The sequence below is a fragment of the Mauremys mutica genome, chromosome 1 (genome assembly GCF_020497125.1).
Source record: "Mauremys mutica isolate MM-2020 ecotype Southern chromosome 1, ASM2049712v1, whole genome shotgun sequence".
NCBI classification, from domain to species: domain Eukaryota; kingdom Metazoa; phylum Chordata; order Testudines; family Geoemydidae; genus Mauremys; species Mauremys mutica.
The window spans coordinates 137,900,926-137,961,873 of record NC_059072.1 but is presented as its reverse complement, the minus strand read 5'-3'; the positions used below and the strand labels follow the sequence as shown (position 1 = coordinate 137,961,873).

At 49.7% G+C, this 60,948-nt stretch overlaps 1 protein-coding gene across 1 annotated transcript; it reads right to left on the bottom strand.

The window, feature by feature from the left end:
* Positions 1-1,900: 1,900 nt before the first annotated feature.
* On the bottom strand, positions 1,901-41,103 carry LOC123355584 (alpha-2-macroglobulin-like protein 1). The gene is made up of 36 exons (XM_044998206.1): positions 40,960-41,103; positions 40,145-40,328; positions 39,057-39,219; positions 37,895-37,947; positions 37,084-37,104; positions 36,385-36,544; positions 35,435-35,519; positions 34,056-34,170; positions 32,991-33,105; positions 32,082-32,191; positions 31,373-31,540; positions 30,684-30,914; positions 29,968-30,031; positions 29,389-29,534; positions 28,019-28,168; positions 27,212-27,328; positions 25,092-25,230; positions 22,340-22,463; positions 17,046-17,271; positions 16,775-16,901; positions 16,345-16,466; positions 15,700-15,754; positions 14,614-14,697; positions 12,692-12,868; positions 12,382-12,463; positions 11,760-11,916; positions 11,465-11,539; positions 10,748-10,910; positions 8,041-8,255; positions 7,510-7,725; positions 6,194-6,318; positions 5,549-5,639; positions 4,038-4,106; positions 3,507-3,609; positions 3,375-3,416; positions 1,901-2,466 (listed from the first exon to the last, which is right to left on the bottom strand). The coding sequence occupies exons 1-35, from the start codon at positions 41,016-41,018 to the stop codon at positions 3,376-3,378; spliced, it is 4,332 nt and encodes a 1,443-aa protein (XP_044854141.1). The 5' UTR covers positions 41,019-41,103; the 3' UTR covers positions 1,901-2,466; position 3,375.
* Positions 41,104-60,948: the final 19,845 nt, after the last annotated feature.

The following is a 60,948-nucleotide window of genomic DNA, read 5'->3' as shown; positions in this document are numbered from 1 at the left end:
AAAAAGTTGCAATCCCACAATTGAGGAAGAAGGCCATGCTGGTTAAAAACCCACCTGGTTTAGAGAGGAAGTGAAGGCAACTATAAAAAAAAATACAAGAATAATATGTAACAAATGAAAGAAAGGGAAGCTGATAATAATGAATATAAATCAGAAGTTAAGAATTGTAGGAAACTGATAAGTGAAGCAAAGGGACACAAGGAGAAATCTATCGGCAGTAGAGTTAATGACAATAAGAAGGTGTTTTTAAAATATATTAGGAACAAAAATAATTCTGACAATGGTATTAGTCCATTACTAGATGGAAATGGTAGAATTATCCATAATAAAGCAGAACAAAAAGAAGTATTCAGTAAATATTTCTATTCTATATTTGGGGAAAAACAGATGATATAGTCTCATCATAAAGTGATAACACTCTTTCCATTCCACTAGTGGCTCTGGAAGATATTAAACAGAAGTTACTAAATTTAGACATTTTAAATCAGCAGGTCCAGATCACTTGTAGCCAAGAGTTTTAAAAGAGCTGCCTGAGGAGCTTCCTGGACCATTCATGTTCATTTTCAATAAGTCTTAGACCACTGGGGAAGTTCCAGAGGACTGGAAAAAATCTAATGTTATGCCAATTTTTTAAAAGGGTAAATGGGATGACCTGGGTAATTACAGGCCTGTCAGACTGACATCAATCCTAGGCAAGATAATGGAGCAATTTATACAAAACTCAGTGAAGAAACAATTAAAGGAGGATAATGTAATTAATGCAAATCAACATGGGCTTATGGAAAATAAATTCTGTCCTACTAACTTGATATCTTTTTTTGTTGAAGTTACAAGTTTGGCAGTAACATGTAATAGCGTTGACATAATATATTTTGACTTCTATAAGGCATTTGACTTGGTACTGTATGATATTGTGATTAAAATACTAGAACAATATAAAATTAACATGGCAAACATTAAATGGATTAAAAACTGGCTAACTTATAGATCTCAAAATGTGATTGTAAACGGGAAATAATCATCAAGCAGGTGTGTTTCTAGTGGGGTCTTGCACGGACTGGTTCTTGGCCCTATGCTATTTAACCTTTTTATCAATGATCTGGAAGAAAACATAAAATCATCACTGATAAAGTTGGCAGATGACACATAAATTGGGGGAGTGGTAAATAATGAACAGGAGAGGTCACTGACTCAGAGCCATCTGTATTGCTTGGTAAACTGGGTGCAAGCAAATAATATGTGTTTTAACACAGCTAAATGTAAATGTGTACATGTAGAAACAAAGAATTTAGGCCTTATTGATAGGATGGGGGACTCTGTCCTGGGAAACAGCGACTGAAAAAGATCTGGCGGTCGTGATGGATCATCAGCTGAACATGAACTCCCACGTGTAATGGCAAAAAAAGCTAACGTGATCCTGGAATGCATGAACAGGAATCTCAAGTAGGAGTAGAAAGGTTCTTTTACCTCCATATTTGGTGCTGGTGAGACAGTTGCTGGAATACTGTGTCGAGCTCTGGTGCCCACAATTCAAGATGGTTGTTGATAAATTGAAGGGGGTTCAGAGAAGAGCTACAAGAATGACTAAAAGATCAGAAAATAGACTCAAAAAGCTCAAGCTATTAAACTTAACAAAGAGAAAATTAAGAGTTGACTCAATTACAGCCTATAAATATCGACAGGGGGAACAAATATTCAATAATGGACTCTTCAGCCTAGCAGAGAAAGGTATAACATGATCCAATGGCTATAAGTTGAAGCTAGACAAATTCAGACAGGAAATAAGGTGTACATTTTTAACAGTGGGATTAATGAACTATTGGAACAATTTACCGAGGATTGTGGTGGATTCTCCATCACTGACAATTGTTAAATCAAGACTGAATGTTTTTTTCTAAGAGATCTGCTCTAGGAATTATTTCTGGGAAGTTCTATGGCCTGAGTTATACACTTGGTCAGACTAGATGATCGAAATGGTTCCCTTCTGGCCTATGATTCTATGAAATTATCATTGGGAGAACAGAAGTGAATGTCAGGGACATACCAGTAGTGTCAGCCTCACAAAATTACCCATAAATTTCCTCTGGGATGACTTTTGTTATGGAGCCCAATCAAATACCGCAGTGTCTGGGGTATGTGATTTCCATTTTATTTGTATTCTTTTCAGACTTAAGAAAATTCCCAGATTCAAATGATCAAAAATAATCAGACATATAAAAAATTCATTCACCAGGAAATGGCTACTGGGGTGAGGAACATTAGCCTGAGCCTAGCCCTGCAATCCAATATGGAGCCCATGGAGATCCCCCACCCTCCCAGTGCCAATGCCCCAGCCCCTTGCAGGTGGGGCTGTCGGGGCATCCCTTGTCCCTCAGCCCAGCAAGGCCAGCTCAGGAATCCTGCTGAATGGGGGCAGGGCCTGCTGCTGGGAGCACGACTTCCATCCAACATCTTCCTCCCTGTGTGCTGGAACAGAGAGGGGGAGATTACCCAGGAGACAATTAGGGAGGGGAGGGAATCAGAGATAAAATGAGAGTAAAGGAGACTGAGATGGTGAGACTGAAGAGATGATACTGAGCATAGAGAGAGAGAGAGAGCAAGAAATTATACCACCCAAATCACCATCCACTCTCTTCCACCTCCACTTAGGAACCCTCTACAAGCCAGTACAAAAAAAGGGGTGTGGGCTTTGCAGTGTGTCTGGAAAGTGAACTCAGCTATTCAGACTCGGGGGTGAGAAGCGAATTCCAGAGCTGTGGGCTCACAATGAAAATACCCCTCTCATTTAATCTGAAGGAGTTCCAGCTCTAATGACTCTGCTCTCTCAGCTGCAGCAGAATGGCCCAGGAAGAGAAATGGGGCTCTCTGGGAGCCAGGTACCAAACCATGTAACGCTTTCTGCACCATGATCTAGCACCATGAACTCCACATGGGAGTACTACTTGGAGCCAGGGTGATCATGGAGCATTGATGTCAGATATGACACACCACGCAACACATGGGCAGCCATGCTCTGCACTACCTGAAGCTCCCAGACATCCCCCAGGCACAGCCCCAGGAGGAGCACATTACAAAGGTCTAACACTTGGTAGCAAGGTCCCACTGCTGTCATTGGTGTGGTGCCTGCCCCAGGAACATGCCCTGTCAGATGGTGAATACACTAAAGACTCCTCTGCAAAGCTCAATATGACAAGGGAGAGGGAACCCCTGAGAGCTGGGAAGGCAGACACTTCCAGTGCAGAGACTCCTTCCTAGCAGCAGGAGAGGCCATTGTGCCAACCTGGGGGGGACATTGTGTGAGGGGCACAAAGGCCAGATGCACACAGGGGGCAGGGAGGGGAGCAGAGAGTCACGTCCATGGACTTCACACCTACCTCAGCTGCAGATGGCGCTGTAATTAGCCAGGGCCTGCTCCTCTGCACAAGGAGACAAGGAATCCAAGTTATACCTGCACAGAGACACCCCCTCCCCGCCAGCCCAGATGCCCCAGCAGCTCAGCAACCCACCTGGCTGGTAGTAGTCGTAGACTCTGATGTGTCCTGGCTTCAGGTTGATCACCTCGATCTCCTGTTCCAGTTGCAGGGCATATGTCTGAGTCGTATTGCTCAGCTGGGGGTGAGGGGTGGAAGGGAGGGAGAGGAGAGGCTTTACATTACTTCCCTAAATTTGGCTCCAGAAACTGACTGTGTTAGTTCTGCTGGAGTCTGGGCAGGAATTTAATGAGAATCAGGAAGTCAGGTGCTGTGATAGGGTTACCCATGAAAAGCCTTGACTAATGCCCATCAGTTCTGCCTGCAGCCCCCGGCTATTCCAGTGCTGGGCTCCCCCCACAGTTCTGCCAATGCCCCTCAGTCCTGCCCTGCAGCCCCCTGCTAGTCCAGCCCTGGGCTCCCCACACAGCTCTGCCAATGCCTCTCAATCCTGCCCTGCAGCCCCCTGCTAGTCCAGCCCTGGGCTCCCCACACAGCTCTGCCAATGCCCCTCAGTCCTGCCCTGCAGCCCCCTGCTATTCCAGTCCTGATCTCAATCAGACCTACCTGGTCCAAGTAGATGGAGACACCACTCTGGCTCACCTCCGTTTTCCTCACCAGGGGACTGCTCTGCAACTGGGACAGGAGAGAAGATGAAAGGTAATGGCTGAATTCATAGAATCATAGAATCTCAGGGTTGGAAGGGACCTCAGGAGGTCATCTAGTCCAACCCCCTGCTCAAAGCAGGACCAAACCCAACTAAATCATCCCAGCCAGGGCTTTGTCAAGCCTGACCTTAAAAACCTCTAAGGAAGGAGATGCCACCACCTCCCTAGGTAACCCATTCCAGTTCTTCTCCACCCTACTAGTGAAAAAGTTTTTCCTAATATCCAACCTAAACCTCCCCCTCTGCAACTTGAGACCATTACTCCTTGTTCTGTCATCTTCTGCCACTGAGAACAGTCTAGATCCATCCTCTTTGGAACCCCCTTTCAGGTAGTTGAAAGCAGCTATCAAATCCCACCTCATTCTTCTCTTCTGCAGACTAAACAATCCCAGTTCCCTCAGCCTCTCCTCATAAGTCATGTGCTCTAGCCCCCTAATCATTTTTGTTGCCCTCCACTGGACTCTCTCCAATTTATCCACATCCTTCTTGTAGTGTGGGGCCCAAAACTGGCCACAGTACTCCAAATGAGGCCTCACCAGTGCTGAGTAGAGGGGAATGATCACATCCCTCGATCTGCTGGAAATGCCCCTACTTATACAACCCAAAATGCCATTAGCCTTCTTGGCAACAAGGGCACACTGTTGACTCATATTCAGCTTTTCGTCCACCGTAACCCCTAGGTCCTTTTCTGCAGAACTGCTGCCCAGCCATTCGGTCCCTAGTCTGTAGCAGTGCATGGGATTCTTCCATCCTAAGTGCAGGACTCTGCACTTGTCCTTGTTGAACCTCATCATATTTCTTTTGGCCCAATCCTCTAATTTGTCTAGGTCCCTCTGTATCCTATCCCTACCCTCCAGCGTATCAACCTCTCCTCCCAGTTTAGTGTCATCTGCAAACTTGCTAAGGGTGCAGTCCACACCATCCTCCAGATCGTTAATGAAGATATTGAACAAAACCGGCCCCAGCACCAACCCTTGGGTCTCTGAGGGGGCGAGGGTGAGAATTCCTATTGAAATGTTCCCCTCCAGGCCATGAGCAGCCTTCCTGCCGGCAACCTCTGTAGCCAGAAAGCAGGTGAGCTCTTATTACCCCTCCCCTAGCCAGGCCCTCCTCAGAGCTCTCACCCCTCATTAGGGCTGATCTCTCCACATGGTCGCTCAGCTCCTGTGAGATGAGGGACAGGGATTTGCCTGGGTCATTGGGACTGGGCTCCTTCTCAAGGCATGTGTCTGGGGTTCTACAGCCAGCTTTGGGGTTTAAATGTCTGAGAGAGACAGGGGGTGACATCATCATTCAGGGTAGAGCCCAGGAACCCGTCTGTGGAACTGCCTCCTCTCCCTGGCTAAGGATGGATCCCACCAGCACTGACTGGATGGGGCCCTTTCACCATTCTGCTCCCCAGGTGCCTTACTGATGTGCGGGAGCCCGAAGCCAGGCTGAATCCGGACAATAGGGAAACCTCCACGATCACCATGTTGGAAGTGACTCTGCTCCCGATGTAGCTGGGCACGGGGAGAGACGAAGGATGCAGATGGTCAAAGACACCGTGAGCAGGGGCTAAATGAGGCTATAAATCTTCCTCCACCTCCTCCCTACCCCCTCTTTCCTCCTCATGCAAGCACCAGGCCCTGTACAGTTCCTTGGCATACACGCTTGCTGTAGGAGAATGTTTAAGATGGTTTCCCTGCTCTGAACAGATGCAGCCTCCCTGTGTCTCCCCGAGCAACTCCCCTCTCTGTATCTCCCAACACCCTTCTGTCTCTAGGAGGATGTTAAAGGGGCACCTTTCCCTCCTTGCCGTCCCTCTACCAAAAAGCAAGTCAACTCCAACCACACTTCATGGTTACAGCCCCTCCCAGAAGCACCTGGTCCCTTCCTCCCTCTTCCCTCACTGCTGCCAAAATTTGCCCTCCACCCCTTCCTGTGCAAAACATGCAGTCTCTCCCTCCCTCCCAGCCACTAAACCCAACCAGCTCTCTGACACTCCCTGATCTGCTCCAGGCAGGGGCTCCGTCCCAGGTCAGCGGTGTATACACAAGAGAAATCTTGAGGTCACCTGACATGGATACGGATGGTGACAATGCGCATGTCACCCTTGGTGCAGTCGATCAGCTGTGTGGTGATGCGCACAGAGAAGGTCACAGAGACCTGTGGGGGAGGCTCATTGTACCTGAGCACCGTCTGCAGAGGAGAGAAACAGGCTGCTACAGAGACTTTTTAGTTGGATCATTTGGAGATAAAGATTTAATAGAATCCTAGATTTTAGGGCCAGAAGGGGCTATTATGACCATCTCATCTGACGTCCTGCATGACACAGGCCATAGAACCTCACCCAGTACTTGCTATAGCAAGGCCATACCTGCTGTTTGAGCTAGAGCATGTTTTTGAGAAAGACAGCCAGTCCGGATTGAAAGAATCCATCCCATCCCTTGATAAATTGTTCCAATGGTTAATCACCCTCACTGGTAAAAATGTGCACCTGGTTTCTAAAGTGAATTTGACTAGCTTCAGCTTCTAGCCATTGCATCTTGTTATATCTTTGTCTGCTAGACAGAAGAGCCCTCTCCTATCAGACGTCTGCTGGCCACATGGGTACTTGTGGACTGCGATCAAGTCACCTCTTAGCCTTCTCTTGGATAAACTAAATAGATTGAGCTTCTTTAGTCTTTCCCGGCACAGGAAGGCTTCCTAGGCCACAGGCCATTCTTGTAGCTCTTTTCTGAACCTGCTCCAATTTATCAATGTGCTTTTTAAAGCTAACAAGATTTGGACCATTTTTACTAATACCCAGTAGCTGCCCATATACTCACCAGTAAGTCCTCCCAGATCAGAGTGAACCCAACTCATCACTTGGATTCCCTAATCACATTTCATGCTCTTCCACTGGCTCTAGTTACTGCTCAGATCCTTAAACCCCCAGACACAACAACTACATAAACCACACATGGGGAGCTGGGCTAGAACCCTGCTGTTTCAGTCTCAGGAACACTCTAGCCCAGGAGCTATAGGGGATCTCATCTAGTATAGCTGGGACTAGGGTTCTTCTCCACGAGGGGCAAACATCACACCTCCACACAATCTCCAGTTCCCCTAGCACCTTGGAAGCAGTGTGAGACCAGCCATCTTTATGTTTACCCACATTTTGTCACAAGATCACCCTTGGGGGGGCAGGAGTACAGCAGTGGGGAAAGGGATGGTAAGGAAAGCTGCTGTTAGTGAGGACTCCATGTGCCTGAGCATGGCCTGGGACCGGGCTGCTGAGTAAGCAAGGGAAATGGCTCTCTTTGACCATGAAAATGTGTTTTGCTGATGAGGCCCTGCACAGGGGCACCCATGGGGACTATGTCCCTCCCCAAAGAAGGGGCATCTCACCTGGGCATAGATGCAGCCGCTGCCCTGGGCCTGCACTGAGAACTCCCCAGGGATTTCCGTCAGCACCGCTTGCTGCAGCAGCAGCCGGTTCTTGTGGGTGACCTGGAACTTCCTCTCAAAGCTCCCCTGAGACTTCACTATCACCTCCACGTCTCCCTTCTCGTTGTACGTCAGGGCCCCGTATTTGGCCAAAGCCTGCAGGGCAACCACCGTGTCCTGGAGAGAGAGAGAGACAGTCACCTCGCTGTTTGTATGTGAGACAGAAAGGGGTGCTCTTTGGAGCTAGAGGTGTGAAACACTCAGAACAGTGGGATCTCAGCAATTGATGGCACTGAAATCAGGATTCATCCCTTCAGTGTACCCCTGCACTCCAGGGCATTAGCTCCAGGATTCATCCTCCCAGTCCCTGCACCCAGAAGCATTCACACCCCGGAGCACTGATAACTGTCATATTCCCACAGACACAGCACAGAGACTCTCTCCAGTGGGATCACGACCCATCACCTCCCCCAGCAGTCAGGCCTGTGTTACCTGTGTGGAGGCGAAGCCACCATAGGCATTCTGCTGCTTGGTGAGCCAGGCCACAATGCCAGAGGCTATGGCAATGTCAGCCCCAGTGACATTCAGCTTGCAGAGCAGGGCCAGGAGCACGTAGGACGTCAGCTCCACATCCACCGACTGGGGTTGGGACCACACACCAGCACTGGGTGGCTGGGAGGGGGCCTGGCTCCAGTGAATCTGCCCTCCTAGGAAAGGGGGAATGAAACAGGAGAATAAAATCCTCAGACCTTGGATGGGTTAAGAGTTACTGTGGTGTAAATGTGACCCAATCAGTCAAACCCTTCACTCTAGTTCCCATAGAGGTGCCCTGGGGTGGCACAGAACATTGGGAAAATACCGCTCAGCTACCTGGGTTACTGTGTGAAAAACCCATCACTGCATATTACACCAGAAGGACTAAGGTTCCTAGGTAAACACCTTGCATATCAAATACCTGCATTTACACACACTACTAGGTAAATACACCAAAACTACCTACACAAGAGGTAAATACCTCCTAGCTACACAGAGCCTCTGGCTACTACCCAGAGTGCAAAGTGGACAGCCACCCAGGCTGCCAGATAAATGCCCCCCAAGCAGCCACACAGATGAGTAACGAATATGATTCTTGTTCCCTACTCAGTTCCTCTGCCTGGCATATCACAGACCTAGACACACAGGACCAGATTTTCAAAGAACTCAGCTTCCATTTAGGCACCTAAATAAGGGTTTATTCTCAAAAGAGCCCAGCACTTCCCTGTGACAAATTCAGATTATATCTACAATTTACGAATTCTGCTTGATATTATGACGTTGTATTATGAAATACTGCTGCATCATGAATACCTATACGTATATGGATCTACAACTGCTGACAGGACCTGTTCAGGTATGCAGCAGACAGAGACAGGGGGAGAGATAGCTCAGTGGTTTGAGCATTGGCCTGCTAAACCTAGGGTTGTGAGCTCAATCCTTGAGGGGGCCACTTAGGAATCTGGGGCAAAATCAGTACGTGGTCCTGCTAGTAAAGGCAGGGGCTAGACTCAATGACCTTGCAAGGTCCCTTCCAGTTCTAGGAGATGGGTATCTCTCCATTTTTTTTAATTATTATTGCCAAAAGAAATATGATGAGGTTCAACAAGGACAAGTGCAGAGTCCTGCACGTAGGACGGAAGAATCCCATGCACTGCTACAGACTAGGGACCAAATGGCTGGGCAGCAGTTCTGCCGAAAAGGACCTAGGGGTTATGGTGGACGAAAAGCTGAATATGAGTCAACAGTGTGCCCTTGTTGCCAAGAAGGCTAATGGCATTTTGGGTTGTATAAGCAGGGGCATTTCCAGCAGATCGAGGGATGTGATCATTCCCCTCTATTCAGCACTGGTGAGGCCTCATTTGGAGTACTGTGTCCAGTTTTGGGCCCCACACTACAAGAAGGATGTGGATAAATTGGAGAGAGTCCAGCGGAGGGCAACAAAAATGATTAGGGGGCTGGAGCACATGACTTATGAGGAGAGGCTGAGGGAACTGAGATTGTTTAGCCTGCAGAAGAGAAGAATGAGGGGGGATTTGATAGCTGCTTTCAACTACCTGAAAGGGGGTTCCAAAGAGGATGGATCTAGACTGTTCTCAGTGGTAGAAGATGACAGAACAAGGAGTAATGGTCTCAAGTTGCAGAGAGGGAGGTTTAGGTTGGACATTAGGAAAAACTTTTTCACTAGTAGGGTGGTGAAGAACTGGAATGGGTTACCTAGGGAGGTGGTGGAATCTCCTTCCTTAGAGGTTTTTAAGGTCAGGCTTGACAAAGCCCTGGCTGGGATGATTTAGTTGGGTTTGGTCCTGCTTTGAGCAGGGGGCTGGACTAGATGACCTCCTGAGGTCCCTTCCAACCCTGAGATTCTATGATTACTTAGACCGCATATAGGTTAAGCTTAAAAGCAGCTGCATCCTTAGAAAATCAGTTTTAGCTTTCCCCCCTGAATGCAGGTAGGAAGGCAGGAGCAGTAGAAAGTTACCCAAAAGACAGAACAAAGGACGAGGTTTACATAGTGAGACACACAGAAACAGAGGGAGCCAGACTGGAAGGGGAAGTGTGGGGCAAGAGAGGGTAAGGTCACACAGAAGCTGACTCCATGAGAGAGAGAGGTCACCCACCATGTAACAGCCTGCCTGAGTCAGGTGACACCCTGCCTTCCTTCCTGGCCACTGATGGTCCCTAAGGACTGCTAAGGGAAGGGTGAGACATTACAGAAAGTGATGGCCATTACAGTTTCAGATGTTTATTGTTTTTATGATCTTTACTTTCCTATTCGGGCTCTGTAAGCTGAAAATGCCCTGGGGACCCAGGGACCCTGAGGCTTGGATTCCCCTCACAGCAGGTCAGTAGGTGGCTCAGAAGAGCACATTCAGCCAGATCGATGACTCTCCTATTGTGATGCTCGCGGCCAGATTTTCAAAGAGCTCAGCTCCCAACAGACTGGGTGCTTTTGAAAATTTGGTCAAATGCTTTGGCGCGTAAATGGGAGCTGGGTTCTTTCAAAGATCTGGCCCATAATGTCCAGTCACAGCCCAGGTTGTGGGGCCCAGACATAGGCCAGGGGTGGGAGGAGTTGGGGTGCAAGACACATGTTCTGATCTATCACATTCTCCCTGGCATGCTCCATCTCTGTGTGTCAGTCAATGCTGTGCAGTCCTGGTACCTGTTCTGATGGCCTTTTGGTCTAGTTTAGTGAGCAGCTCCTGTGTGCGCTGGGTGTCGTGGGCCAGAGCGAAGGCGTAGGCCAGCAGTGCCTGCGTGTAGGTGCTGGTAATGTTGGGGAGGGCACTAGTGAGACAACTCAAGGCCTTGTTCACCACAGTGCTCTGTGGAGGGAGAAAGCACACACAGGCAATGGCTGCACAGACATACAATCATATACACGTGTGGGGGTACGTGCACACAGGCAGGCTGACACACACAGAGGAACAAGTGCACATGGGTTTATATGCAAGGGCATATGCTGGCACTTGGGACGATCCTCACACTGCTTTGCCTGGGTACGCATGGGTGCCCCTCCACAAATAGCCACCAAATTCCAGGCCGATGCCTTGTACCGCCGCTGGGACTGTACTGGGATGTTAGTGTGATTACAAGCAACAGGACTCCATCCACATGAGCTCCCTCCCAGTGATGTGCTCCCCATGGGGCACTGCAAGCTGTCCCCAGCAGTGCCCTCCCTGTGGAGTGGTTGGACTTCTCTCCCTACCCCAGCAGTGCCTTTCTCTTGACTGCAGGTGTGAGCTCCTCCCCACAGGAGTGCCTTGCCCATGTCCACCCCAGCAAGGCAGGCAGGCGAGTGAAGTGCCGGCACTGAGCTCTGCAGGACTCAACATGTCCAGAGACCAGGAGTGGCAGGAGGAAGGGCCTTAGTACTCACATTCAGTGCCTCCCCTATTTCCAGATGTGCTGCAGTGATGTAGGCAGCCAGGGGCACCTCCCCATCCACGCCGCCCTGCAAGAAGCACAAACACCCAGAGCTAGGAGAGGGGCTCAAGCAGGATGGGGACCAGTGACCCCCCTCCCTCTCTATAATGGCCCCTGAATCCCCTCCCTCCCCGGAACTGATCCCCCCAAGGGCAGAGAAGGAGGAAGTGTCACGGAAGCCGAGCTGAGTCAAGCCCCATGGCTGCCTGTGGAGCTCTGCATGGGGCCTGCAGGCGCCACACCATTACCTTCATAGCCGTGTGGAAGAGCTTCCCCACACTCCTGAAGCAGCCACTGGGCAACTGGTAGATCTGCAGCCAGCTCAGTGCATCCCGGATGTTCCTGTCATCTAAGAAGATGTATGGCCTGGCCTGCCCAAAGCACTTGGCCACAAACGCTGTCAGCCTGGGGGTAGGGAGAGAGAGCGTGGAAGAGGGGGACAAGGAGAGGCAAAGGGAGAGGAGAGAGACAGAGTGAATGAGAAATGTGGATAAAAGAGAGGGAGAGAGGAAGGAAGAAAGAGAAAGAACGAGGCAAAGGAGTGAGTGAGGAAGAGGGAGCAGGAGGAGGAGGAGGTCAGTCCTTGGTCAGAGCTCCCCTCCCCCATTGTTGTGCCATGTGCTCAGTCCCATTTCTCTGCCCAGTTACTGTCCTCTGTCCCAGAGGCGGCTGCATTCCCATGGCTTGTCTGAGGCACTGTGGGCCTATCATGAAGTAGGAGAGAGATGTACAATGCACAGCAAGACACTTATAATTTTCCCCATGCAGCGCTGGGAAGAGTCCTGAGGGGTCAGTGACAGCCCAATCCCCCAGTTCATAGGCTACTGGCTCCCAGACTGCAGGAAATGAGAGAGCTACCCCAGAACTTACCAAGTGTTACCTTCCTGGTCTATGGTACCAAATGCGCTGTAGGAGCCATCATGGTGTTTGTAGAGCAGCTGCCTCTGGTACCCTGGAGAGAGGTGCAGAAAATTACACTGTCACCCACCAGAGCCAGGGAGAGGATATTTACAGAGTGGTCACTGAGTGGGGGTAATGAAATGTTTACAAAATCATTGACAGGTATTTACATGGGTGCCAGACAGAGGAATGGATTTGAACAGGGTGGGTGCAGGAGAGGGGCTATTGGCATGGCCGGTGCCAGACTGGACACTAGTGGAGCTGGGCTCAGGGTACTTGCCACTGCGCAGGAATCCTGTGGCCCTTTCCCTGATCTCCGGGGTCAGCTGCCCCGTCTTCTCCAGATACTGCAGGACATAGATGATGGGGGCAAACAGCACCATGTTCTGTTCCCCACAGCCACTGGGCATCTGCACCAGCCGGTCCAGGTTCTGCAGCGCCGTCCCCATGATGTCACCTGCCAAGCCGGGACAAAGCAGAGAAAAACCCAAATGGTGCAACAGGGATAAATCTGATTAGCTGAGCAGCGGGGAGGTTAGTTCTCCTGTTGGAATGTTCCATTATAGTAGGCCTGCACACCTCATAAAGCGGCAAGGGCCATATTACCCCAAAGAAAACAGCTGAGGGCCGAAACCCCCCCAGCCCCGCTGAAGCCCCCCCTGAGCGCCACCGAAACACCCCCCCAGCGCTGCCCAGCCCCCCCGAAACAACCCCCCCAAGCACCAACCGCCCCGCAGAAACAAACCCTCCTTCCCTAGTGCCACCCCACCAAAACAGCGGTATTGAACCTTGGTAATATGTTATAGCGAGCCCCTAACGTAGTATAATTAAGGTAAAAGAAAAATGTCTTTTTGCTAGAAGTAGAATAAGATCGTCCCCCCACTTTGTAATCAATTGCCCTATTGAATGAATGAGGTGTGAATGAGGAAGGCGTGGGAGGCAGCACCTCCAGATAGCTGCAACCCTTGGAGAGGGGATGGGAGCCCGACCAGATCAGTAGAACAGGTCAGCCACCGACTCGTAGCTCGTCTGCTCAGCCCCCTTCCCCCACCGCCGGCTCACCCGCCCTCCCGCCACTTCCTGCCCAGTCGCCTCCTCAGCACCCCACACCCTGCGGCTCACCTGCCCCCCACTGCCACTGCCCACCCGCTCGCCTCCTCAGTCCCCCGCCCTCACCTGCCGCTTGCCTACTCACCCCTCCCCCCGCAGGCCGCACAGTGAGCCCACGCGGGCTGCATGTTGTGCAGGCCTGCATTATAGCACAGTGATGGTAGCCCCGTCCCCTGGTGGAATTGCAAACTGAAGTATGTTTTTTGCCCAGTCCGTTAGCATGTTCCATTATTTATTGCACTGAGAGTGGAGATGTTGTTCTCACCCTGGTGGAATCTTCCCTTAAAGGGTATTTTCCTTTCCTTGGGAGGACTCCATTGCTGCATGGGGTATTTCCACCCAGCAGAATATTCTGCTACAGTGAAGGTTTATATTTACCCCAGGAAAAGGAATGTTCCATTACACTGGGGGTTATTTTTTCCTCCCACTGCAAATATTCCCAGAGGGTGGGGTGTTTTACATCCCTGATAGAATATTCCATTGTGTGCATGTGTGCGGGGGGTTATTTTACCATTAAAGTAATGTAGGGGCGGGGCGGTACTTTCCCTCTCAGGTAGACCATTCTTTTCTAAGGAGGGTGTTTTCCCACCTCCCTGTTGGACTGTTCCATTATAACAAGAGATGGGTTCTCTCACTGGTGGAATGGTCCATTAGATGGGGTGGGGAGGGAGAGGTTCCCTTCCCAGTGTTCAGTGCCTGGGCTGGGATCTGCACTTGGAAGCTCAGTGTCTATAATTCAGACTTTACCGGAACCTCTCAGGGCTGACACCGGGGAGAGGAGACGGGGGGATCAGGCCTTTCCTCGTGCGATGCCCTGGGGTGGCGGCTGCTGCTTTTGGTCACTGCTGGAGGCTCCCACAAGAAGAACAGCCTCTCTCCTGCTGAGTATTTTGGTGCATCCAGCCCCAGCCAGAACCAGGAAACACAGACATGGAAATGGGAGGAAAATGGCCGGGACTTTGTCAAATATCAGTGGAAGTTTTGGGGGTTCACAGTTTGGGCTTCCCCCAGGGCCATACTCAGAGACATAAGGTCTGGATCAGCGTCACCTCAGAACCCCCTGCCCATGGTGCCCAGGGCTGAATTCCTTACCCACGACAGAGATGGTGGCTCTGGCTGAACCTTCGACCACATCCGGGGGCAGCTCCAGGGACACAGAATCCTGCGCTGGAGTTACTGAGACCCAGGTGTCAAACAGGAAGAGAATCAGAAAAAATGGCCTCCAGAATCCCCTGAAAACTCTCCCACTAGAGCCAGCTGTGCTCCCGCATCTCACATACTCCTCAACGGAACTTCCAGCCGAACCCACAGACTCTGTCTCTGAGTTCTCTCTTCCTCCACTTTATTTCCCCCACTGTGGGTGCAAGAGCCTTCTCCCCTGCAGCCCCCACTGTCCAGAGCAACCTCCCTGATTCTTTCTGCCTCAGTTACTCCATCACAGTTCAAACCTCAGAGGCAAATACATGTTTAGTCTATTTATCTGGACCTCTATATCTCTCTAACTCTGCTAATGGCCTCATCATAAACCATGGAAAACATGGAGATGGGAACCGAACTCTGAAATCCCCTCCAGTCCATCCTCTAGGGGCCAATGCAGGACTGTTCCCTATAGACTGGATCAGTCCAGAGCTGTATCTATGCTATATCTAGTCGCCCTAGGGAAGGAGCTTTCACCCTTGTATGCTAGCAGCAAGGACATTTATATTCTAGGCTCAGTCCTGCTATCCTTATTTAGAGGGAGCGCCCATTGCCTTTCAAATTGGAATCAACTTGTATAGCTTGGCCAAGATGACAAAGCAGCAGACATGATTGCGGTCTATGAAAACCCAGGAGTTGGTTAGCAAGGGGCCTTAGAAGGGGTAAGTCAGGTGAAAGGGGAAAATTTGAGTCTGGATATGAGGAAGCATTTCTTTGCAGTGAGACAGTGGAAACGTGCCCCCCAAGGGAAGGGGTGACACCCCCATTACTTCAATCATTTAAAGCTAGGCCTGGACAAAACCCTGAAGAACAAGGAACAATCCTGCACTGGGCCCTACACAGACAAGATGTGATCTTCCCTACCTCCTTCAGATAAAACACAAAGGCTGCTCCTGAGCCAACTTTCCCAGGGCAACAGAATCCCCCCTACACACCTGCATCTGCGTATGCCCCCTTTTCCCATTGGAGCAGCCCACCTACCTCCTTTAGGGCAAAGCAGGGAGCTGTGAGCCTTCTCCACAAGAACTCCCTCTGGCTATTGGGGAGGAGACAGCAACATTGGGGACCAGAGAGGAGGTGGAGAGAGGAGAGACAGAGGGTTACAAATAGGTTATGAACCACATGTGTTTTCATGGCAGGCTTGTGTGAGAACCCATCCTTTTCAGACATCTCTCTGGTTTCTTGCTCCATGCAACTCAATGACTTCAGAGCTCCTGACAAGGCTGATTCCCAGGCTAGGGCCACTGCAGAGGGGCCTATGTGCAGGGATCAGTTGGCTGCGTCCATTATCCCAGCATCTCAGACAGGGCATAGAGGAGGCAGGATCAATGGGCACAAGGCAAGTCCTGATGCCAGGGCATGAAGGGGATGAGGTTGCCCGCAGAAGGGGGCATAAAGGGATCGAGGGTTGGCATAAAGTAGAGGAAACCTCCTTCAGAAGCATGTCCTTTGATCCTTACTGGAGGGACCCAGTTAGACTCTGGCTCAGGCCTGGAGATGCCAGTTAGTTTCCCTAAATAAGAGGAGGCAATTTCAGACCCCAAACTTCACCCCACTGAATATGGGGGCTGAGCAAAACCTCCCCTTTAGCTATGAGAAAAGAGCTAAGTCCAGTCCCAAACTGACCTGGACTAGAAGGGGTTTGATCAGTGTATCTGTCCGTCCTCTCTCTGGTACAAATGGTACCTCCCCTCCACAGAGATCTTTGGTGGCCAGGGCCTCTGTGCTAAGGGTGATGTTCACCGACCCTGAAAACAAGAAATGACAGATTGTCCAGCAGCCATCCCATGTGGAAAACACCCTCCGTTACTGCTATAGATGTCACCTACCAGAGACAATTAATGGAACCAGTGGCCTAGAGATGAATGGCTCTTTGGCCCATTCCTGATCCTGCCAGTGCCCCTGACCTGAGGCTAGGTGGCAATCGGTGCCCTAAAGCTAAAAGGCTACATACTCCATTCTTCTTATCCAGTGCAATCTGCACTGCAGTCCAGTAACTGGCACAATTGCCCCCTCCCTGGCTGTTTCTCCCTCACCCCCACCCCATTCTCCTCACCTAGTTGTTTAGCTGTGACTCTCCAATGAAATGTCTTGGCTTCACTGGCGCACAGGCAGCTGGTGTAGACGCAGCCCTCACATGGCTCCAACTGGAAGTTTGGGGACTCAGCCAGGGTTACTTTGATCTAAGGGACAGCAGTGGTGCAAACAGTCCAGGAGATGATGAGGAACATGCTATCCCCACCTGCTCCCAGGGTGAGTCAGGGACCAACGTGACCGCTCACCCACCCTGACCCCTCACTCCTTACAGAGCCACCAGCAGGACTCACCTTGATGCACTGCAGCAGGTAGTTGTAGACAGTGGCTTTCAGGATGAAAGTCTCTCCCCGGATCACAGAGTATGGCAGTGTGGGTTCTACAAAGAAGGGCTTGAAGGCCAGGAGGCTGGTGGTTGGGGCAAGTCCAAAGCCCACCTCTGATGTGCAGAACATCCCAGCTTTCCACTCAGTGATGGTGTCAGGCACTGTGACTGGGACATCCCTGTTTCCAGTGGGTCTGAGAGGAAAAACCATGCAGAGACAAAATCCTTTACTGGAAGGCACCAGGTGGTCATGTCTCAAGAAGGCGCAGAGCCCTTATTCCCAAAGCACCCAATCCAATGACTGCAATCAGAACAACCTGAACTATGGGGCCTTTGAAATCTGGATCCAAACCCACATCTCAGTTTTGTGGCTTGGGCCCATCTCTATTCTTCACTCATACCACAGACAAAATTTTCAAAGACTCACTGTTCAATTGTGTTAGACACATCAGTAAACAATCCTATCCTGCAAAATGCTAAATACCCTCAACTTCCATTGAAGTCAACTTGGAGTCAATTGTAGACGACCTCTGAATCTCTAAGTTCCCCACTGAGCCTTGTAGAGCTCAGAGCTGGAACTTTCACTGTTAAAATGTCTGACTGGAATAATTCTGGCCCCTGATTATTATGAGTCAGACTGTCTTTAGTTAGGGCAAGGGTACCCTGCCTCAGGTGCTCACACCAACAGAACAAGATTTTTCCACTAGACAGAGAGATTTCATTAATAATGATGCCTGGCACTTTCCACAGACAGCATTCACCACCTGTGGATCTAAAAGCCCTTTACAAACATAGGTGAATATTATTACTCCTATTTCACAGGTGAGGAAACCAAGGAACAGAGAGGTGAAGTGACTTGCCAAAGGGCAGGGAGAGTTAGTGGAAGAGCCAAGCAATAGAATCAAGGTCTCATGACTCCCACTCCTGTGTGCTAGGAAGACAGTTAAAATGTGAGGGCATGTTAGGAGCCTGGCCTGGCCTGTAGAGTCTATGTAGGGTTGCTGGGTTTCCAGTTTTTGACCCGAACGCCCGGTCGAAAAGGGGCCCTGGTGGCTCTGGTCAGCACTGCTGACTGGGCTGTTAAAAGTCCAGTCGGTGGCGCAGCGGGGCTAAGTCAGGCTCCCTGCCTGCCCTGGCTCCACGTGGCTTCCAGAAGTGGCTGGCAGGTCCAGCTCCTAGGCGGCTTGCCGCTCAGACACTCAATTCTCCGGCCAAACCGCCACCTCTGGCTTCTACACCGAGCCAGGCCACTACTTCTGGGTGCAACGAATGAAGGGCAGGCACTGCAGCCAAGAGGAACTCGGAGGGAGGCGGCCAGTGCTGCACAGTGCCCCTTGCAGCTGGTCCAAACCGGCAGTGAGGATCCCACGGAGATCCAGCACCACAGCAGGGCCGCTCAGAGGGGGGGGCAAGTGGGTCAATTTGCCCCAGGCCCCGGGCTCCACAGGGGCCCCCAAGAGAACGGCTGAGGCTCCTGCCCCGGCCCGACCCCGCCTCTGCCCCTCTCCCAGAGCCTCAGCACAGCTAGGAGCTTCCCTCGACAGCGGTGCAGCGTGGCTCCGGCAGGGCCCCTGAGCTCCGCCCCGCTGAGAGCCGCGTGGTAAGGGGGCGGGTTTGCGAGCTCCAGCGGGGCCTGAGCTCCGTCCACTCGGCCTGGAGCTCGCAGCCCCGCCCCCTTACCATGCGGCTCTGAGTGGGGCGGAGCTCAGGGACCCTGCCGGAGCCACGCTGCACCGCTGTCGAGGGAAGCTCCTAGCTGTGCTGAGGCTCCGGGTGAGAGGGGAGCTGGGGGTAAGGGGACAGGGCCAGGAGGGTTGGCTAAGGGGCAGGAAGTCCTGGGGACAGTCAGGACACAGAAAGGGGGCAGAGGTTGGGGGACAGGGAACGGTGGGGGGGTTGGATTGTGGGCGTTCCGGGGGTGTGTCAGGACTCAGCGGGGAGGGAGTGTGGATAGGGGTCGGGGCAGTCAGGGGACAGGGAGCAGGGGTGGGGTCCTGGGGTGGTGGTTGGGGCTGGGGTCTCTGGAGGACAGTGAGGGGGCAAGGAGCAGGATGGGTCGGGGATTCTGGGGGGGGGTTGACAATCGGGGGGCAGGAAGTAGGTGGGGGTCAGATAGGGGGCAGGGCCAGGCTGTTTGGGAGGCACAGCCTTCCTTACCCTAAAGCTCATTCAGCAGTTTGAGGCTTGCAGAAGAGCCAAGCTGTTAGCTTTTCCATTAGGGCTACCATCCCTTTCACTTCTCAAATGCCAAATTATAGTCTGTATTTAATTTCAGTGCCATAGGGAGATACATGTCAGGGGAGAGTAGCTTCATTTAAAATTAGCCACTGGGGAGGGATCACATGAGAAGAGCAATATCCTTCCCAACCCTACCAAGGGAGACCGCCCCCCCTGCCCTGCATTCCCTGAGGCTACAGAGGGGTTAATTCAGTGGTTCTCAAACTTTTCTACTGGTGACCCCTTTCACATAGCAAACCTCTGAGTGTGACCCCTCCCTTATAAATTAAAACACTTTTTTATATATTTAACACTATTATAAATGCTGGAGGCAAAGCGGGGTTTGAGGTAGAGGCTGACAGCTCGTGACCCCCAGTAATAACCAGGACTCCCTGAGGGGTCCCAACCCCCAGTTTGAGAACCCCTGGATTAATTTAATTTTAGCACCCTATGTCCATTCACATGCATGTGCTATTTTGAGCATTTCAATGTTCACAACATAGGCTCATCACAGATTCTGGAACAAGCTCAAATGCTCAGTTTGTGGAGTATGTATATAAGCTATACTAAAAACAAACCCACAGTAACTGTCTCCAGTTTGTGAGGGACCCCACAGAGCCAGTCTCTAGGAAACAGATAAATGAATGGAGGTTATGTCCATTAATGGCTATTAGCCAGGATGTATAAGGAAAGGTGTCCCTAGCCTCTGTTTGTCAGAGAGTGGAGATGGATGGCAGGAGAGAGATCACTTGATCATTACCTGCTAGGTTTACTCCCTCTGGGGCACTTGGCATTGGCTATTGTCGCTAGACAGGATACTGGGCTGGATGGACCTTTGGTTTGACCCAGTATGGCTGTTCTTATGTTCTAACCTAAATGAACCCAAAGTTACGGAGACAGATATGAGTCAAGGAAGCCAGCAGAGTATCAGAAACCTGGAAAAATCTCTGCCTGGATGGGCTCAGGTGTTTGGTCACAAGCTGAGGTGGTTCAAAAGTTTTGGATTTTTTTTAAGCAGAATTTTTTTATTATTTCTTTAAACAATCAAACACAGCAAGCAGCAAATATTTGGCCACACACTTCTGAAACCTCAAACTATATTCAGGTTTTGGCAGACTAATTTCAGCTTTTCAATTAAAAAAACCACAACACATTTTGAAGAAAAGCAGACATTGTCCATGTTTTTTTTCTGCTTTTTAACCCCCGCCTAGTTTTCGATCCAGAAAAAGTTTTGACGGAAAATATTTGTCCAACCCTTTTAATGAGCTTTAGTGCCTTTTAGCACTAGCTGATGCTGAGAACCAGTGATACCTTGTAAAGAAGTTTTCTCAAAACTGGGTTTGTGCCGAGATGCAGAAGGTTTATTTTTCCCAGGGCCACCCATGGGGGGGGAACAAGTGGGGCAATTTGCACCAGGCCCCGCAGGGGCCCCCACGAGAATATAGTATTGTATAGTATTGCAATTTTTTTTATGGAGGGGGCCCCCGAAATTGCTTTACCCCAGGCCCCCTGAATCCCCTGGGCGACCCTGCACCACAGGCCGCAGTGACACCGCCCATGTGCAGCACCGGGCATGGGGTGGGGAGGCAAAGCGCTTGTGCCCCCCACAGCTGGAGATTTACCAGCCTGAGCCTTCCTGCACTGGAGGCTGGTGCCAGACTCCCCTCAGGCCGTGCACAGGGATTCCCTGCTCTGACTGAGCCTCTTCGTGCAGCCAGCTGGAGAACAGCCAGCACTGGGGCAGCGCTCCAGCATTTGGGTCAGCAGACTGCAAGTCAGGACACAGAGTTGGTGCTAGCCCATTGGGTGCCAACCGAGCCACTTGAGGTAAGCCCCGCCCGGCCAGAGCCCACACTCCCTGCCCCAGCCCTGAGCCCCCTTCCACACCCCAACTCCCTCCCAGACCCTGCACCCCCTCCTGCACCCAACCCCCTGCCCCAGCCCTGAGCCCCTTCCCCCACATTCCAAACCCCTCGAATCCAGCCCTGAGCCCCCTCCTTCACCCCAAACCCCTAATCCCCAACCCAACCCCAGAGCCTGCACCCCCAGCTGTAGCCCTCACCCCCTCCCACACCTCAGCCCCCGCCCCAGCCCAGTGAGAGTGAGTGAGGGTGGGGGAGAGCGAGCCATGGATGGAGGGGGAATGGAGTGAGCAGGGAGTGGGACCTCGGAGAAGGGGCAGGGCAGGTAAGGTGTTTGGTTTTGTGCTGTTAGAAAGTTGGCAACCCTAAGTCCATGCCAAGTTTACAACACATAGTAGCAGTGATTCTGTACTGAATGAGTGTTGCTGAGTTAGTCAAGAGATGACATCACAGTGACTATTAAGACAATAACCCTATGCTTCATCACAGAAGAGAAAATAACCTACCAATAGATAACTAGATTTATGTCTCCAACAGTAGGAAATGTTTTCTTTGACCCTAGAGAATCATTTTTGGCCAGAGATGTGTATAATGAGAATGTTCTGTGGAGTAAGCACATAACAGGGATGTTTTCTATGAGGACAATGGGTAGACAGGATGGATTTACAGGCAGCTGCCCCAGAGCAGGCAAGATGAGCAGAACCTGGGCCTTATTTCTCAATGATCTGAACAGAACCCAGACTGAGATACAAAGGAAAACAACAAAAGAAGAATTGTAGGAGATAGAGACAGAATAGCTCTGTTAGTTACCCTGTCCTTCTGCGGGGGCTAGGGCAGGACAGTTCCTAGAGGGCTAAAACAGGCTGCTCTCAGTAGTGGGATAGTATAATATCGTACACAAACAAACACCATAATGATACAACAGGTTTGTTTCTCTGCATTCACACATCACCAGCCTCCAGTGAATGGATTCAAGTTCTTATGATCATAGACATCTAACAAAATAAAACTGACTGAAATTTCAGCCTGACAATTAAAGAACCCATAATATATTCATCTAAACATTTCCTTAGGTGTGCGACTCAGCAATTTCCCCCACTTTTGTAGAACACTAAAATCTGACTGGATCTTTGGCCATCCAGGATCATGCTAAGACGACCAAATTTGGCACTGCTCTACTTACCCAACTGAAAACAAATCCCATATCCATGTTTCTGGGAAATACTTGCGAACTTTCTCCTCAACTGGAGGTACAGGTGGAGAAATGGTGGTCCTATGTCCTGTTGTTGTGACACTCCCGATGAAAGCTGGAGGTTACAAAAGAGAGGTTACTTACTCTGTGTAGTAACTATAATGAGGAGTCTTGTGGCACCTTAAAGACTAACAAATTTATTAGAGCATAAGATTTCATGGGCTATGACCCACTTCTTCAGATGTATGGTGTGAAAATTACAGTGGGCAGGCATAAATATACAGCACAAGAAAAGATGGGAGTTGCCTTACCAAGTAGGGGGTCAATGATTCAATCAGGGTGGATGTGTCCCATTCCCGACAGTTGACAAGAAGGTGTTAATGTCAACAGAGTAAAAATTACTTTTTGTAGTGCTAATGATGCCAATTCCATCAGAGTGGATGGCCCATACTCAATAGTTGATGGGAGATTACTTCCTGTAGTGACCCAGCCATTCCCAGTCTTTATTCAGGCCTAATTTGATGGTGTCAAGTTTGCAAATTAATTCCAGTTCTGCAGTTTCTCGTTGAAGTCTGTTTTTGAAGGGTTTTTTGTTGAAGAATGGCCACATTTAAATCTGAAATTGAGTGTCCAGGGATGTTAAAATGCTCTCCCACTCGTTTTTGAATGTTATAATTCTTGACGTCTGCTTTGTGTCCATTTATTCTTTTGCATAGAGACTGTCTGGTTTGGCCAATGTACATGGCAGAGGGGCATTGCTGGCAAATGATGGCATATATTACATTAGTGGATGTGCAAGTGAACAAGCCCCTTATGGTGTGGCTGATGTGGTTAGGTCCTGTGATGGTGTCACTTGAGTAGATATGTGGACAGAGTTGGCAACAGAGTTTGTTGCAGGGGATGGTTCCCGGGTTGGTGTTTCTGCTGTGTGGTGTGTGGTTGCTGGTTCTTCAAGATGTGTGTCCCTATGGGGACTCAACTTCAGGGCGTGCGTACATCTCATGTTCCTTCGACTGGACATTTTCATTAGCAGTGTTTTTTCAGCCTGTGCATGTGCCCTTTACTCCCTTGTGCCCCACACCAAGACTACATAGAGCTCCGCAGGTGAACCATCCTCAGTTCCTTCTCTATCAAAAAGTCTCAAAGAGGAAACTCCAAAGAAGAGGGGCAGAAAGGCAGGTATTGGAGCACCTGCAGGGACACACATCTCAAAGAACTACATTTACTGCACAGGGTGAGTCATCTCTCCTCTTTCTTTGAGTAGTGCCCCAATCGGTGCTCCCCTTCAGGTGACTCCTGAGCAGTATCCCCACAGGGAGAAGGCAGCCATGGAATGGAGCCCAGAACTGAACAGAGAACCGCTTTTCCATCTGCTGCATTGGATCTAGAGACAAGTAATTTTAACTTGTTCTTTCTCTATTTTAGCCTCAGATCCTACCTCATTTAGACTGGTGATCACTATGCTAGATGCCCAATTTCTACTCACCTTTTTTGGTGAAAACTGAAACAAAAAAAACATCAGCCATTGACGGAGGAGGAGACATTACCACTTCATCAAGTGAAGAAGATGAGATGGTAGTTTGGGGGGTAGCCTCTTTGTTTGCCCTAGCCAGGGCCGGCTCTAGGCACCAGCAAACCAAGCATGTGCTTGGGGTGGCACATTTTCAAGGGCGGCATTTTGGCCATCTTATATTTTTTGCTTCTGGTGGCAAAAGCCCAGAGTCGGCCTTAGCAGCAACAGTGCGTCATGCGTGGGGGGTGCCCTGGGGCTGCTGCGGTTCACGCCGCAGGGGAGCAGTGCCGCACCTTGTGGCTGGGCTGGGCAGGCTCCGAGCGGGGGACACTTGGGCTGGGGGCCGCCCCATGGGGTACATAAAGCTGCCTGCAGGTGCCGCAGGCTGGCCGCCCCCCAGCATCGCAGCCAGGGTTAGGCGAAGTGGCCCGAGCCGCCCAGGGTCTGCGGCAGGGTGGCCAGAAGCAGCAGCAGTGGGGCCATTCTCCGGGGGTCCGCTTCCTCTGAGGCTACCCTGCCCCAGATCCTGAGCCCTCTACCAGGGCTCCATAAGCCTCCATAAGAGAGAGGAGAGGAGAAACAATCCTCAAAATAATAAAATAAATTAAACTTGCTAACTGATAAACTAGATTAAACTAAAAACTAGGTACAACATCTAGCCAAGGCATGCACCAGGCAGACACACTAAAGCTCCATCTCAAGCTGAGGTGGTTGAGAAGGACCTGAGGGCAGTTTGCCTGCCCAGCACTATATAGCTTCAGGGCAGGGCACGAGGTAATGAAAGGTGCATGCACAGGTCAAACAGACCCCGTTATCAAAATTTCTGATCGAAGGTGCATGGGGCACATGCATACCTGAAGTGGAGCAGCTATAGGGACATTACTTGAAGAAGACGACTCAATTACTATAGGAACCTCAGAACCATATTCAGAGTAGCTGAGTCTCCCATTTGGCTCAGAGACACAAAGTGTGAATGTCAGCTAATCAGATGACAGACATGTCTTAAACAACAGCCAATTCACTGACATTTCAGAGGGATGAACCCCTCAGTCACAGACAGTCCAGAAAGCAAGTTCAGGGCAAAGCAACATTTTGTCTCTCTGTTCTTCTCTATCACTTGCATCACAGCATGGACTGCTTACCTTGAACTCTGTGCTGGTTTCAGCAACAAGACTGAGCCCTCTAGTGAGAAATAAGAGGAGGCAGAAAGGATAGCAACAATGTGCTCACTTGTGAGAAATGTAGGTCTGGTTAGCATGGGGACTGTGCTCTCCAACTCAGTCACCGCCATTGTTGTCATAGCCACAGTAGTTGTGCACTCTCTCGGCTTCTTGATATGGGTGTTGGATATGATTTTCAAGCCCATTTCCTGAAGAAAGAAAGAACATGTGCTGAGAGTTTAGATATCAGAAGCCCATCCTTCCCTTCCCTCTGTCATCAGCTCTTTGTCCCCCAGGCTGCTCATTTCCCTTATAAAGCAAGGACCCAGTTCTCCCTCTGCTATATGATATAAGTCTCTCACTTTGATTCAAGTGGGAATTACTCATAACCCACAGCAGTGAGACAATGGAGCCCCTTGAGTTGATTTATCAGGCCTGACTCAACCAGTGCAAGTTTATTCTCCTTCAAAGTCTATAGGACCTATGGGGAAACAGCAGTGTTCCTGTTGGACATCTTTCCCATATACATCTCTTGTAAGTGGGTTTCTCATTGCACAACAAGACTGTTTCCTATTGGCCACTAATGTCAGATGCCCTAGCAAACTGCCTAGTGAGGCATTGGTGCTGAATTGGCCATCTAATTGTAGGCATACTAACCCACTAACCCGCAGAGAATGAAGAACTAAAGTAAAACTGACCGATAATGTTTGGAGCCCTGAACCATCCCACCAATGGTATATCAATGTGCAATAACCAGGGCCGGCTTAGGTTTTTTGCCGCCCCAAGCAAAAAAAAATTTTTGGCTGCCCCCTGTCCCAGCCCTGGGCTCCCCCCCGCACCTCCCTGCTGCCCCAGCCCTGGGCTCCCCCACACCCCCACACCCCCTGCTGCCCCAGCACTGGGCTTCCCCCTTCCCCCCCCCACCAGTGCCCTCCCCCACCCCCCTGCCACCCCAGCCCTGGGCTCCCCCATTCCCCCCCACTGTGCCTCCCCACACACACACCTCCTGCTGCCCCAGCCCTGGGCTCTCCCTCCCCCCCCATCTGCACCCTCCTTCTGCCGCAGCCCTGGGTCACTGGTAACTTGCTTCCAGGGCGGGTCATTCAGCAGGAATTTTGGATGTGCACAGAACACAGACAGGATTGGCTCCCATATGGTTACAGAACTGCAGTAAAGTGGAACAATTTTCAGCTTGTGCGATTGGAGGATATCTGGATGCATATTATAAGACTGTCCTCCATAAATGAGGAAAAGTTGAGGTGCCTTTATTATTCTTTTGTTCCACTCTTTCTTTCTATGGGGAATTTGCCAATGCAATATCACTGTCTTCCTTTTAAACAAACAAACAAACAAAAAAGGCAATGGCTGTTGAAAATAGCAATTCCAGTCCTAATAACCACTGGGAAGCATTTCTTGCTCAATTTTATCCTACTTTTTCTACAGCAAGGGAGAATCAGGGGACTAGGAGCAGCGGCACTTAGATAGAGGGTGGAGTCCTGGGGGGAAGTTAGGGGCAGGGGTCCTGGGAGGGGGCAATCAGGGGACAAGGAGCAGTGGCATTTAGATAGGGGGTGGGGTCCTGGGGGGCAGTTAGGGGCAGGGGTCCCAGGAGGGGGTGATCAGAGGACAGGGAGCGAGGGGAAGAGGGGGTTGGATGGGTTGGGGTTTCTGTGGGGGGCAGTCGGAGGGAGTGGATGGTGGCAGGGTGGGGCTACCCTCCCTCCCCGTGGAGTGTCCTGTTTTTTGAATGTTAAAATATGGTATCCCTGCCATTCACAGTGCAACTCTCCACTCACAGCACACGCTGCCGCATGAGGTCCCCCTCCTTCCTTTCCAGTTGGTAGTGGCCAAGGGAATGCTGGGAAATGTAGTTCTTTCCCTGCTCCAGGGCTGGCTCTATAGGCATGGAGCTAACCAAGGAACTACAGCTCCCAGAGTCCCCTGTTGGTTCTCAGCTCCCATGCTGGATCCCTGCTGCCCCTGCAAATGGGCTGCCCCAAGCAGGTGCTTGCTTTGCTGGTGCCTAGAGCCGCCCCTGGCAATAGCTAAATTTCCTATTGGCACTAATATCAGGTGACTCATCCAGCCAATCAATGGAATATCAATGATTACTAGAGCTGTTTCCTAGTAACCTAAAATTTCAGAGGCCCTGCTCCACCTAGCCAGTGAGGAAGAATCAAAGTTCATTACTCTGAACACCATAAACACATCAGGCTGGTGAGGTTCTCGAGACCAGCATAAGAAGTCATCTTCAGACACTTGGTAAGGGTATCCTCCACGAAAAATATGGGGGAACAGCCCATAGATCTGGGAAAAGCAAGAAAGAGAAAAAAAATACTAGTCAGTGGAAAGATGAATCAACATACACCTTTTCTAACACACCAAAGATCTGTCTGAATGGTTGTTCCATGCTATCATGTATGGAAAACTTAGACCCAACATATGAGATAGAGTCTCCAAGCAGGCTCTCAGTCACTCTTCTCCATTTCTCCTGTTTTCTTCTTGGTGAGGCAACATGGTCTGGTGTACTGAGCATGAGGCTGGGAGACAGGAACTAATCCTGGATTTACCACTGTGCACTGTGTGCAGACCAATGAATTATGAAGTTTGTTTACCAAAGAATGCTGCTACATGGCTGATGATCATGTAATCACCAAAAGCTTTGGTGGCGCATTAAGATCAACAACTGAATATCCAGCCAAACCACCTTAAGGACTAAGCAAAAAATGGATCCCAGTGGCACTCTGTCTGTCCCTTTGGGATTGATGATGGCTCTGTGACCTTGAGAAAGTCACTTCCCCTGCCAGTGCCTCACAGTCCCCATCTGCACAGCAGGGATAATGCTACTATCTCCCTTCATGGAGCACTCTGAGTGCCTTGGAAGGACAGCACTGTATAGATGCAATGTAGTTTTCTTATTTTCTCTCTCTCTCTCTCTCTCTCTCTCTCTCTCTCACTGTTCCTTTCACAGAGACAGATAGACATACAGTAATTTACCATGGAGTTGCTCAGTTCTTTCTCTGGCCTCATCAGTAGGACACTCTGATCCACAACTCGGACAGCGCAGAGGGATCTGGGAGCTGCCTGCATCTCGAGACTGACCTCAGATCCAGGGAGGGCCTCATCCTCTGAGAACCCTATCGTCACCTTAAAGGGCACAAGGGGAAAGAACATGAGAGGGGAGAGGAGAAAGGCAGAGAGAGAATCCCCTCTGCTGATCCGCCTGCAAGGTGGCTAGAGCAGAGAGGAGCCCCACATAGTCCAGGTGAAGGTAGTCCCCTGGGATTCCCCTCATGCTTCAGGAGAGAATGAATCGGCTATGGACTCTGAAGGGATGGACAACTGAGGAGTAAGGACAATTGGGGAGTAGGGAAAACATGCAACTAATGATATTAGAGGCACCTAAACAGCAGAACACAGCAGCACAGCCTTCTGAGGGCCCATCACTCCAGTGCTCTTCTCTCCACACCAGCTTGTCTCTGAATACCAGGTCAAATTCAAAGGACTCAGACCTCCTCTTCAAACCCTCCATGGGACTGGCCTAGGTTTCCTAAAGCCGTGGCTCTCAACCTTTCCAGACTACTGTACCTCTTTCAGGAGTCTGATTTGTCTTGCGTACCGCTAAGTTTCAAAACTACTTGTTTACAAAATCAGACATAAAAATACAGAAGCGTCACAGCACACTATTACTGAAAAAATGCTCACTTTATCATTTTTATCATATAATTATAAATTAAATCAATTGGAATATAGATATTGTACTTACATTTCAGTGTATAGTACATAGAGCAGTATAAACACGTCATTGTCTGTATGAAGTTTTAGTTTGTTCTGACTTTGCCAGTGCTTTTCATGTAGCCTGCGGTCAAACTAGGCAACTATCTAGATGAGTTGATGTACCTCGTACAAGACCTCTGCATGCCCCCAGGGAGTACGCGTACCCCTGGTTGAGAACCACTGACCTAAAACACTTGATCACCTTGCCTGATCATAGCTCCCCATGACAGCTCCTGTGGAATAATGGAGCTGTCAATCCTCAGGAATGAGATTTGTGTGTGCAGGACACAGGGCTCTCTCAGCTTGTGGTTGAGGAACTTGATTCCAAAAAACATTGAATGGTCACAGATCTCGGACCTTTCTGAGCAGAGGGTAAAACCCTCTTCTTCAGCTCCCCTTCCCCTAAGTGCCTCACCAAAAAACACATATTGAAATACAGGTCCCTACATTCCCAGTGAATCATTACCCCAACCACTCAGTTACACCCAGCCACCCACATTTATCTACTCCTCACACCCTCATAACCTTGTTGCATTCCTTCCCCAGACGCACACACCCACAAACCCAGAGCTCTCAGCCATGAGTCCTACCTCATTTTTGAAGCACATGGAGACCCTGAAGGGGGCGCTATCAGCTATGATTCCTCCAGTGGGGAAGATGACATAAACTACAATCGTAGGAGCTGGGGCGTAGTCGGAGGTGAAGACCAGAGGGATGAAGAAAGTGCCCGTCATCACTGGATTGGGGGGTGAGGGGAAGAAGAGAAAGAGAGAGGAAAAGAAGGGTATATTTCCACTACCAAATATACCAAGATCTTCCCCTTTTACCATCACTCTTCCTCTGCCATTTTGCTCCCTTTCTCCCTGCCTTTGTCGCATGGAATTGGGTCTCTCAGAACCAAGGAGATTTCCAGAGAAGCCCATGAAACAATCAGTGTCCCCATGAACTCCTCAAGCTCTGACCTGCCATTATAGATCAGCCAGAGGATCTCCCTGACTCTAACCATCACCTGAGGGGGCTGAAACCTTCAGTCCGCTGGATGTTAGCAGATGTCAGCCTTGCAAGGAGGGAGATTCCCAAAGTTACCCTACATGGCTTACATCATGGAGCGGAGCTTGTGGGGACACAGCACAGAATGATCACTGTGTAGAAGAGGTGCCTGCACTTACTCTTTGATGACCCAACCAAGAAAGTCTTCTGACCTGAAAGGACAATCCCCACTTTCCCAATGACCTAAGGGAGAAGAGAGAAAGAGGCATGAGAGAAGGGCTAGGAAATGCCAGAAATATGGTCAATAGCTTGATAGCATTACGCAGACCAGGCTCTCCATGGATGGTGACTTAGGGAGAATGGGACATACAGCCCTTCACCTTCCATGACACCAGCTACAATTGAGCCACTGGGCATGGGGGAGTAGATGGCTCAGGGGGATAAAGAGACTGGGATATGAAAACTTTTACCTGTCAGGCACCAGTTCTGATCTAGTCCAGGGTCACTAGTGAGTGAAAGTCCTGCCCATTTGACAGCTGACCAATGGACTTTATTATTGAAATTATTTCAGTGGCTCTGTTCCTAATGGCACAGTTGCCACATTGAATAGAGGGAAACAATAAATAAATGGTCACTACACTGGATATCTTAGTATAGAGACCAAGGACTGGTTGGGCCATGGATGTTGAACTTCCCTCTCACCTCCCTAAAGGTGCTTTCTGAAATGCAGAGCTGAGGAACACTAGCAGGGAGGCAGAGAGAGGGAGAGTGTGTGTGTGCCCGCGTGCACACACATTCTCTGTTCTGTGCAAACAGGGCTTGAATCTCTCGAGGTTTCTGATCCAGCATCTTTAACCCATCACCATCACCCCCTTGCATTTCCCTAGTGACTCACATAATAGGAAAAATCCACACTCTTGGGACCATAACTCAGGTCTTTCTCGTAAATTCTGAAGTCCACCTGCACCCTCTCATTCTTGCCACAGGGCACTGTTCCTGGCACACGTACGATCCTGAGGAAGCTCTTGCTGGTGGTGTACAATGGCTGTATGAAGTGGTAGGCATTCTGGTAATACACATTGACTGTCCCTGGCACATATACTGGGTCCTGAAGCAGGAATCTCCCCTGTCAGAAAATAAACAGTGAACTCTCTGGGTGAGTCCATGAGATGAGAGAGATTCTGGGACTAGGGAGGTCAAGATCCTAGACATGACTTAGAGATCCTAGGCCAAATTCATCCCTGGTGCAAATCTACACTACATACTAACTTGCTCATGCATATTTTTGCCAGTATGAGAAGCTCATGATTGGAACAGCAGCAGGTCAGGATTGAGGGATGCCAGCAGTTATGTGAGGATCCCATAACTTGGATCCACAGTTTAGGAATAATGTACATCAAAGGAGCTATTTGGTGGGAAGCCAAGAACTGGAATATCCAGAGGTGATGCAAGTCTGAAATATGGTTCTCCATTAGAACTGGTGGGGGTGGGGTGGTGGATACCTGCAGAGCAATAACCTGGTTCTGGAAAGTGGTATTAGTCCCTGACTTTCACAAATCATGAGGTGGAGTCTTCCTCACTTACCTCCAAAGAGACTGAGTCACCATTCCAAGCATTTGTGTTCAGCTCAAAGGAAGCTCTTCCAGAGTCATCTGTGATGTACGTCTTGTTAAACCGCAGCCTGGTGTAGCTTAGTATAAGGTAAACTGGTGCGTTATTCACTGCTTTGCCTTGGTGATCGACAATTTTAATCTGAAAATCACGTGGGGAATTGAGGAACACAAAGCAGTTTCATCAATGTATGGAATCTCCAGCTCCATCTCACCCAACTCGCCGTCAGTATCTCCACTGGCAGAGAGAACACCCCAGTTGCCATCAGCACTACCAGCATTGCTTTTAAGAGTCATTGTCTCCTTTATTGCCATATGAAGAGAAGCATGCAGACTCATCTGAGGGTTTGCTTGGGAGCCTGGCCTATGGAATTCTATACTTTCAAATGTTTGGGGTTTCCTTGAGGTCTAACCCTGAACTCTGAATCCCCCGGATTTTTAGTCTTTTGGGGTTTTTTTTTAGCAATTGACATTCTTGTACAGGGTTTGTATTTTTTACCCTGAGTCACTGATACCTCAGTTTTAACCCCACCTGAACCAAGTGTTTTGGCTGGGAATTACTCAGTTTCTGGCATCCCAGAGCTTGTGTTGGGGACAGAGCAGGGCGAGGAGACACAGCCGAGGAGACAATTGGGAGCACATTATTTCTGCTGTACTCTCTGGATGGTTTAGCTAAGAGTTACCTTCCCTCTGTAGATCTCGCCAGTGTAGTAATAAGGATTAACCTCCTCAAACGTAGCTGTCCCCGCTGTCCTGGAGATGAAGAAGCTACGGGAGGCATTGACCTGCACCTCTGAGTGAAAGGGACAGGAGAAGAGATGGGAGGGAGAGAGGCAGGAAACAAAGCAGAACCATCCCATTGGGCAATTCCACTAGAGAGCAGGCCCTTTGGTGACACAAACATGTGTTAGGCTGCACACATTTTATACCCCCAGGGAGATGGTGCTCACAGGACCCTGGCTATCTGATCTCCCCACCTAATTACAGATGGCTATAGGAGAGCTGTCAGTGACCCACCATGAGACTAGACCACACCACCCCTATGGACCCACAGAGCAACATGCCTTATGGGCTTGAGCCCATAACAGGGTAACTCCAGTCAGGGGCGGCTCTAGCAATTGCGCTGCCACAAGCAGGGTGGCACGCCGCGGGGGGTGCTCTAGCAGTTGCCAGTCCCGCGGCTCCAGTGGACCTCCTGCAGACGTGCCTGCGGAGGTCCACCTGAGCCGCGGGACCAGCGGACCCTCCACAGGCATGCCTGTGGCAGGTCCGCCGGAGCCACTGGACGACCGGACCCTCCGCAGGCACGCCTGCGGGAGGTCCACCGGAGCCGCCTGCCGCCCTCCCGGCAGCATGCCACCCCAAGCGCACGCTTGGCGCACTGGGGTCTAGAGCCGGCCCTGACTCCATTGCCTAACCACAGAGACCCCTTTGGGCTCAAAGAAGGGCCAGTCCCAGAGCCTCCTGTGTGCCTGTATCTCAATGCTCCCAATGTATTAAGAACAGGGCTAACAGTCTGATGGTCCTGATAATACTGGTGCATGTTTATTCAAGTGCCTTTCCTATACCCTCAAAGACTCCTCTGAGGTTACCTGTGCCATCCTCTACCAATGTGACCACTGCATCTATGTTGCTGCGGTAATCGGGGGAGATCTGGTTGAAGACAGAAAGATACACAGACGTGGAGAAGCAACCCATCTTATCAGTCTGAAAACAAGAGAGAGCAAAGCGATTGGTGCTGGGACAGCACCGCACTGCAGGAGGGACAGATGTCACGGAATGAGCTACCTCTGTGTCAGAACAGAACCCCTGCTCCTAGGGAGCTCAGCCTGCTCTGTGCTGCAAGGCACTTGAAAGGGGTGTCTACGCTGCAGCTGGAGAGTGCTTCTGAGCACGGGGAGACACAGGTGCTAGCTCTGCTCAAGCTAGCACGCTAACCATAGCTGCATGGCTGCAGCCACACTGCTATTTTTAGGGCACTAGATCAGCAGAACTAGCATGTGTCAGTCTAGCCATGCTGCGACGCACCCCCACCCCCAGAGGCTGTGTAAGACACACTTCAAGAGTTAATGAGATAAGTCTCACTAAAACACCGTTGTATGCAGATAGTGCTGAGCCTTTGGCTTCTGTCTGCACCACCATACAACACAACGTGGTGTCAGAAGTGGGTGGATTTCAGCACCAAAGAGAGCAAGACATTGAGAGAGGTGATCGGTTGGTGGTTTTGGAGAGGAAAGGGGTGTCAATGCTGAGGTTGTCATTTTTGTGGTGGAAAGGCCTCTCGGAAGAGGAGTCTACTCTGTTGCCCCTGTTAAAAGGCTTCTCGGGCTTTCTGAAATTCATATGTGTTACGTTAAATCTGAAATGGTTCAGTGGGAAAATCATATAAAACAGGCAAGGTTAAAAAAGAGAATAGGCAAGGGATGAACTACCAAATAAGGGACAACTGCCAAGATTATTAACAAGAACAACAGAGGCAATGGCAGCTGGTTATGGGGCCAGGGAACAAAATCAGGTTTTAGGCATAGGGTGAAATCAATTAAAATAACATGTCTTGCATCGTGTCTCCTTCCCCTTGTCCCACCTCAGCTGGCATCGCAGCTCCTGCTTCACAAGATTGTCACCCTATGGGGCTCAGCTCTTCCTAAGTAGCTCACCTGGTTGTTGTAGTGTTGACAGAGAGGAGGTCGATGGGTACCGTAGAAATACCACCAACTCGTCTGGCACAGGCTCACCTGGATCTTCCCCTGCACGCCTTTCCCATAGGTGTATCTATGTGAGAAAGTGTGGGGGGTGGGAGAACACATGGAAAGGGGTGTACACACACACACGCAAAGAAAACAGGGGAATCTCTCTGGGTGGGTGTGCTTTACTGTATCTCCAGATCTCATTTATTTCATGGATATTCACAGTGTATCAAGGTAGATGCAGCTTTAGAAGCAACGAGAACGATCTTGTCCAATCTCAGGCACTAAGCAGGGCTGGCCTGGTCAGTACTTGGATGGACGACCTCCAAGCTGCTGGTTTTGTTAAGTCTTCTCAAACTCTTCCTTCTGAGTCAATGTCCCAGCACCTCTCTCTTATCTATCTGTGTAAGCTCTTACCCTGCACCCATCACTATGGTATCTGAGCACACAGTGCTAGGGGAGCCTGTGCTGCAAGGTGTGAAGTGGTGTAAGTGATGTTCAGCAGAGACCCTCTACCCTTTGAGTCTGTGCTAAGGGCTTATCTACACTGGCAATTTACAGTGCAGCAACTTTCTCGCTCAGGGGTGTGAAAAAACAGTCCCCTGAGTGCTGCAGGTTTCAGCGCTGTAAAGCACCAGTGTAGACAGTGCTCCAGCGCTGGGAGCTATGCCCCTTGTGGAGGTGGGGTTTTTAGAGCTCTCTCCCAGCACTCTGCCACAACCACACAAACCACGTTAAAGCACTGCCATAGCAGTGCTTTAGCATTGCCAGTGTAGACTAGCCCTAACTCCAGTGCCCTGAGAGATAGTAGAGGCATGATACTGCAGGGTCTGATGAGGCTGATCAGTGAGGGGCTGCTCTTCTTCATCAAGCTGTAATCCACATGTCCTGGCCAAATTCCATCTGGAGCCATCCCATTCCCCTCCCTAGAATTTCCCCTCCAGTATCATCTAGTGAAACTGTTCTTCCTTTCCCCTCTCATTGTCTTGTTCGGTAGTGTGACTAGCACAGATTATCTGCTGTGCTCCACCCCAGAACTGGCTGTATTTCAGTGGTTGGGTGATCCCTGCATATGCACTCTGTCAAGAGCTCGGAGATCCTTTAGGCTGAAGGGAGCTAGAGCAATGGGAGACAATTAATAATTAGGGTGATTTTTCTAGCTATTTAAAGATGTCAAAGGGTGGCCAGGAATGAGCTTGGCCTAATATAACTGAGACGCGGTGAAATATATTTACAGTCACTCGGTTAAATTCTCCCATTGAGGTTCCCCTAATAGATGGCGGGGGCGGTTGCTCATCCCAGGCTGGAGTATATTAGCAGCTCCCCCCGCCCCAGATCAGCCATCTCACCTGCCACACACTCGGAGTGGAAAGATTTTATCCAAAGCATAAATCTGAGTTGGCTCCTCAAAAACCACTTCAAATTTTGGCAGCACTGGAAGGAAAGAACCGGAGAGAATGGAGGGAAGAGTTACACCCTGGTGAGGAGCAGGCTGTGAAGAGAATGAATATGGGCTGGACCATAGTAGAGTTGGGGGTCCCATTTTTTTCTTTTATGAAATGTAGGTATAGTTCCACTCCTGCCTGATGCTCCCTGTTGGTGTTGGATCTGTGGCTCTGTAGGGGCCCAAATAACAGTGAATTTGTCTGTTAATGTCCCTCACCTTATGACAGCTGTTTGTAATGAGTGGAGAGGGAAAGAGGCTGCCATAGCTATCAATGTGCTCCTGTTGCCCCTCTATAGTGACCAGGCAGAAAACACTGAGCTATGAACCCCTTCTCCAGCAGTTTTCGGAAGGGGAGTATACAAATTCAACTTTGCCCCCTAGAAATAACCAATGCACTCACATGATTTAGGAGCATATGTCCTATTGAAAGTCAACGTTCTCCTGTGTCACTTGGGCTCTTTTGAAAATCTCCCCCTAACATCCTTGGTACAGTCAGCTTTGGAGATCAGCCAGCTGTGACAGAAAGCTCCAGTGCTGCTATTGTCCTGTCATAGCCTCTACAGTCTGTACCTAACCAGACTGGTGTGTACACCTAGCTCTCTTTGTCCACACTAAGCTGGGGGTCAGAGAATTATCTCCTTCCTTAGCAATATCCAGGGATATCTTCTCAGATCAGACCAGATTTGATTCCCTTCCTTATCAGAGGTGACTACCTTCCCTCCTAGAAAGCACTTCCCCATCCATCCACAGGAGATTTCTCATATCAAGATGCAGTTCCTCTCCCCAGGTGTGATCTGTCTCCCACAGATTAAATTTCCCCTGCCCTATAGCTGTCTTTCTCCCCAGGCATACCATACTCCTCCACGGAAAAGCTGCTGTGCGCTTTCTCTTTGGCCACGCTGATGATGTACGTCCCCAGTGGGGGCTCAGCAGCTAACTGGAAATACAGATCTGCAATGCCTTCCTGTGGAGCCACATCCAGCCATTGGCCAATCCGGTTATTGTTAGGGTCCTGCACCCACAGCAGAGAGGCATAATTAATTGTTCCAGCATCTAAATGATCCAGAATCCACAACATCCAGTTCTTTCAAGGGTTCTAGATGATATTACCTAACAGGTTCTAAACTGGCCTTGGCTCTAGAACCCAAGTTCTAAAGCTTCTAGAATCAATTGTCTCTTGGGCTTCATATGGCCTAGATATTCTAGAAATCCTGAAGACTACACAGTTGTAGCTTCTAAGACCAGAGATGCTCTGATCTAGAGAAAAGATCTCTTAAAATTCTAAACTGTAAATTATAAAGAACCAAAGTGAATACTCATTCATACTGGTGTAAATCTCCAGAAACTCAGATTTGCACTGGTGTAACAGAGCAGAACTTGGTTCAAAGTCTCTAGAATACAGAGGGAAGCCCTGAAAACGTCTATTTTCTAGAACCATTAACTTCTAAAATTCAAAACAGAGACCTGTGGCATCTATACAGTCAAGGATGTAAACAAATTATTGCAACCTGCACCAAAAAATACCATTTTTTGTGTGTGTGTGGCACTCACCTGAAGGAACACCAGCGGGTACTGGGGAAAAAAGAGGCAGCAACATTAGAAGAGAGAAATGCACTCTCAGCAGTGTAAACAATGCATTAGAAACACAAAGCTTCTCAAGGAGAGCAGTTTGATCAATGACCTGGGAGCTGAGATCCCTGACAAACAATACTAATTGCGTAAGGGTCACCAAAGAAATTGTGGCACAGCCCATTACAATGAGGCCTGGTGAGAGGAAGGGTGTAAAAGCCAGGTTGGTAATCACCCCATGTTTGCAACTAGATTCTTCTCCAATAGTCCCCACATAGGGAACCCCCTCCCTGTCTGACACTAGCTCAAACTCTGCTATGGAATGGCCATACCTTAGAAGAGTCCCAGGTAAATTCTAGCTTGAGGGAGCCCTCACTACAAACAATCCACTCCTCACAGTACATCCAAGAGGAGGCAGTGGGGCATTCCTAACAAACCAGTTTTCCTGTGCCATCCCTAGAGTGGAGGCTGCACGTGCACAGCCAGCAGAAGGAGCTGATAGACTCTCCATAAGGAATCGGCATTTACAACATTTCTGTGTTCGGCAGCCATTTTGCTAACACAGGCAGGGCTCCATGCTCAGCAACTGGACACCATTCCCATCTGCCTTTAACACTGAGTTACCAGTTATTATTCTGGGTGTTACTCTTCTTCAGACACTTGACAGATAAGGCCCATGTATGTATTTGGGAGCTAAAGAAGAGGCAGAACTTGGACAAGGATGGGGGGAGAGTAAAACAAAAGGGATCTGAAACAGGGAAGACTCCTTCACATCCTCTCATACATGTCTCACCGTGTCATTGAGTGGAATGAAATCCTCATTCAGGGTCACAATTCTAAATTTCACTGAGGGGGAAAAGAAAATGGAGAGAATTTAGAAGATGGAGACCCATCAGCTATTTACCTCAGTCCTGCCCTGCAGCTGCCCTGCTATTCCTGTCCTGGGCTCCCCACACAGCTGTGCCAGTGCCCCTCAGTCCTGCCTTGCAGCCTTCGCTGCTATCCCAGTCCTTATTCACCTTTGTCCCTACCCTTGTACACACACGGGGTATCCATTTGTGAGTAGTACTGATTACATCACCAGTACACACACAAACATTCACATGTACATTCCCAGCACGTTCACCTACAGATACTTAATGTGTGGCCTCCTGGAGTTTCACATTCATCACAAATGCTACACACTGTGGCCATTCAGAACTTCACAGCAGCAGCAAGGATATAACTCAGATCCTCCTGCTTCAAGAGCCCTGGCTCTATCCACTTGAGCTAAAGGCGAATCTCCACTGACTGTTACCCGTATAGGGCCTATGGCATACTGCTGAGCAGTTTGCACTCCATCCAATAGAGGGCAGTGAGGCTCACACATAGACTAGGCTGTACTCAGGGCAGCTATGGTAGGAGACTCCCTGGGTGGGGTAAAGTGGCTGTGGCTGGTGGGGTAGTGGCACATTGGAGAGAGGCTCAGGCTGGAAAAAGGCCTAGAGCACATTGTGCTCTGATGTTCCTAGACTAGTGGAATGGCCCTTTGGGACGGAATGCACCGATGTATTCACACCCTATGCACCATTGTAATAATCTTTGTACAAAATATGCCTTGGGAGGTATCATTTGAAAACTAACCACTTCTTTGTTGGGAGCTACAGAAGCAAAGCATTGTGAGGCACCCCGGGTTGCAGGACACAGCCCCTTCTCTGATCTGGACTGCACCCTGGAGTGTCATACCCTTAGTGGGCTGTTCAAGCCAGCATGAGTTAAAACAGCCTAGAGGCAATTCCAACTTATGCCAAAGGCTGAAATGACCCCCAAGATTAGAGAAAAGGGTGGAACAGTGTTTGAAAACCACCCAGACCCCGCTTCTCAAGAGGATCTGCCCCAGGCTGTGTACAGGGGAAGTGTATGTGAGTGGACACCCACACATATGGGCACTACCTGCTCCTAGCAGGAGCTCTCACCTGTCTGTCTTGGTTTGTAAATAGGCTTGTCTGTCTGGATGAAGGTGCCACTGTTGACTCGACGGATCAGAACCTTCTTCTCCTCGTGAATATCAATCCTGCGGCCAGTGATGAACAGTCTGATGCGGGCAACCTCCTCAGTGCTGTTAGCTGGAAGCACAACCTGAATATGAAGAGGGAGAGTGATCAGCCCCCAGATTAACTCCCTGGGGTCCCGGCTAGAAGTGGGGGAGGGGAAAGGAGAACAGTGGTCCCTGCCCCCCATCACCCAGTGGAATGTACTGAAAAGTCTCCATTCCCCAGATCCAGATTTAGCTAGGAACCACCAGGCATGGGCTTCATCCACTTCCTTACTGGCCAGGAGACTGCAGTGGCAGGGAAAAGGATGCAAGTGATGCCTCTGAGCCCTGGCACGTAGTGGGGGAAGGTGGGCAAAGGCCCGAGGAGACAGAAAGGTGGGAGAAGTTAGCAAGGAAGCATAGGGGAGAGAGAGGGCTGCAGTGTAGTCAGCAGCCACTTCCATGGTCTTTAGTGTGGTGCTAGCCGGCAGCCCAGGCCATGTCAGTCAGTGGGAGAACCAGAGAGATCCACAGGGTCTGCCTGTGTCCAGCAGCCTCAGTAAAGAAACCACAGCTAAGTCCTAGCTCTTCTGTAGATTCTCTCTTCCTGGGAATCAGCCGTGACAATGCAGCTTGTACATAACATGCACACACATTCTCTGGCTGCTGTCAGCGGCCTCTGTGTGAACTGGACTGCTGGGTCTCAGTCCCCACATCACACAAAGCACCATCACGCTTTGGCACTAACTGGCCTCCTCATTGGTTCTCTCAGGAAAGAGGCCAGGGACGGAATAGGAGCATGGAGACAGACCTGTCCTGCTTCCCACTGCAATGGGTTCTTCCAGGGCAGGGTGAGGAACTTTAGTGGCGGTGGTCAGTGTGGGAAATGTATCCACCCTGTACCTGACCTAGGGATAACTACAGGGTACAGCCTGAAAGGGCTACCAAGACAACACTTTTCCCTGTGCTAAGATCCTTGAAGAGAGGGAAATGGAGGAGGAGTAAGAGCATTGGCAGAGGGAGGCTCACCTGGAACTTGCCACACTCAAAGGTCTTTTCCTTTGTGATCTCTTTTCGCAACAAGACATCCTGTCCCCCAGAGCGCTCCAGCAGCAGGGTCGCATAGAGCTTCCCCGCGTTATAGTTGATATGCACGCAGGCGGCCTGGGATGACGGGTAGTGGAGATCTGCAGGGATCACCACCATGTAATGTCTGCAGCAGGGAGGAAACGGCACAGCAGTGAATCAAAGTGAGGATTCAGCAAGAGGAACGGGCACTCCTGTACACATACCCCTATACACACACCCCTGTGTACACACGCGGCCCAGCAGCCCCAGGCAGGACAGTCCCTTTCAAGGCTGCGCTTTGACATAGTGTTAATGTCAAAAGCAATGGGGATCCCATAGAGTGGATTAGTTGACCCCTCACTCATAGGAAATGTTTCCCGCTGATTCAGGTGGGAGATGTCTCCATGTTCAGTTTCTTGTCTTTACTCCTTTCTTCCTTTCCTTGGGCTCCCCTAAACAACTCCTCTCCCTCCTTGGTGTTTATACCCTCCAGATACCTGTAGCCTCAGATGGCTGCAGTCTAGATGGCCCAGTGATGTGCCCGAGTGTGACAAGGGCAGGATGCCAGGCTCCATGGGAGTGCAGGAGGCAGGATGTGTGAGCTGAAGGACGAATGATCTGATCTAGTCTGGAAAGTGGGATCCCAGACTCAATGGCCCATTGGTCTGACCCGCTGTGGCAGGAGGCATGGTAGCAGACTAGATGGGAAAATGGTCCATCTGTTTAAGTTGTTCCCCTGATGACTGGGATTGAAATGGAGTTTTGGCATCACTCACAGTATGGGTGAAGTGGCCGTGAAGTGCAGCAAGCAGCTTAGGGTGATGGCTGTCCACATCCTCCCAGGAGACTCTCAGTGTGTGGGCAGCAGAGGCTGAAACATTCCTCTTCCTTCAAGGTCTCTGAAGCTGCTGCTGGGTAATTTCTTTTGGGGGGCAGCCTGAGCAAAGCGATGGGAGGGGGCTTTGTCTCCCCCCCCCTTCTCTCCCTCGGTCTCCTTCCCGCGATTATACTCCTCAGCAGCAAGGGGGGTGTACCATACAGAATGTCCCTTAGCCAATGACAGCCTCCTGTATTCTGGCCACCAATCAGTACATGGTGTCCCCCTCCAAAGTCCCCACAGAGACAGTTGACCAAATGCTTTTCCTAGATAAACAGCTTGAACATTGCTGCTCAGTGACCCGGGCCTGGTCCTGATCACCTGTCACTTGTATCCCTTTGTTCTGGCTGGAAATGAATTGCCCATTGTATTGTCTCCTGGGAGGGCTCCTCCTTGGAGCAAAGAAGGCAGTTATGCCATGCAATTTGGGCAGAGGGATCTGGATATGAGATATGGAGTCCTTCCCCTAGGCTAGGGGTTTTCAAACTTGGGGTCAGGACCCCTAAGGGGGTCGTGAGGTTATTACATGGGGGGAATCACGAGCTGTCAGCCTCCACCCCAAACCCTGCTTTGCCTCTAGCATTTATAATAGTGTTAAATATAAAAAAAGTGTTTTTAATTTATAAGAGGTGGGTCACACTCAGAGGCTTGCTGTGGGAAAGGGGTCACCAGTACAAAAGTTTGAGAGCCACTGCCCTAGGCATTCTTGGGGTCCCTCTGGACTCAGAACTGTAGCAGGTGGAAGTAGTTCCCAGCAAACCGCTTGTCAGTGGGCTCTGTGAAATGATACAGCGAGCCCCAGTCCATATCCTAGTGCCCCGAAGGAGAGCCAGCATCACAAGCAGCTCTGCCTTGCCCCCTTGTTGACGGGCTCAGTAGAGAAGCCCGTGGTTGAGTGGGCCAAAAAGAACAAACAACCTTCTTAGCTGTAGGGCCCCCATCAACAAAAAAGCATTGTAGCAAACCAGTGCTTGGGTTGCCTTAAGCCTGCAGTGCCTGCATAGCACCTGGAGTCCACACACCACAGCAGAGCCAGACATTTTGCCAGCACTGGTTGTGCCAATTGTTTGCAATGCCTGGGATGAAGGTCTGCGCTCAGGTCCAGCTGAATTGGTGTCATCTAAAATAGTTAGTACCCAGCTTTGGTGGGACTTCATAAGGGTTACTGCTGTCCAGGGGCAGCTGATCCTCCAGACTCCATCACACAATGCAGTACTTTGCAGTGGAAAAGTCCCTTGAAAGCTGCTTCTAACAGCACTGGGCACAATGGAATAGGTGCTCCAGGAGTCTGAGAATACCCTGGAGAAGCCAAAGCTGGAAGGCACTAGTGTGCGTGAATGCACACAATCAGTTCTGTAAAAAACTCCAGTGCTGCGCACAGTGCACTGAAACGTACAAGAATAAGCAAGACCACCAAACAGCGCATGCCAGCAGTGTCCTGGCCTCCCAGCCATGTTTCCCTTGCCCAGACGCATCCAAGGTAGGTGATCCCTGTAGATCAGAGTGAGACACATTGCTTGGCAGTGTGGGTGCTGGGTGGAGAAGTTTGTCCGGGATGAACTTGTTCTGAGAATACACTGAGTACTTTGGTCTCTAATGGCTGTTGATCCACCAGCTGCTAAAATTCACTCATGAAAGTGAGAGAAAAAAATTATAAAGAAAAGATGTTTGGGAAGCTAGAATCAGGCCTGGCTTTCTGTGGACTGCCCAGCAGAGACTCTGCCTCTGGGTCTACAGTGAAGTGATGAGAACGCAATTGGACAAACAAAGCAGCAGGGACAGAGAGCTGCCTTGGGAACAGAGGCAATCCATTCTGTTCCCTGCATGTGGCACTGACACCGGCAGTGGCAACTCTCACCAGTTGCTACCAGCCTTTACTTACTTGTTGGAGATAGACCAGTGCCAGGGCTTCCCACTGCAAAACCACAGGTAAAAAAGGATATTTAAATACCAGCTGGACACCACGGTTCCCTCTGATCTTACTGCATCCACAGCTGCCCACGTGTCCCTGAGCCATTTGCTCTTGGCCTGATGCCTACAGCTGTCTTACTGGGCTGTGGAGCTGGGGCCAGTTCCTGTTCATTAATACTACCACACATTTGGACCTTTAAAACTCTCAAGGTCAGGGATGGCCAGTCCCTTGTTTTGGTTCAGCCCAGTATTCAGACAGGAGCCAGCTGTAGTTTGGGAGTCAGGTCTGAACTCCAAACTCCAGAACTTCCATGTGTTTGGAATCGACCCAATGGTGGGCCAGTGGGGATCTCTTGGGTTTGCAGTCAGAGGAAAGCTCAGTCAAGAACCAGGCTTTTCCTCCCAAGCTGGCCTGTGGAGGCTGAACTCCCCTGTAGTCCCTAGTGTTGGGCTGCTCTGGGGTAGGGCTGAGACACATTGGCCAGGGGTAGCACATGGGGTGGAGAAGAGTTTGCACTGATGCTGCCTTTGTTCTGGGTGAAGATTTCACTGTAGAGTCTGAGCTCTGGGTCTGCTGTCTGAGGTTAGGGGTGAAGGCTGAGGCTCATTCTCATTCAGTCCAAACCATTTCTCTATGCATCCATAGGCACTACATCATGACGACAACGTTACTTTCTCTTGGGGAGGAATCTCCAGATTCCGTCTCTTCATAGAAAAGGGACCCCTTACATTCTGAGCGCCGGGCGTGTTGGACCCACTTTAAACCTGCCCCTTTGCCTGAGATCCATGATTCTCCCATGAAAACTGTCTGTGTGGATCTGCAATGAGCTAATAAATGACAGCTCATGGGGAGCACCAGGTGCCAGCACAGGTGCGAGTACCATGAATAGAGTGAGGCTGGGCATGCACCTGCGAGAGCTCTCTGACCTGCCCATTCCTGCTCCCGCTGCTTTGTTTGCCCAGCTGTGTTCTCTACTCAGTGTTCTGAGCCAGTGACCAAGTACAGGTCTCAGTTACAGCCGTGTAAATCTGGAGGTGCTCCAGTGAAGTCACTGACTGACTGAATTATAGCAGCGTCACTGAGAGCTTCAGTGTAGCCAATATGGGAGGGGTTCTCCCATCAGCATATGTAATCCAGCTCCCTGAGAATTGGTAGCTAGGTCGATGGAAGAAGTCTCCTGTCAACCTAGTGCTGTCTACACTGGGGGTTAGGTTGGCTTAACTACAAGCCTCGGTGATATAGCTGGGCTGACCTAACTTTTTACTGTAGACCTGGCCTAAGATCTCAATGTGGCTGGAGACTCAGAACTGGATGGAAATGAGCAAGGATGCACGTGGCTCATGTCTGTGTCATTTCTTTCTATGAATGTGTTTAGCAGATTTCTTCCCTCTGAAAGTTGCTGGATTAGACAGCCCCAGGGAGTGAAGGCTGCAAATCCCTATCAAGAATGCAAGCAAACTAAATACACACAAACTCCTAAATGCACATTTTAATTTAAAAATGAAAAGGCAGAAGAAGAGGAGATTCAAAGTTGAGGTTGTATGTAAATATGAAAGGCATCATTTTATGGTCCAAGTTCAAGACTGGGAGTCCGGGGATGTTGGCAAATCAGTTCACATTTCTGTGCTTTAGTTTCTCTATAGTTAAAGTGGGGTAGCAACACCGAGCTAACCCATCAAGGGCATTGTGTTTGTAAAGATGTAATATGCCGGAGAACGGCAAATTATTCCTGTTTTTTAAGAGCCAAACAAATATCTGAGAGTCTAAAAGTGCAGAGTAAAAGTCACTGAGCAACCAAAGTAATTTTAATTCTCTCAGACCCTCAACACATCCTTATGATGGCACGTGGAGCTTATCCACCCTTGTCTCCTTTGCCCTTCCTTCGCACCACAATGTCCATCCTACTAACCTCCAACACCTGTTATTTCTTCCCACTTCACCACCCTCTACCCCCTCTGTGAAAGATCTTGCCAACTTCGTCAAAGAGGAAATCCACACGATCTTCCCTTCCTCCCTGAACTCCCTTGTTTTGCTTAATATTAAGTGGAAACAACACAAATCATTTTTAAGAAACAGATTCATGATATTCTGTGGTGTATTATTGATTTTCTAATACGCTATTTTTCTCTACCAGTGAAGTATTCATGTACTTTTAAACTAATGTTGGGATCCACACACAGTTTATACTATCTGCAGCATCCATAAACTTTCACAGTCCACAATCTGGTAATTATTACTATGCAAATATTCCTCTACAACATCTCTCTACAGCCCCCCAAGACAGCACTGGTACAATCCCATTCATGTTATTAACCCTCACATATATGCCTCACCCAGGCATTCTCCTCTAGCATGAAGATAGGCATTCAGTAAACATGACCGATTCAATCCTTGACCTCTCAAGCTGAGACTGCCAGCAAGGGGAGGGGGTGCCAACTAACCACAGCCCTACTAATTTACAAACACGGTAGGTGTTTCACTGGTTCCCAGCTGGCTCAGAGTTTGTGTAGCCCAAAGCAGCTTCACCTCTGCCCCCTCTCCTTTGGTCTGTGCTGCATGTCTCAGGCCTTGTCTACACTACAAGACTATTTCGAATCAACTTAGTTCGAATTTGTGGATTCGACCTTATGAAGTCGAATTTGTGTATCCACACTAAATACACTAATTCGAATTTCTGAGTCCACATTCACGGGGCCAGCGTCGACTTTGGAAGCGGTGCACTGTGGGAAGCTATCCCACAGTTCCCGCAGTCCCCGCTGCCCATTGGAATGCTGGGTAGAGCCCCCAATGCCTGCTGGGGGAAAAAATGTGTCGAGGGTGGTTTTGGGTAACTGTCGTCATTGAACCGTCAATCACGCCCTCACTCCCTCCCTCCCTGAAAGCGCCTGTGGGCAATCTGTTCGTGCACTTTTCTGGTCAGTGACAGCGTGGACGCCACAGCACTGCAAGGCTGGAGCCCGCTGCGATCCTCGCCGTTTTCTCCTCCTCGCACTTTATCGTCCACCTCTTCCACATTCAGCTGCTGAGAAATTGGGCTACTTTTCAATGGTTCTGCAAGCACTGGGGGACCATAGGGGACGTTTTACCAACATGAACGTCGGATGGCCGGGCAAGGTTCCTGATGCGTGTGTTCTCAGGAACTGTGGGCTGCTCAGACGCCTGCTGGAAGGTAGTTTCTTCCCGTACCACGAAATAACTGTTGTGGATGTGCATTTGCCTATAGTGATCCTCGGTGACCCAGCCTGCCCGCTAATGCACTTGCTCATGAAGCCCTATACAGGCGCCTGGGACAGCGACAAGGAACTCTTCAAATACCAGCGAGCAGCGAGCAGCGTGACCTGTGACTGTTCAGTTTCTTTACAGAGAAGCTGAACCTGCCCCTGTTTCTTTACCCAGTTACTGTTGACTCTCCTCTTCGGTTAAATACCCCGTTCTCCCCGTTTCCCCCACTTCCAAGACACGTGTAAAAATAAAATACATGTCACACTGTTACTGAGGAGAGGTTTCTTTATTCATGACTTTTCGTTAAAGGGTTGAAACTGGAACGCAGACTGTGGTGGGTAGGGTGTGCGCTGATGTAAAGACCGCCTCTAAACTCAAGGAATGACGGGCTCCTGCTCCTACAGCGGTCCGCATTGCCGGACTGCTTGTTTCAACGGAGCCTGCCATCCCTCCTTTTTGGGATTCTGTGTGCGGGGGGCTATGTGGCCTTGTGGCGGAGGAGGACGGATACAGATTCCTCTGCTGCGTGACTCAGCGGTCCAGGACAAGGACCGCTGTATAAGATCTGTAACCGCCCTCCCCCGCTGCAAAGTCACATCTCCCCCGCCCACACAGAACCTGGAAACCACCTCCAAAAACCGACCAGGTTGCCTACTGACTGCACCGTGTGTGTGACCCGCTGCTGATCCTGCCCCCATGTCTGTACCCTGGGAAAGGTGACTGTCCTATGCAATTAACCACCCCCTTCCCCACGCCCCCCATTCGAACACAGTCTTCTTTGAAAAAACATAACGGAAACAGTAATTAACAGCAAAGCATTTTTATTAATTAAGTAGACAGTTAGGGGATGGGACTGGGATTGGGACTACTGTGAGTCTTGAAGTGAAGGACTTCGGCAAATATAGGGTATGAGAGCTTTTGGTTACTTGAGCACTCTGCTGGGGTGCAGTGACAGTATTCACGGCCCAGGGCGGGCATCCTCCTGGTTATTTAGGGTGAGGAGGGTATGTGACTTTGTGGCGGGGCAGGGCGGTTGCAGAGATACTGCCAGGGGCTCTGTCCTGCAGCGGTCCTGCAGAACATACACAAGTCGCCGGAGCGTGTCCGTTTGCTCCCTCACTAGTACAAGCATTGCTTGAGTCGCCTGCTTGTGTTCCTCACGCCACCTCTCCTCCCATTCGCTGTGTGAGCGCTGGTACAGAGAGACTTTCTCCCTCCACTGCCTCTGCTGGTCCGCCTCGGCTAGGTAGCAGCCCACACATTCATCGAAAATCGTGTCCCTTGTCTTTTTCTTTCGCCGCCTAATCTTCGCCAGCCTCTGCGAGGGGGATGCTGTGGAAGGTCTGGAGACAGTGGAAGCTGTGAGATGGGAAACAGTTAGTGAATTCCTTGCAAAGATACTTTTTTGCGAACAATTAACTGAGTCTAGGCTGTCTCTGTGAATTTTTTGTTGAGACCCCTGTGCCTGCTGTTGCACAAATCATTTGCGCGGTGGATTCTGGGTAAATGTCGCCAGTCATTCCTTCCTCCGGGAAAGCAACGGCAGACAATCATTTCGAGCACGTTTTCCATGAAATGCCCTGGCACACGCCATAGCGTGGCAACAATGGACCCTATTTTGCCTTTTGTGTATGTCACCGTATGTGTACTAGATGCCGCTGACAGAGGCGGACCAGCAGCGCTACACAGCAGCATGCTTTTGCTTTTGCATGACAGCAGCGATGGTTACCAGGCATACTGCACCGTCTACCATACCATGAACTGGTAAGAAGATGGTAATAAGATGGTCATGGTTACCTGTCCTTTTGCACTGTGCCATTTGGTGCTGTCATAAGTGCCCCTGGCTGATCAGCCAGGGGCGCAAAAGCAAAATTTGGGAATGACTCCCCGAGTCAATCCCTCCTTTTTGGGTATCTAAAAATAGAATCAGTCCTGCCTAGAATATGGGCAACTGTATTAGAGAACCACTGTATCATAGAACCAGAGAGCACAGCTGCTCTCTGGCCAATCATGCATAAATTTTGAGCTGAATGCTATTCACAGGGTGTGCTCCTGAAACAACCCCAGCTGTTCATTCCGTTCTTCCCCCAGCCTTCCTGGGTTCCAATACCATTGTCCCCCCACTTGTGTGATGAAGTAATATAGAATGCATGAATAAGACACAGGTAGTCGTTTGTGAGAAATGAGTGGAAGGAAGCCTCCAGCTGCAATGATAGTCCAGAGATGACATTAAGGGGTGTGGAGGAGGGAGCCAATCATCCCTCTGCTAGTCCAGGGGCAATTGAATCTTTTCTTTACAATGAAGGGTGGGGGCTGATGGAGCTCAGCCCCCTGTTGCAATGATGAGGACGGTTACCAGCCATACTGCACCATCTACCATGAAAAATTAGGACCAGGCGACCTTGATCGACCTGTCCCAAGCAAGTTGGTATGGTTACCAGTCCTTTTGCACTGCCCCATGTGCCAATAGGCTGATGATGAGGACGGGTAGCAGTCCTATTGTACCATCAGCCACCCATGGCGGGGTGGGAGGAAGGATGTTGTTGTTGAGTGCTGCAGCAGCGCGTCTATCTGCAGCATTCAGTACAGATACGGTGACATGTAAAAGAGTCAACAGAGGATTGTTTTCCCTTTAACTTCTGGGGGTCGGGGGGGGTGCGTAAATTGCCGAGCTATGCCCCGACCCACCGCGGACACTGTGTTTGACCCTAGAAGCATTTGGAGATCAGCCAGGAATGCAAATGCTTTTCGGAGACAGCAGGAACTGTGGGATACCTTGCGTCCTCGTTCCCCCCTCCCTCCATGAGCGTCCATTTGATTCTTTGGCTTTCCATTACGCTCGTCACGCAGCTGCGTGCTGAGTCTGTGCTATGCCGTCTGTCCGGAGATTTTTTAAAAATACTTTGGACCAGGCGTAACATTACAGTAATTCCCCTACTTAGATGCAGGAGTCTCCGAGCGAGATAACCGTGAGGACGGGCACTGAAGGAGATAGAGAGCGCATGCTGCGTGAAATCTAGCACGAACCACGGACCTATGCAGCCGTGCTCTGGGAGGCAGTGCTCCCTGAATACCGCATGAAAGCCTCGCGCGGAAAAGTGTGCTATCACGGAGCACCCAATAAGGCAGCTCTCCCCAGGAACCTCCTGCTGATGCTTATCGATTAACGGCAGGAGAGCTTCGTGGAGATCTCCCAGGAGGATTTCTGTTCTATCACCATATATACAGAGACCTCCTTTTCACACACTTCAGATTGCTGTTATATTAAGAATAAAAGTTAACATGGTTAAAGCACTTACCGACTGCTCCTACCCCTGATTCAGGATCCGGGTTCATGGCCGGGGAGGGTTGGTAGGGGATCTCCGTGATGGTGATGAAGAGATCCTGGCTGTCGGGGAAACCAGCGTTGTAAGCGCTGTCGCTTGCCTCGTCCTCCACAAACCCTTCCTCATCTTCCCCGTCCGTGAACATCGTCGAGGAACTGTCCGTCGACACTGTCCCATCATCAGAGTCCATGGTCACTGGTGGGGCAGTGGTGGCAGGCTCCGTAGCATCCGTTGGCTGCTTTGATTTTTTGGTAGGCTTGTCTGGGGTCCTTGATTTTCACGCGGCACTGTGTTGCATGACGGCTGTATCCTCTGTCTGTATCATGGCTTTGGAGGCCTTCTTGTAGGTCTTTGCATTCCGTTTGTTGGAGCGCAGCTCCGAAAGCACAGACTACTCGCCCCCCACACCGATCAGATCGAAGAGTTCCCGGTCAGTCTATGCCGGGTCCCTCTTTCTATTCAGAGATTACATGAACTCCTCTGCTGGAGAGCTCTGCATTGCTGCCGGTGCTGCTGAGCTCGCCCCGATGTCCAACCACAAAATGAGATTCTAACTGTCCAGAAAGGAAAAGGAATTCAAATTTTCCCGGGTCGTTTCCTGTGTGGCTGGTCAGAGCATCGAAGCTCGGACTGCTGTCCAGAGCGTCAACAGAGTGGTGCACTGTGTTCAATTTCCATCCACACCTAGCCTAATTCGAACTAGCCATGTCGAATTTAGCGTTACTCCACCTGTCGGGGTGGAGTACCAAATTCGAACTAAAGAGCCCTCTAGTTCGAATTAAATGGCTTCCTGGTGTGGACGGTTGAGCGGTTAGTTCGAATTAACGCTGCTAAATTCGATTTAAAGTCCTAGTGTAGACCAGGCCTAAGAGGTGCAACATAGAATATGTCTGTTTATCACCTCTGACTTACTCTCCTCCCTAAATGGCTCCTGGGTGATCTGCCCCTCTCCTCTGTTCTGACACACAGGGAGGAGGATGTCAGATGGAAGTTGTGCTCCCAGCAGCAGGATTCCTGAGCTGTCCTTGCTGGGCTGAGGGACAAGGGATGCCCCGACAGCTCCACCTGTGAGGGTCTGGGTTATCGGCACAGGGTGCGTGATGTTCACAAGGTGCATGTTGGATTGCAGGGCAAGGCGCAGGCTGAGCTAACGCTCCTCACCCCAGTAGCCTTTTCCTGGTTAATTTTTGGGGTCTGATTATTTTTGATCATTTTAATCTGGGACTTTTCCTGAGTCTGAAAAGAATGAAAATAAAGGGGAAAATCATGGACCTGGGTGCTGTGGTATTTGACTGGGCTCCAGAACAACTGTCACCCCAGAGATTTTGGGGGGAAACTTTCCCTTGGGGGACAGTGCGGCTGATGCTACTAGTGTGTCCCCAACGTGCACCTCCCCTTCACGCGGCACCTCCAGCCCCAAACATTGAGTGGTTCTGTAAGAGAGTAACCATGTGCCCTTCTCTGGCCCCTCCCATCCACAGGTCTCAAAACACTTTGCAAACATGAATAACTTATACCCACCCCATCCCCTTGTGGTTATTATCTCCACTTCTAACATGAGGAAATGATAGCACAGAGAAAAGTGACTCGCTCAAGGTCACTTTTCACTCAAAGTCAGGGGCAGAGCCAGGATTAGATGTAGGTCTTGTTGTGTATTTGGTTGTCATGGTTTTGTTGCTATGGCAACTGAGTTAGATTATTATGGGTTAGCTCAACCGGTTTCAACCGGCTGAGGAACTCTCTGTATATATGTAAATAAAATGGAGGTTTTGGTTAGCTGCCTGCTCTCTGGCCTCAAGTGATTGCTTCCTACACCGGCTGCCCCAAGGATATAACACTGGCGACGAGGATGGGATTCCGGTGCTGCTCCAGTAACAGAAGGAAGTAGAAGTTAAGGTAAAGAACAAACAAAAAAAAAAAAGCTGCTTGTTGCACTGACTGTGAAAGTGAAACTAAAAATCATGGCTACTCTGACCAGGCCCCTGGAGCCTTTTGATGAGAATACAGAGCAGTGGCATGTGTATACTGAGCGTTTTGAGCTTTTTGGTATTGCAAATGACATTACAGAAGCGAAGAAGGTGCCAATATTCTTAACTGTTGTAGGGGCTAAAACCTACTCTCTGCTACGCAGCTTACTACACCATGTTAAGCCTGAGACTAAATCTTACAGTGACATTGTGGAAATCCTGGGGTCTCATTTCTCCCCAAAACCACTGGTAATTGCTGAAAGATATAGGTTCCACAAAAGAGACCAAAAGGAAGATGAAACAGTTGTACAATTTGTAGCCATTTTAAAAAAGCTAGCAGAACACTGTGAATTTAAAGAAATGTTACATGATGCCCTGCGTGACAGGTTAGTGTGTGGCCTGTACAGTGAAGCTATACGGAAGCGCCTACTGACAGAGGCTCAGCTTACCTTACAGAAGGCTGTTGATATTGCTGTCTCCATGGAACTGGCTACAAGGGAGGCACAATACATCGGTGCACCCCCTAGGGTGCAAAAAGTGTCACAAGAACCGACCCACAAAACTGTGCAGAGTCAAGAATGTTACCGCTGTGGTAAGCCGGGTCACCAGGCATCAGAATGCTGGTGTAAGGACCTGGTGTGTCGACACTGTGGCAAAAAGGGACACATTGAGTGTGCCTGTAAACAAAAGAAAAAGAGGCCTGTGGTCTGGCCGACAAAAAGAGGAACCCTGCATACCCTAGAGCAGACCCAGGATGATCAAGGTGACACCTCATCGCAAGAGGAAGTGCCACTGCATGTTTTGTCTTTGGCAATGGGCTCACATGAATACTGGGTAACCCCGTTATTGGATGGCAAACGTATACGCATGGAACTGGACACCGGTGTAGCCGTCTCACTGATCTCCGAGACTGTGTATAAAGAAAAGCTACAGCATCTTCCGCTTAAGGCAACAAAAACTGTTCTGAAGACGTATACGGGAGAAGCTGTGCCTATGCTGGGCACTATTGATGTTAAGGTGGAGCTCAATGGACAGGTGGCTAAATTGCCACTGTTTGTGGTGAGAGGTAACTACCCAGCCTTAATGGGTAGGTCTTGGCTTGGGAAGATTCAACTGAACTGGCAGAAGTGCACCGGATGACTAAAGAAGAAACCAGTCTAACCCCTATACTAAGGAAACATGCTGCTGTTTTTGGAGATGATTTGGGAAGTATGAAGGGAATCACTGTGACATTGAACATTAAACCTGGCAGTCCACCAAAATATCTGAAAGCCCGAACTGTGCCATATGCCATCAGGCCAAAAGTTGAAGCAGACCTGGAGTGCCTGGTCACCAATGGAGTCCTAATACCAGTTACCCATAGCTCATGGGCCACTCCTATCGTTCCAATCGTGAAGAAAGATGGCTCTCTCCGGATTTGCGGTGATTTTAAAGTCACTGTCAACCCAGTGTTGTGTGCAGAGCAATACCCGCTTCCCCGCATCGATGACCTCTTCGCAGGCCTGGCTGGGGGACAAAAGTTCAGTAAGATTGATCTGAGTCAAGCATATTTACAGATGCACGTCGATGAAAAGTCCCAAGAGCTGTTGACTATTGTGACTCATAAGGGGCTTTATCGATACTGTCGTCTACCCTTCGGAATAACATCTGCTCCCGCCCTGTTCCAGAGGGCTATGGACCAGATCTTGTGTGGCTTGTCAGGAGTTCAGTGCTATCTGGATGATATCCTGGTCACTGGAAGAAATGAAGAGGATCACTTAAAGAATTTAGAGGCTACCCTACAAAGACTGGAAGAGTATGGCCTACGAGTTCGCAAAGACAAGTGTGAATTCTTCAAGCCCTCTGTTGAATATTTGGGACATATCATTGATTCTGCAGGTCTTCATAAGGCCCCTGCAAAAGTTAAAGCTATTGTGGAGGCTCCCCCACCTCGAAATGTAAGCCAGCTGCGCTCGTTTCTAGGACTCCTGAACTATTATGGAAAGTTCATCTCACAGTTAGCCACACTGCTAAAACCACTTCATGAGCTCCTTGGGCAGAACAAGGCCTGGAAGTGGACTGAAGCCTGTGATGTTGCGTTTAACAAAGCTAAGGATGCATTGCTAAATTCTGAAGTTCTAACGCACTTTGATCCATCCTTACCACTGCAATTGGCCTGCGATGCCTCCCCTTATGGAGTGGGAGCAGTCGTGTCACATATTATGCCTTCAGGAGAAGAGAGACCTATTGCTTTTGCTTCACGCACTCTAAGCAAAGCAGAAATTAACTACGCCCAAATCGAACGTGAGGCATTAGGAATTGTTTTTGGAATTCGGAAGTTTCATCAGTACCTGTTTGGGCGAAAATTTACTCTTCTCACAGACCATCGACCTCTGACATCAATTTTTGGACCTTACACAGGCATTCCCCCATTAGCTGCTAGTCGTATGCAACGTTGGGCATTGTTACTTTCAGCACACACATATGAAATCAAATATCGGAAATCCACTCTACACGGCAATGCAGATGGCCTCTCAAGGTTGCCTTTGCCGGTCAAACACCAAGATAGTGCCCACAAGGAAATCTTCTACTTTGAACAGGTAGAGAATACACCCATCACTGCTACTCAGATAAAGAAGGCAACTCGCGTTGACCCAGTATTGTCCCACGTTATGGACCTGGTGATGCATGGAACATCTCGACAAACCTCTCCGGTCTCATCCGACCTTGTTCCCTACATGTCCAAGCGGACGGAGTTATCGGTCCAATCTGGTTGTTTGTTGTGGGGGAGACGTGTCATTATTCCACCACCACTGAGATCACAGATGTTAGAACAGCTACATACTGGTCACTGTGGAATAGTGCGCATGAAGGAAATTGCACGAAGCTATTTTTGGTGGCCTGGACTGGACAGCGCTATTGAAGAGAAGGCAAAAGCTTGTATGTCATGTCAGGGTGTGAGGAATGCACCCCAGTGGGCACCCCTACACCCATGGGACTGGCCTGAAAACCCGTGGCAACGTATTCACGTTGACTTTGCTGGCCCCCTTGAAGGAAGCATGTTCTTGGTGGCAATAGATGCCCATTCTAAATGGCCAGAAGTCTCTATAATGCAGTCCACTTCTGCAGAGAGTACTATCCAAAAACTACGAGGACTCTTTAGTCGTTTTGGTCTGCCAGAACAACTTGTGAGCGACAACGGACCGCAGTTCGTTTCTCAGGAGTTTCAAAATTTTATGAAAGCAAATGGGATACACCACATCACGTCAGCACCATATCATCCGTCCACCAACGGATTAGCTGAAAGATTTGTGCAGACAATGAAAAACGCTTTGAAATCAGCAAGGGGACAACACTCCATTCAAAAGCGTCTGGATACCTTTTTACTTTCCTACAGAAACACACCTCATGCTACGACCCACGCATCTCCGGCCTTTCTAATGATGGGACGACAGCTGCGCACTTGCTTTGATCTGCTGAAACCTTCTGAACCCCGACAAATTGTGCAACATCAGCAGCAATATCAAGTCATCAGACGGGCACCCAGAGCAAAAGACCGAACCTTTAGCCCGGGACAGCCAGTTTTGGCTCGGAATTATACTTCCAGAGCTAAATGGGTTCCGGCCACAGTCATCACTCAAACAGGACCTGTTTCCTACACAGTCCGGACTGCAGAGAATCTTACCTGGCGGCGACATGTAGATCAGCTGTTGCCAGGTCATGCCAGTCCTCAGGACCCATCTGCAGTTGAGGGGTCTGACTTCACCTCTTCTGGTGAGGGATCGAATCACGAGTCACCTGTTTCTGACTGTTCTCCTCCATTACTGCCGGCGGCTAAGATACCCCTTTGCCCAGCACGAGCTGATACCACCTCCTCACCTGTTCGTGCTGCGGACCCTGAGCCCCAGTGCTTTCGGGTGCAATAACACCAGTAGTTCACCGTAATCCACCTAGAGACAGAAGGCCTCCTCATCGGCTGGATCTTTAGCTAGGGCGAACCCACGGTTATGGGGCAAAATAATCCCCAGGGTTTAGCCGGGAATGGAGGCAGTCTACCCTCCTTCTCTAGTCTAGTGTGTGTTTTATTTAGGGGATGTTCTTATTAGGGGGGGAGGAATATGTTGTGTATTTGGTTGTCATGGTTTTGTTGCTATGGCAACTGAGTTAGATTATTATGGGTTAGCTCAACCGGTTTCAACCGGCTGAAGAACTCTCTGTATATATGTAAATAAAATGGAGGTTTTGGTTAGCTGCCTGCTCTCTGGCCTCAAGTGATTGCTTCCTACACCGGCTGCCCCAAGGATATAACAGGTCTCTTGCCTCTCGGTCATGTACTTTAATCACAAATGTTGAAATGTGCCCTGCACTTTGACTCTCCTGGTTTGCTGACTTTTTAATTTTTGGAACTAGAATGTTCTTTCAAGAGTTTGTATCTATGTATTTTGTTCTCATTACTGATATTTCTTTGCTGCAGTTTAACAAAGATTGTTTTTATCAGGGATGCACAGGGCCCTTCACTCCCCATGACTGTTGATCCAGCAACATTCACAAGGAAGGAATTCACTAAAAACATTCCTAGGAAGAAAGATATGACACTGATGGGGCCCTGCTGGGCTCCAGCCCTGACAGTCGGGCTACACTGAGATCACAGTGCCACTTCTGTAACTCAGTCAGTCCCTGATTTCAGTGGAGCTCCTCCTGCTTTACACTGCTGTAACTGAGCGCACTGGCTCAGAAAGCCAAGTAAAGGGTGGAGAACATGCTGGGAAAACAAAGCAGCAGGGGCAGGAACACGCAGGTCAGAGAGTTCTCTCAGCTGCAGGCCTAGCCTCCCTCTGTTCATGGCACTGACACCTGTGCCGGGAGCTGGCACTCCTCGGCTGCTGTTTATTGGTTCATGACAGATCCATTCTGGTGGTTTTCATGGGAGAATCATGGATCTCAGGCAAAGGGGCAGGTTTAAAGTGGGGCTGTTGGCATCCATCCCTCAGAGCGTAAGATCTTTTATAGAGAGACAGAAGCTGGAAAATGTGTCTCACTCCCGCCGCCACCTCAAGTGAAAGTAACTTTGTCTTCATGATAGAGTACGCAGGGGTCGAGTGAGAGAGAGTTTGGAGTGAATGAGAACACGTCTCAGTTCTCACTCCCTAAACTCAGACAATGGCCCCAGAGCTCAGACTGAACAGTGAAACCTTCACCTGAAACAAAGGCAACATCAGTGTAAACTCCCCACATACATGCTGTCCCTTGCCAAAGAGTCTTCTCCATGACCTGGAGCTAGAGAGTTCAGTCTGTGTCTACACTGCAATTCGACACCTGCGGCTGGCCCATGCCAGCAGACTTGGGTTCTCGGGCTAAAGGTCTGTTTATCATGACCCTCCCACATCGCAGGATCCTAGAGCCCAGGCTCCAGCCCAAGCCCAAACATCTACACCTCAAATAAATATCCCCTCAGCCTGAGCCCTGTAAGCCAGAGTCAGCTGGCCTGGGCCAGTTGTGGGTTTTTAATTGCAGTGTAGACATACCCTCTGTGGCCCATTAATCCTTGGTTCTCTGCTGAGCCCACACACAAAGAGGCTGAAACCTGAAACCAACTCAGAAACCGTCATCAAAATTGAACTCCTCCCCTGCAATCTTAGTCCAACCCAACCCCCTAAACTTTAAAGCCCAGACTGGAACAGTCGCAAGTAGCCTATAGGGCCAGCCTGCTTGCTTGCTTTAGTAATTGGTAGATTATTTGATTATTATTTATTAGTCCATTACTGTTCCATTTATCTCAATAAAAGGCTTAAACCTGCCTTTTGTTCTCCATGTGAGTTTCCTTGTCATACATCTGTAAGCAGGGTATGAATGTATTCTTCCCTGACAGCTAGCTGGGAGCGGGAGAGACTTTAGGTATGTTTATGTACATACAGTTTGCTCCTGCCCTGCTTAGATATCTAGCCGATAGAGCGGTGTTGCTCAAAGTAATCAACTTTAGCTGGTGTTGGGTTACAAATCACTGCGGTACTGAATGCAGGGGTAGTGAAATGCTGTTACCAATGTTGTCATTATTGTGTGAATAAAAGGGAGCAGGACTGTCCCAAATCAGGGGGTCACCCTCAGCTGAAAGGACCTCATTAAGCCAGGGACTCCAATGCCAGAGCCCTGTGGAAGTAAAAGAGGTGGGAACAGGTGCTCAGCCAGGAGATGTGGAGCCTCCCCAAGGGTCCTCCCCACTGTTCAAAGAAAGAGCTAAACAGGCTTCATTAGGACCTTCTTTGTTATTTTAAATGCTCACTCAGAGCTGAAATCAGTTGTGATGGGACTGTGTTTCTGCCCAGCCTGAAAATTACTAAGAGACTGATGTGCAGAGGTCATAGCAGAGAGGCAGATGGCAGCAGAAGGTGACTGACAGTCAGCTGGTGAATGAGCAGCTGGTGAGGCAGCAAGGAACCGCAGCTGGTAGGACGGCCAGCAGTGAGGAGCAGCGGCTGGCGGGGTGGCTAGGTAGCAAGAAGCAGTGGCTGGCAGGGCGGTGAGGAGCAGCGGCTGATGGAGCAGCCAGCCAAAGAAAGTGCTCTGATGGCAGAGAAAGCAAGATGCCTTCTTCCCCGGATGGGAGGTGAACACACACAGATGCGCCTCTGAACCCTGGGTCCTCACTGACCAAGGACAATCACTGTGAATGGGGTGTAGTAAAGGAAAAGAGAGGGGCACAGAAAAGGAACCTTTGGTTGTAGAACTCAAAAACATGAGGCGGAAGGCACTGCCCCATGCACGCTGGGGTGGGTGTCCTACTCACAGTTTTATGATTATGAATCCTGCTTGGGGTATTTTCCCTAATTAATGGAGGGTGACTCCCCTCCATTCATTAAAAGTTTATTTTCTAGGCTCAGACTGTGCTTGCAAGTGGGCAAGTATTGCCTTTCAGAGGTGCCCAGGGGGTGGTGTGTAATTTTCCCAGGTTACTGGGTGGGGACTCAAGCCAGTTCTGTATTGTGTCGATGGAAAGGAACCCCTAGATATTGAACTCGGCCCTGGTTGCTGCCGACTCCACCTGGAAGAAGTGTTACACACATCCAGAGGGTCCCTGTAAATTCTGTGGAGCCTGATTCTCAGACAAGAACCTTATTAGCTTCTGATCAGATTACTTGGTGAGCCTACAATAATATTGTTTAGATAATATGGGTTAATCTCCCATAAAATCAGGCAACACTCTGAACCCTCAACTGGAACTGAGCATCCTGCCCAAATCCCACACAGGAAGCCCCAAATCTTCTGCCTAACGCAGCTGAAGTTTGGAAACCTTCACCCAAAAACTCAAAGCAAACTCGAAAACCAGCCACCCACTCCCTGGAACCTTTGTCCCAAGCTTGATTGTGAATACCTAACCTTTAAACCCAAACCTTTGCTACCAATCACACTTTGTCATATTGGTGTGATTCCAACCCCTGCCCCCACATTACATTCTCATTTCCACAGTTGCCTCTGCACTGCCCAGGACGGAAATCCAAAAACATCAGAAGAGCCTATTCCACAAGGGCCTCCCCCCTGCAGCTGGAGCATATCTTGTGGGGGAAAATCCTCCTTCCTGTTTGAAATTTCAAGACCTTGAATTTGCTGATCTGAGAGATTCTGACCAACACCTCAGCAGCTGCAGGCATCTCTGAACCAAACCTCCCAGCTAGTGAGCCACAAAATTCAGAGCTGGATATTAAACAGCTGAAGTCTGCAGAAGTTCAGATCTAGATCCAGCCTGTGAAGCTGGTAGAACAGGCTAACTAAAAACATGGGATCTGGACACCCCTGAATTTGGGGATGCTGAAGACCTACATCCAAATCTGTATGTTGTGCCTTGGGACCAATTCTAGTATTAATGAAGAGGAACCAGAACCAGGTCCAGAAATCCATGGGAGAAGCAAAGCTTCTGCCCACATGCAGAGCATGTGGCATAAGGATAGTGGGGGCTCAGCTGTCTGTGGATGCATCGGTGAATTGATCAAGTGCACTAGGCCACGCGCTATGTGAGATCTGTGGTTCGGGGAAAGCCATGTGTTCAGATCAATCAAATATGTGACAGCTAGGAGTGGCTTCTATACAGGTGGCACCATTTACCAGGGAAAGCAGATATGGGGAACAGACTGAGCCTGGCTCTGCTCCCAAGCCTGTCCCTTCTCCTTTGAGAGTCGAGGTGCATTCTTCCCATTCCACTGTTGATCCAGAGGCTGTGATTCTGATAGATGTAGGTCTTAGGAGAACCAGCTGAACTGGGGCAGATGCAACCATTGTGGCTTCTCATCAGCACTGGGGAGACACCATTGTAGAGGGTGCCAGTCCAACCAGATCTGAGCTGAAGACCTGATCCCAGGCACTAAAACCAATTGGTAGAACCAACACTTGTAAAATGCCTGGGATGGCTGATGTGTGTGGACACAAGGCGATGTACAGCCTTTACAAAGTCAAGACATTCCTAGAAACCACTTATTGCAATGCTTATTCATCTGGTATAGAAATCGCCTAGAGATGAGAGAGGAGCCCAGTTCTTGGAGCCCATTCCACCATTGGTTTCTTTCCTAAGGACTCCCAATTCATCAGCAGCCAGAACAAAGGGACACAAGTCACCATTGGTGGGGACCAGGCCTGGGTCACTGAGCAGCAAAGGGCTAGAAGTTGTTCAAGAAAAGCCAGCTTGGCCATTTATAGGACTGTCGCAAGCCAATTGGTGGATGGAATCCAGGACAGCTGTCATTGGCTAATTCTGCATGATATGCCCCCAATAAACATGAGGAAATGGAGGAGGAGAGAGACTAAGGCAGGGGTCAGCAACCTTTCAGCAGTGGTGTGCCGAGTCTTCATTTATCCACTCTAATTTAAGGTTTCGCGTGCCAGTAATACATTTTAACGTTTTTAGAAGTCTCTTTCTATAAGTCTATATTATATAACTAAACTATTGTATGTAAAGTAAACAAGGTTTTCAAAATGTTTAAGAAGCGTCATTTAAAATTAAAAATGCTGATCTTACACCGCCAGCTTGCTCAGCTTGCTGCCAGCCTGGGATTCTGTTCACCTAGGCCAGCAGCAGACTGAGCAGGACCTGCGGCCAGGACCCAGGGCCCCCAGACTGGGGGGGGGGTTCAGGGGTCAGGGAGGAGGGCTGGGAGAGGGGGTTCAGGGATCAGGGCAGAGGGTTGGTAGTGTGTGTGGGGGGTGCAGGGCAGAAGGTTGGGGGTGTGGGGGAGGGGTCAGGGAAGAGGGATGGGGCTGTGGGGATGCAGGGCAGAAGTCTGGGTGTGTGTTGGGGTGGGGGGCTCAGGGCAGAAGAATGGGGGGTTCAGGGGTCAGGGCAGAGGGCTGGGGTTGTGGGGGGTGCAGGGCAGAAGGCTGGGAGTGTGGGGGGTTCAAGGTTCAGGGCAGAGGGCTGGGAGTATGGCGGGGTCAGGGCTGGGGGAGGGGGTTCAGGGATCAGGGCAGAGGGTTGGTAGTGTGTGTGGGAGGGTTCA

Coding starts and splice junctions, on each gene's coding strand:
- LOC123355584 (XM_044998206.1), bottom strand. CDS start 41,018: ATGTGGACAGCCATCACCCTAAGCTGCTTGCTGCACTTCACGGCCACT. Junction 35,520..36,384: donor CTTTTCCGTGGAGGAGTATG/GTATGCCTGGGG, acceptor CTTTCCTTCCAG/TGCTGCCAAAATTTGAAGTG. Junction 4,107..5,548: donor CTTCGGGCTCCCGCACATCA/GTAAGGCACCTG, acceptor CTCCTGTCCCAG/TTGCAGAGCAGTCCCCTGGT.